At 49.1% G+C, this 72089-nt stretch overlaps 2 protein-coding genes across 2 annotated transcripts; one reads left to right on the top strand and one right to left on the bottom strand.

Annotated features, from left to right (window-relative positions):
* The first annotated feature begins 32048 nt into the window (after window positions 1-32048).
* Window positions 32049-33877, top strand: LOC119464991 (uncharacterized protein K02A2.6-like). Its single transcript, XM_037725841.2, is given in 2 exon segments — window positions 32049-32662; window positions 32664-33877. Coding segments are annotated over 2 exon segments (1500 nt in total). The 5' UTR covers window positions 32049-32185; the 3' UTR covers window positions 33687-33877.
* Window positions 33878-68458: 34581 nt separating this feature from the next.
* Window positions 68459-70426, bottom strand: LOC119464989 (uncharacterized; the record flags this gene model as incomplete). Its single annotated transcript, XM_037725839.2, has 1 exon — window positions 68459-70426. A coding segment is annotated over exon 1 (1758 nt), but the record flags the coding sequence as incomplete, so codon positions are not given.
* Between the last annotated feature and the right edge of the window lie 1663 nt (window positions 70427-72089).

The raw sequence follows: 72089 nt of genomic DNA, 5'->3' as shown, positions 1-72089 counted from the left end.
GTCGGCGTGGTGGCGCTCAATATCGCATTATTTCGAGCGGTATGTTCATTCACTGACCCAACCGTCATCAAAAGTGATAATCTTGCGCAATTTCGCGTGTCATCTTCGACCTTCGGTAAGTTCCTCGTTGGTGTTCTGTAATTCTCCTCACACGGGCGCGGTAGCGCTGTGTCACAGGTTGGCGCCTAGGCGTGATTATATTTCTTTAATAGCTTTTATTTACAAGTTGTAATAACATTTCATCATTTCGTATTATGTTCGGCGCCTCTAGGTCACGAAAGCGGCAACGGGAACACCAAAGCTAAAACCCCGGCTGGCCCTTGTGTTGAGGCTCGCCGAAGCCTGCGCGTCCTACGTGAGACCTACGCTCCCAATCTATCGTCGCGACGAGAAAAGCACCCCGCGACTTCTGCAACATACCGTGCACGTGCGAGGAGAATTATGGAGCGCCAACGAGGAATCTGCCTAAATATTGTCTTCCATGGAAGTGGAAGAAGAAATGGCTTTTATACTTCTACCTACTTGTTTTCTAGAAATGGACAATGAATAAACGGAAGACAAGAAAACCTCGGAAACGGCAGTGGTGGGTTTGCCTGGCTTTGCAAAAGTGTAAGAAGTTGGGTCACGCCAAGGCTTCGTTGCCGCACCTCCTGTCGCGCGACGTTGAATACTATCGCGAGTATTGCTGACAGTACGTTTGAGTGCCACTCTTGTCGTAGAGAAAGGGGTGGTTCTTGATCGCGTCGATCAGCATTAGAGCCTACACTTTTGGTGCCATGTTCAATGTTACGACCGGAAGTTTACATGCTAGTGTAGCTTCCGGTCGAGCAGAACGACTTTCCGCCGCGTTTCCGCTTCTCCATGGCGAAAAAATCGGTCCGAGACCAATTTGGCTCGCTGCCTGTTTTTCTGCCTGTTTTGCCGCCTAGTCGGGCGGATTTTTGCAAGATTTTGCCGCTTCCGACAGCTTCGAGACCAAGTTCCTACGCGAACGCGGCCTAACCGGCACCTGAATGGAAGCGGCGGAAATGTATACCGGAAATTTCGACCACCTGGGGACTTTAACGTGCACCTAAATCTAAGTAAACGGGCCTCGAGCATTTTCGCCTTCATCTAAAATGCGGCTGCCGCATTTCTTGCTTCATTTGTTGCGCATTTGTTGTTTCAGAATGCGGCCGCCACATTCGCGCCCAAAACCTCACAGAGTGTCAAGGCCTTGACAAACACCGTGACAGTTTTTTCCATATGCAGACATGATTCGCCGTAAATTCCCAACCCAAACAGAAGCGCCCAGGAATGAAAGTGTGAAAGTAGCACCGGTTTCTTGAAATATGTCAGCGCGAAGCGGCGAGAGAAAAGGGTGGGTTAGTGGGGGGGGGGGGGGGGGGTGCAAAAAATTTCAGGGGGGGTTTGAACCCCCCCCCCCCCCCCCCCCCTTGGCTACGCCACTGCGGCATACCGCTTGTTTCAGCTCTTACCGCGTCGGTATCGGCAAAGGCGCGCTCCCACCGTAGCAACAGTAGCGCATGCTTACTAAACACTTTTGACCGCTTCGGCCGGAGCAGCGGCCTCACATTATCGAGTGCACTGGAGTAGTGTATACGCCCACCCTCGTCGCCGCGTAATACCATACGTGCAGCATCTCTGAGTATTATGGAGTGCGGCACACCGGGGCTGCACGAATCACTCTGAAAGCGCGAAAGCTGCTTACTCCGTGCCGTGCGGGCGGACCGTTATCCTCTACGGCAGTTATTGCGTATTGGCCGCGACAAGGATATCACTTTAAAACCTACCGCGCCTCTATCCGCCATATTAAATTTTGGAGTAAACCTTCGCTGTAATAGCGTTCACAATGCAAAATTATAACCCGTTTTAGGTATACGTCATAGTGCACAGCAATCGCGTTAAGGTCAACCGTTCTATAAATCTTCGGCAGCAACCTTCGTCATATCCAATAATCACCCGCCGGGGTGGATGAACACGCTATCGTGTTGCGCTGCTAAGCACGAGGTCGCGGGATCAAATCCGGGTCGAGGTGGCCGTATTTCGATGGGGGCGAAATAAAAAAGTCGCAGTTTCACCCGAAAGGCGAAGCATCAATTGCGATAGCAAATTATCAGAGAGCTATTCGGAGTAGGGATATTAGTTTTATCGGTTGCATAAACTTGGACACATCCGCTTACTAACTGAACTAACAAGCGTGGTGTCAGCGCGCACAAGCAAACATGAATAGATGACACTGAATGACCGCAGACAACGACTGTCAAAACGCTGGCAGCAATCGTAGCCGCCGAACCAGGCAAGGTTCGTGCGGTCTATCGCTTCAAAGGAAACTGAGCGGCGGATGCACAGCGCATACAAAGGTCAAAGCCGTTTGGAGATAAGAGACCGTGCGGGCGACGGCCACAGCCCCTTACGCCCGATTGCAAGATACGCCTTTGGTGCCGGAGCACAGCGTCGAACCGCCTCCCTCCCTCCCATACCCCCACGTCCTTTCGCGCGACGGTCGCGTTTGTTTTCGGCCGTGCGTTCGCTCTCCGTGATAGCGCGCGCGTCCCCCCCGCGCGCATACGGCGCACGCCGACGATTTTATCGCCTTTGGAATCTATACGGAACCTCACGGCGACGCCGACGGCAGAAATCCGGTTGAAGTGTCCATATAATTGCTATCGCAATAAAAAAAAGACGCCCGTCTCCAGTGCATTGGGGTCAAGTTAAAGATTCCCTGGTGGTCAAAATTAATCCAGAGTCTCCCACTATAGCGTGCCTCATAATCAAATCGTCGTTTTGGCACGTAAAACCCCAGAATTCAATACAGTAACCCTCGCAAGCAGCCCCCATTGAGTTTCCCTATAACTTCGCAGAAGCAACAGCATAGTCATAGGATACACAAGGCGACAGCTATCGCTTTGAAAGTTTATTAGGTTTGAGAGGCAAAATTTCGCAAGTAATAATTTTTTTGCGTAAACCATAATCACAACTTATTCCACGTCAAATCTGCTCATTAACTTTCCCCACGTCTTCACCAAGTCAGATAAATCCATGCATAACTACGTTATAAACACCACCAACCATCACGAAACCGCGGATAAGAGACAAATACAGCTATTCACTTTAAAAAGCTTTTGCATCGAGAATTAAGTATTCACGTGGAATAAACAAAGCGTGTGGCATAAAGCAACACCTAGGTGATAGAAACGATACGGCGTGCGTCCCCCGCCGCAACCCCACCGCTCGTACGTCGGCCGGCCGCGTGGTGCAATCTGCACTGTCATTGCTTGAAGCGCCTGCTGCGTCACGGCGCGAAATGTTTTATTGCGATAGCAATTATATGGACACTTCAACCGGATTTCTGCCGTCGGCGTCGCCGTCGCCGTGAGGTTCCGTATAGATAAAATCTTCACCGCGCGCCGTATGCCCGAGCGGAAGCGTGCGGGGACGCGCGCTATCACGGAGAGCGAACACACTCAATCTCCCACGCGCAAGCAACGAAGCGGGAAGCCAGCGCCGGAGGAAGCGGGGGGGGCACTTCTACTGTGCCAACAACCGCGCTCGTCGCTCGACCGCACGGTCTCTTATCTCTCCCACGCGCAAGCAAGGAAGCGGGAAGCCAGCGCCGGAGGGAGCGGGGGGGGGGGGGGGGGGGGCGCACTTTTCTTCTGCCAGCAACCGCGCTCGTCGCTCGCCGCACCGTCTCTTATCTCCACACGGCTCTGACCTTTATGCACTGGCCGCTCAGTTTCCGTTGAAGCGATAGACCGCACGTACCTTCGCCCGCTGCTTGCTGCCAGCGTTTTGACAGTCGTTGTCTGCAGTCATTCAGTGTTATCTGTTCATGTTTGTTTGTGCGCGCTCACACCGCGCTTGTTCATTCAGTTAGTAATAGTCGGGCCACATTTTCCAACGCACGCTACACATGTAATGCTGCCCGGATCGGCAGTGCAGCGCTACAGGTGTGTCCCTTCGCACGCGCGCTGCCCACGGGAAGCGCTTCTCATCAACACCACCGTTTCACACGCGCCTTCTCGTGGTCATCGAGTCTCTCTTCATGTCGGTCTACTTACGCCGCAGCACACCTGCTTACTTAATCAGCTCATGTTTACTACAATTCATATTGCTACCAAAGCCGCTCACCTTACATCGTATGACATTGCTGTGTTGCTATCGCATTCATTGCTTCGCCCTTAGGGCGAAACTGTGACATTTTTTTTATTGCGATAGCAATTATATGGACACTTGAACCGGATTTCTGCTGTCGGCGTCGTCGTCGCCGTCGTCGTCGTCGCCGTCGTCGTCGCCGTCGCCGTCGCCATGAGGTTCCCTATAGATAAAATCTTCGCCGCGCGCCGTATGCCCGAGAGGAAGCGTGCGGAGACGCGCGCTATCACGGAGAGCGAACGCACTCAATCTCCCACGCGCAAGCAAGGAAGCAGGAAGCCAGCGCCGGAGGGAGCAAGGGGGGGGGGGGGGGGGCGCACTTCTCTGCCAACAACCGCGCTCGTCGCTCGCTCGCACCGTCTCTTATCTCCACACGGCTCTGACCTTTAAGTGCATTCGCCGCTCAGTTTCCGTTGAAGCGATAGACCGCACGTACCTTCGCCCGCTGCTTGCTGCCAGCGTTTTGACAGTCGTTGTCTGCTGTCATTCAGTGTGATCTCTTCGTGTTTGTGCGCGCTCACACCACGCTTGTTCATTCAGTTCGTAATAGTCGGGCCACATTTTCCAACGCACGCTACACACGCAATGCTGCCCGGATCGGCAGTGCAGCGCTACAGGTGTGTCCCTTCGCACGCGCTGCCCACGGGAAGCGCTTCTCATCAACACCACCGTTTCACACGCGCCTTCTCGTGGTCATCGAGTCTCTCTTCATGTCGGTCTACTTACGCCGCAGCACACCTGCTTACTTAATCAGCTCATGTTTACTACAATTCATATTGCTACCAAAGCCGCTCACCTTACTTCGTATGACATTGCTGTGTTGCTATCGCATTCATTGCTTCGCCCTTAGGGCGAAACTGTGACATTTTTTTTTCCTTGCCAGAAACATACGTATTTCCTGCGTGCGCTAGTAGTGCCTTTTTCTTTTACCCTTAACCAACATGATTAGCAATATTTAGGTGGTATTGTTATTAGGAGTGCCTTCACCACCATGCCTGAAAGGAAATGGGAGACCTTTGCTAGCAACCGTACCTTTGGCATCATTCTGCGAAACATAAATAAACAGGTGCACTAGTGATGGCCAGTTTGCAGCAGCACTTGGTTTCGCTTGTGCAAATAACTGGTATTCCCAACCAAATTAATCCAAACGCCAGCCGATTTATTCCCAGCGCGACTGACTTTAATTGAAGCAGAAACGTCCTTCAAGAACCTTCGAATTCCGAGGCAAGTACATTTTTTTTTGAAAATGTTATGAGTTAGTCGAGAACACTGAAGTGAACGTAATCCCTAGTGATCACCAGTATTTCTACCCTGTCTGCTATATATTCACAAAAAATAAGTTTCATGAAACTGATTCATAGAAATGACAATGAATAAATGAAGACTACCACTGTCATACTAAACAAAGTGATTCGCGATCACTAGTGACTCAACCCGACCATCTCTTATTTATAACATTTTAATTGCCATTTTTATGATTTTTCATTTGATATCCAGGATGCTAAGATCCTTAAATGTACGAGTACATTGAACGGCACTTATCACTAGTGACCACTGATGACTGGGCATCAAATAACAATGGTAACCAAAATGTTCATGCAATCAGTTTTTGATTGATACCAATGACGATATTTATGAATTAAGGTTAACACTGTCACACTAAACAAAGTGATTTGTGATCACTAGTGACTCGTTCCTGCCATCTCCTAGTTGATATAATTGAATCATCGTTTGTATGACTTTTCATTTGATATCCATTACGCTCCCATTGTATCAAATACGAGATCATCATACTGAGCATATCACTAGAGATCACTAGCACGTGATCAATATCACGTGATTTTTCAGCAGCGGTAACCAAAGAAATGGTCATTTAATTACTTTTGGATTGATATCAATGATCACATATGAATAAAGGCTAACAATGTCATACTAAACAGTGATTCGCGATCGCCAGTAACTCAGTCCTAGTCATCATAAATGAGTCACAGTTTGAATGACTTTTTATTAATGACGCATTGCTGCATGAAAGTTAGACTCGGCGTTATCACTTAGCAAGGGTGCTCATATAAAGAGCTCATTTATTTGCAGTGCGAGTGATACCAATGACGACGTGCACTACAATTGTACCAGTTAACTGATTCATTGTAACTACTGGTTTACCGAGCCCATACAGAGCTTTGGATTCACCGCTGCAGCTACTTTTGGTCAAGTGGGGGTGGACGTTCGGGCATCGCGCAACATCACATGAAAGTGGAATTCTCTGCTACTTGCAGTTTGTGTGAGTTTCGCGAGCAGCAAAATCAGCGCAGCACAACGCGATAACGAAACTACTGAAACGCGAAAGAGTGGGCGGCGCAGAGTCCAGCGAAAACGAAACCGTTCGAACGCCAGCATCGTTGTCATGAGTTCATGAGCATGAGTTATTCTTTCTAAAAGTGGAGTAGAACTGAACGAGTAGCACTTTCTTCCGCCTTATAATGCAATCCCATTATGTTTTTATAACGAGTGGTTGAGTACTAGTGACATAATTTAAATGCGGAGTACCTTCGTCATCGGGCAAGTACCTACTCGAATGTCCCGGCGGAGTCTCTAATTGTGCCCTGCATTTATCTCAATTTATCGGTTACTAAGGCTCCATTCGCGATAATATTGACGCCTTAGAGATTCTCGAACACTAATCTATCACTTTATATTCACTTAATATTTGCCTTAAATGTCCCTTTAACGGGACCTATACTTCAGAACACGAACGAAGTTGCCCCCCTTCGAAATGCGGCCGCAGTGGCCAGGATCGAACCCGCAACCTTGTGCACTGCAGCGCAACTTGCAACGCACCTTGTAACTAAACCACCTATAGTAATGAGCGGTGTAGTTATGTGCAATAAAAAGGTCGCAGTTTCGACTGAAAGACGAAGCAGCAATAGCGATAGCAAATTAGTAGAGAGCTATACGGAGTAGGGATAGTAGTTTTATCGGCTGCATAAACGTCGATACATTCGCTTACTAAATGAATTAACAAGCGTGGTGTCAGCGCGCACAAACAAACACGAATTGATCACACTCGATGACCGCAGACAACCACTGTCAAAACGCTGACGCGAACGAGCGCGGCCGTCGCAGCGAGCGAAGGTTCGTGCGGTCTATCGCTTCAACGAAAACTGAGCGGCGAAAGCACAGCGCATATAAAGGTAGAGTGTACATACTAGGATACGGTCTAGTACACTCTAACAAAGGTCAGAGCCGTCTGGAGATCGCTTTCAAGAGACGGTGCGCGCTAGCGTACTAGATTACCCCTCTCAGTTCGCAAACTGCGGCGCAGCGAATGTCACCCTTCCCTGTACCGCCGAGCGGAGGCGCGTTCGTCGCCGTTTGACCAGTCTGACGGCAGTGTCGGTGGTGCTTCCAGCTTCCTTGGCCCCCACGCTGGCGAAGTCAACGCAGGCGTGGTCTTGTGCCGGGTGTTTCTTCGTTGCCTTCATCAAATTTAGTAACGTTGCCTTCAACTGTGTTGCGCAGTAATCGCTATCCTTGTGAGTCCCAGCAAGATCTATCGACGCAGCTCGTGTGGCGTGTGCTCCCGCTGCAACTTGTGACAAGAATGCACTTTTTCTCCCAAGATTTTAGCCATCGATTAGAAAGAAAGGAAAAGATGGCTGTAGTAAACAAAAAAGCACGTCTTTTGTAACTCTCTCTTGAAAAGTGATTCCAAGTTGATGTTTGTTGCACTGCAGGACGAAGGCCTCGACCAGCAATCTCCAATTACCCCTGTCTTGCGCTAGCTGATTCTAAATTGCCCTTGCAAATTTTCAAATTTTATCACCCCATCTAATATTCCGCCATCCTCGACTGCGCTTCCCTTCCCTTGACACCCATTCTGTAACACCGCTAGTGGAATACGGCGTTGTTTGTGCGGGCGGTTACACGTAAAGGCCATCCGGTATGGTCAGAAGACACGCGCGGCTCGACAACGGGACAGCAGCGGAGAGTTATAGCCGTCGGGGAGGGTGGAGAAGCCGCGGTTTGCGGAGAGCGCGTTAGCGGGTTTACTGAGTCGGGGCTTCCACCGTTCGGTTCGCGGAAGCAGTGCCGTGGCTTTCAAGTGAACCCATCGCCGCTGGACCGCATCCATGCCGAGACATTGCGCGAACGGACCAGATGCCCCCGAACACGCATTGGTCTATAAGCCGTCTTCAAGACGTCTTGACAAGGTATACAAGACGCCTTGAAAACCATTTTAAACGTTTACAAGACGTCCTGGAGACGTTTTGGCAAGATATTAAAAACTTCAAGTCATCTTACCAAGATTTTGTCGGACGTCTTGAAACGTCTTGTAGCAGTCTCTAAGACCATCTAATGCACCGCCGTATTTGGGATATCAGACGTTTTACAAGACGTCTTATACACGTCTTAAAGATGGCTAGATATCTTGGGAACGTTTTGAAAACGGCTACAAAACGTTCTGCTGGACGCTTTGAGGGTGTCTTGAAAACGTTTTTAAATGCTTTAAACATCTACTGGTAAACTAAGGCATGACCTTTTCGAGTCGCTTGTATTTAGCTAATTAAGCCCTAAATTTTGTTTTACAGTATTTATGGTATTTACAAAAGATAGTGACAGTGAAAATATGCTTAGTCTAAAGTGCAGAGGACGTGAAATCTGAACACAACATAGGTTATTTCAACACAGAATGTATTAAAAAGTTACCAAGTCTTCACTTTGAGGAAAAAAAGTGAAGAAACAAATAAGCGATAAACATGGTGACTGTGAATATAAACATACCCTAAGAAGTACAACGGACTTACCTCTCCAAACTTTAGTTCAACACCTAATCTATTGTGAGCTAGGGAAAGCACTAGCACAAAGATGACATTTTAGATAGTCTCTTGAGGCTAAAATTAGGTCTTATTGCAATCCAGATGGTCTGTCTCCTTCCAATGTCAACTATCCACCGAAATGTTACTTAGCTTCAGTGATCTTTCTAGAAACGGCATACACTGCCCATTACGGTCCGGGAAGACCCAATATCATTTTACTTTCCTTCTAACACTGGTCTAGATTTGAAGGTGGAATAATATCAAAGACTCCTGCAACACTATTACAGAAGTTTTCCTTGCATGGATGTTTGGCAAGCACAAGAATTTAGATACACAAAACACCCTTCCATTATAGCATTAATTATAAAAGAATTGAGTTATCCCTGTTATCTGCTACATAGAGAAATCAATGAGAATGTTGCTGTTCCTCGCAATATTGAAAAAAAGCTTGGCTTTACCAAGAGCACCAATCCCTATGGCCCATTTCTTACAACCCACCATAGCACTGAAATATTGGCAAAGCCACAAAAACGATAAACACGCGTTAAAGCCACGCTTAACATAAAGCATGATTATTCACACAAATGAAGCGCTAAAGTGGCCAAAGGTTTCAAATCATTTTTAATAAATCAGTAACACGCCACTACATAAGCAAATAAGCAAGCATGCTACAACGTTCCGGGGGACGAAGCGTAGCATCCGAGGCACACACCAGACGAAGGCTGCCAGAACAAGACCCCTTTATTTCGTAGAGGCTATCTTTTTGCAGCCGCCCGTCAAACCAAACAAGTAAATCCAGGTAGAAATCAGTGCAGAAGTAAACAAGCGCTATCACAGCACCACGCGAAGCCACACTCGCAGCGCAATCTACTTTGCAGCAGTCCTCCCTCCTTATGGTGGATACCGCTGTACTGGTTTTCTAACTCGAGTCGAACGGTGAAGCACGGGCGCAGCTGACTCCTCGGTGGCTTCATTAGGCTGAGCTGCAGTTTCAGCTGACGACCCAGCCATTATTTCGCCACCCGCAGTGCTGTCTCTCACACGAACCTGGTGCCGTTTAATTAGCCCGGCTGATGTCTCGACGGTAACCATACGGGTGCCGCTCGTTCGCTTGATTGTACCAGGCAGCCACGTTTCCCCCTCACCGAAGTTTCGGGCCCAAACTGCGTCGCCAGGACCGAATTTGCTTGGCGTGTCTTCCTGCGAAAATAAAGAAAACGACAAAGGTGGAGGAAGACATGTGTCTAGGCGAGAGCTAATTTCGTAGTTCAGAAGCCTCTGTGAAGGTGATTTGTCTCCTTGCGGTGTTCGGTAGTGGAAAGGAGCCTGGACAGTCGTGCAGATAGGCTACCTTGCGGAAGATTCTTTAGACCGTCTTTGATTGTACGTACGGCTCCTTCTGCAAGCCCGTTCGACTGCGGGTGGTACGGTGCAGTGCGCAGATGCTTCACGTTATTTCCGGACAGAAATTTCGCAAATGTCTCTGAAGTAAATTGCGTAACATCTCGCGCAACGCCGTGATGGTCGATTCAGATGTGGCATGTTGCATCGTAACCGCCTCAATCCACTTGGAATGTGAATCCACTGCGACTAAGATCATTGCACCGTTCATGGGACCGGCAAAATCGAGGTGAACGCGGGTCCAGTTTTCTTGAGTCGGCGGCCAGTTGATCGGCGTTTCTGCCGCAGGCAATGGCCTAGCTTGCACACAAATGTCACACTTGCGGCTCAAGTGTTCAAATTCCTGGTCTAGTCCAGGCCACCACATACTTGTTCGCGCGACCGTTTTCATAGCCGAGACTCCCTGGTGCGTCTCGTGCAGCATCTGCAGCATTCTGTCACGCGCCGCTTCCGGAATGACCACTCTATGGCCCCAAAAGATGATGCCGTGTGCTACAGTCAAGTCAAGTTTCCTTGCCACGTACGCTCGCAAGCACAGTTCCACGTGTTTTTTTTTCTTGCGGCCAACCCTTCAGTATGGACGAGTTCACGATTCACAATACCTTGTCGGCTTCCGTCAGTCGGCGGAGCTCGTGGGACGTCACAGGTGTCTTGTCAAGTTGACGCAAAGAGTGCACGTATTCTAAACTTTCTTCAGGGGCATCGTCAGGAGTCGGGAGTGGTAGCCTACTGAGGGCGTCGGCATTTTGGTTGTCTCCTCCGGGCTTGTGCTCGATCTTGTATTGGTACGCTCCCAAAAGCAAAGACCAACGCTATATGCGAGCCGCTGCCATGACAGGTGTAGGTCGGTCTTCGCGGATTAAGCCAACCAATGGCTTATGATCCGTCACAAGTACGAATGACCGCCCCAGAAGGTAATCCCGGAACTTGCTTACGCCGAACACCAATGTTAAGGCCTCCCGCTCGAGCTGCGAATAATTTCGTTCGGCCTGGGTCAGTGTTCGCGAACGAAACCCTATAGGCTTGTCGACGCCGGCAACTCGATGGGAAAGGACCGCTCCTATGCCATGCGGAGATGCGTCGCCCTCGCTTGGATCAAAATGAGTGAGCCTTTTGGCATGTCGGAGGGCTTCCTTAGATCGGTCAAATGACTGTTGCTGCTGCAATGACCATTTCCAACGGCAATCCTTTTTCAGAAGGTCATACAACGGAGCAAGCATCGTTGCCATGCTCGGAAGGAACTTGCTATAATAAGTGAGCAGACCGATGTAAGAACGCAGCTCGCTTACGTTCTTCGGGCTTGGTGCCTTCATCACCGCTTCCAGGTTCTTCTCCAGCGGATCAAGTCCGTCGCTGGTGATCTTGTGTCTCAGGTCCGATACTTCCGACTTCTTGAAGGAGCACTTATCCTTCCGCATTTTGACGCCACATTCCCGGAACCGTTGGAGCACTGCCTTAAGATTGCTTCCACGGTCGCCTTTCCTTTCTGCCACCAGGACGTCGTCCAAATATGCTTGCACGCCAGTTAGACCGCACAGCATATTTTCCATGGTGTCCTGGAAGATGGCTGGTGCGGACGACACTCCAAAGGGTAGGAGGTTGAAGCAGAACAACCCCTTGTGGGTACTGATGGTAGTCAACTTCTTTGACTCCTCATCCAAAGGAATCTGGCTATAGGTGTCGCGTAAGTCTAGGGTGCTGTAGACGTCACCGATGTGCAGGGCTGCGAAAATATCATCAATGACTGGAAGTGGATACTGTTCAGTGACGCATGCTGCGTTCACGGTTAGCTTGTAGTCGCCACAGATCCTGACAGCTCCTTCTTTCTTCAGCACTGGCACAATCGGCGTAGCCCATTCTGAGTGAGCGACAGGAGACAGCACGCCTGACTTCACTAGCCTTTCTAGCTCTTCAGTCACCTTGTCTCGCATTGCGTAAGACAGCGGTCTCGCCTTGAAAAACTTCTGAATCGCTCCTTCTTTCACGTAAAGGTGAACGAGAGGAACCTTGAACAGGCCTAGTTCTGACTCGAAGACGTCTTGGCACTCCGACAAAATTTCTTCGAGCGTCTTGTCATCTCCTCTGCTGGTACTGCTGAGGCTCAAGACTGTAGCACCCAGGTTGTTCAGGGCACGGATGAGGTCGCGACCGCATAAAAACTGCCCTGAATGACGAATTACAGTCATAGTGGTAGTCAGAGTCTTTCCCTCGTAGAAAACTGGAAGGGTAAGCTTACCAACGATAGGGAGCGGTCCCAGGTAGCAGGAGAACCTGGTCGGTCTTCTCAATTTGAGGCCACTTAGCGGGGCATTTGGTAGACGTGCCAGGGTATGACGCCTACCGGTGACCCGGTGTCTATTTCTACGACAAGGTCGACGCCGCCGCAGCAAAACTTGCGCCGCACGGGACCGACGATTTCGTTGCTTGACACCGACGCTTGGTTTTCGCTGATGGTGAACAGTTGAGATGAACGCGCCTCGTTTCCTTCGGGGCTTCCAGTTAAAGCACTGTTTCTTGCCTCTTGCCCTACAGGTTATGTATATGTGCCCTTTTTTCCCGCTCTTGAAGCAGTTCGAAATTTTGAACTTGCATGCTTGTTCCGAGTGGGTTTTGCTTCCGCCTCTTCCACACTCTTTACTTTCTTGCCTGCTTGTGTTTCGTGCTGGTCGCCTGTCCATCAGCTTATGCAGTCGTGGTTGAGTCTTCACGTCGACGTTTTTCATGAACTCGATGCCTTGACCCGCAGCTTCTGCTGCCAGCACCATGCTCTCGGCTTCCTTCAAGGTCAAACTCGAACGGGAAAGCAGTGCCTTCTGTAACTCTGTGCTTCGGATTCCGCATACAATCTTGTCCCTCAGCATTCGGTCCAACATGTCACCAAAGTTGCATTTGTCGGCGAGTCGTCGGAGGTCGACGATAAACTGCTGGACTAATTCATCTTGTTTTTGGACACGAGTAAAGAACCTGAAGCTCTCTGCAATCTCTTTGGGCCTCGGGTCGTAGAAGCCTTCCAGAATTTCCACCGCTTCCTTGTAGGTGAGCTGGTTCACCTTACGAGGAGCGCACCGCCCACTGGTGACGTCAATTGACCTTGTACCAAGAGCCGAGACAAGAAGCGCTCTCTTCTGTGCATCATCTGTGATGTTGTTCCCTTCGAAATAGGACTCAATGCGAATGACGTACGAAGTCCACTTGCCTTTGCCGTCGTTAAACGGTGGTACTTGGTACGACATTGCACCATCAGCGAAGCACTTGTTCTTCAATAAGTGGGTAGGTTTCTCGTCGCCATTGCTAGAACGTGCCGGGGACGGAGCGTAGCATCCGAGGCACACACCAGACCAAGGCTGACAGAACAAGACCCCTTTGTTTCGTAGCGGCTATCTTTTTATAGCCGCCCGTCAAACCAACCAAGTAATTCCAGGTACAAATCAGTGCAGAAGTAAACAAGCGCTATCACAGCACCACGCGAAGCCACACTCGCAGCGCAATCTACTTTGCAACAGTTTCTAATGCACCTTCTAGAGTTTTGCATTGTGGCTGTCTGTTATTACACTTCACGATTCAGGGAGCTGGCTTAGACAGTTCCACAAACTCATGATGCACCCGCAGAAAATTCTGCGTGTTCCAATGATGCTTGACCTAAGATTTCGCACCTGTAATTAGAAGGTAAGACAAAAGTTTAACAAATATGCTACAGTGAAACTTCGTTAGAAAGAAACGGGACATAACGAATTATTGTACACAAGAAAATGACATTCCCGCTGAAATCCCCTAGATATCCATGTTTTTATAACCTCGTTTCAACGAAGTATAATTATCCTGCCAATTTATAGATACACCAAACTTGATTTTTCTCCGAAACAAGAAATGCCCGACCCTTGCAGGCTAGCTTCTGCTTTCCGCAGGGTAAAAGCACACATTCGGTGCCGAGGTTTAAAACTTTTAGGTATTTGCGTTGAATCCACCGTCGAACACTGGTCCTTGTCAACACTATGCGTAGTTGCGCGTAGGCAGACTCTAGATCGCTATCGTAATTTCTCTCATTGCGGCACTGCGCAGGCTAGTTAGTGCAGCTATAGGCGTGGCCTCGGAGATTGCACCGGTGCAATTTCGGAGGCCACGCCTCCCTGGGTGTTCCACGTGCTGTACGCACACGACGAACATTGTTAGTGTCGCAGCGTGCAACCTATTCAACCGCGTCACCGTTTCGCCGGTTTTGCGATGCTAGAGACGACCCAACTATAAGCGGTAACGAAAGATCATCACATTGAAACAGAAGGCAGCTGTCGTGAAGGCAATCGTGTCAGATGCTAAGAAGTCGTGTGTCAAAGATGCCGAAGTTTCTCTAGCTGTTTTATTAGAAGTTCAGCGAGAATGTGGCCATGTAGTGTTTCTGCGGGCCGAAAAGCCGTCTTCTTCTATGCAAGTTCAAAGTTGTGGGCGACATTGCGCATGTATTGCAATGGCAGTAATACGTGTATGTGTATGTATGTATACGTGTATGTAATACGTGAACGGCAATACCCTACGCATTGCATGGCCTACCCAGCTCCATTTTTCAACGCCACAGATTTAAGGCCCCCGTGTCGCAGAAAAGCCGGCATCAGTGTCCGTGGCGCGGAGAAAATCATGAATCCCGAACCACCCGGACCGCGCAGGCCCTCCACTTGGCGCAAGGTGTTAGTGACCAAAAATTGAATTTCTCACAGTGAAATCCGCCAGAAAAATGGTAAAGTACGACTTAACCACAACCTACACACACGGTGACATCGGATTGTAATTTGAATGTACGAGAAAACAAAATTCTGTTACGAGGAAACTCAAACACAATCCATTTTCCAGCATTTCTACCATACCAACCGCGGCACGCTCGGGTAGGGTACTTGCGTAATTCCTATCCAGATGGCGCTCGCAGCCTGCCTAATGCGTTTGGGACACGTACGCACGTCGGGGCAATAGCAAACAATTAATAAAATAATAAAAAAAGTTCCTAGGGCCTTCCAAGATAACACGGCGGTAGATAAAGCATTAGTCGATATCCAAAAGACTCTAATAGAGATACAAAAGGCAAATGAAAAACGGGACGAAATGATGAACCAAATGGCTAAGGCAATAGCAGCAATTATGAGTAGATTAGACATCCTAGAGGCAAACCAGTCACCAGGTAATGGAATCCCCTCTGGTGCATCAGAAGCACCACAATCCTCACCCACTTCGCAACCACAAAATTATATAAGATCAGCTTCTCTCCAGCCTCCCGTCTCCCTCCCATGGTCGCACCCGCAATGAGGCGCGCTGCAAAAGGGTTCAGGATATGGCAATGGAACTGTAGAAGTTACAAAAACAAAAAATCAGTTTTGCAGCAGTATTTAAAAGACAAGGATAAGCCGGACGTCATAATTCTGCAGGAAACACATGGGGTCGCAAAGCTGGCAGGATACAGGTCTTTTGGCTATGCCGCAGGGGAGACCAGGGTATTAACCACGCTTGTAAAAAGAAATATAGTATGCGTGCAACACAATACAGGCATAGCGCACATAGACAATATTCTATTGGAACTCATCCCACAAAAGAAGACAGGACCTAGCTTATTTATTCTGAACATTTATAGCAATCCCAATAAACATAAGCACAAGTTCAAGGGCCTATTCCAGAAAACACTCAAACTAGCTCGAGAAAATCCGGTAGTAATAGGAGGAGACTTTAATGCCCCACACACTGCGTGGGGATATCTATATTCCAGACCAAAAGGAAGGGCCTTATGGAATGACTCGCAAGAATTAGGCCTCACGCTAGTCACAGACCCCGGTACTCCAACCAGAGTAGGCACGGCGTTAAACAGGGACACAACCCCAGACCTAACATTTACCAAGAATATTGAAAAGGTGACGTGGCGCAACACACTACAGGATTTGGGTAGCGACCACCGCATATCGGAGTTACTCGTCAAAGAAGGGCCGAATAGACCCAACGAACGACAGATCAAATTAATAGACTGGGAACTACTTCGTAGATCGCGAGAGGCTACACAGCAACGATCCATCACAGACATAGAGCAATGGACTAAAGAGCTCAGCGATGACGTCAAAGCTGCCACAAAAATAGCACCACCTGAATCTAACTTGGAGAAATGCGACAGCAGACTTCTCCACATGTGGGAAGCTAAGCAGTCGCTGCAAAATAGACTTCAAGGTCAGAAGCATAACAGAAAATTGAGAAAGCGCATAGCGCTCCTCAACAAAGAAATAGAAGAATATGCTGCGCAATTGAGCAAGCAACAATGGGACGAGATATGTAATTCCATGGACGGGCAATTAAGCACCGGCAAAACCTGGCACTTGCTTAGGTTCTTGCTGGACCCTGAGAATAACAAGACAAACCACAGACAAGCCATTAATAAGTTAATACACGCCTATGAGGGCACGGAGGAGGACTTTCTCAAAGAATTAGAACAGAAATACATAACACAGGCACCCCCTTGCAACCATCCTAGCTACAACGGGAATATCAACGCAAAATTAGACGAGGAATTCACGGAGGCAGAAATCCGCGCGGCCCTACAAAAGTTGAACACCAAATCAGCCCCAGGCCCAGACGGTATAACAAACAAGACTCTCAGGAACCTCGATGATGGGTCGATCACCAACCTAACGGAATATATGAACGAGTGCTGGATAAAAGGAGCAGTACCAGCTCAATGGAAGAAAGCGACGATAACGCTTATTCCAAAACCTGGTAAAAAGCTTTCGATCGACAACCTCAGACCGATCTCCCTAACATCCTGCGTCGGAAAATTAATGGAACATGTAATTTTAAACAGAGTAGATAACTTCTTAGAGGATAATAACATATACCCAGATACAATGATAGGATTTCGCAAAAACCTTTCGACACAAGATGCGATGCTTCAACTTAAGCATCAGATAATCGACTATAAAACGCGCTCTACAAGGGCCATCTTGGGCCTTGATCTTAAAAAGGCTTTTGATAATGCCAACCACGCAACCATATTGGAAAACATCGAGCGATTAGGACTAGGGCAACGGACGTATAACTATATCAAGAGCTTTCTATCAGATAGGAAAGCAGTCTTTTCCGTCGGAGGACTCACGTCAGCCGAAATCGACATCGGGGGGGCCGGCACGCCGCAAGGCTCTGTCATCTCCCCGATGCTGTTCAATCTCGTCTTGATGGGACTCCCCGAAAAACTAAATCACATAGAGTCCCTCAATCACACAATATATGCGGACGATATTACTATCTGGGTCTGTGATGGCAGCGACGGATCAATAGAACAACGACTCCAGACCGCAATAAACACAGTAGAGGAACACCTCACAGGAACAGGCCTCACATGCTCTGCAGAGAAATCCGAACTTCTCTTATACCGCCCCACACTTAGGGGCAGGCCTCCCAAAGGATACGACAGAAACAAGGCTCATGAGGAAATCAAGCTACACACCAAGAACGGGCGGAATATCCCAATAGTAAATCAGCTCAAGGTACTGGGTCTAATAATCGAGAACAAAGGTACAAACGGGGAAACCATAAGGAAGTTAGACACAAAGGTAACGAACACCATGAGATTAATCAAACGAATTACTAACAAGCACCAGGGTATGAAGGAAGAAAGTATCATACGGCTCATACAATCATTCATAATCAGTCAGATCACATACATAGCAGCCTTCCACAATTGGTTTGCAGCTGAAAAGACCAAAATTAACATCCTCATAAAAAAGGCATACAAACTAGCACTAGGGATTCCAATCAGTACAAGCACAGATCTATTCCTTAAGTTGGGACTCCACAACACACTGGACGAACTCATAGAAGCGCAACAAACATCCCAGGTGGAACGACTAACCAAAACCAAAACAGGACGGCATATACTACGCAAGCTAGGAATGAATTACCACAATCAATACGGGGAAAAGACGACGATAACGAGAGAAATTCGCGACAAACTCTTAGTAACAAATATACCCAAGAACATGCATCCAGTTTACAACAAGGGCAGACGCACGAGTAGAGCAGAGAAAATGATCCGAAGCTATGGCTCAGACGACAGAGCAGCCTTCGTAGACGCGGCTGAATACACACACAGAAATAGCTACGTGGCAGTAGTCGTAGATCACACCCAAAAACCCCTTACAAGCGTGTCAGTTAATACCAAACATTCCGAGACAGCAGAGGAGGTAGCCATTGCACTAGCATTGGTCTCCACAAATGCTCAATACATAATTAGTGATTCTCAGGCGGCCATTAGAAACTATGCTAAGGGTAGGATCTCTCCTGAGGCGTGGCACATCATCATAGTCAACAAAGCAAAATTCTCTAACGCAGAGAAGAACGGCAGGCAATTGCTCTGGTTCCCAGCGCATACGACTCCAGCAATTAACGCAATCAACCCCAACGAGGTAGCACACCGCGAAGCTCGAGGTCTTACTCGCCGAGCTGAGCAAGGAGTGACTTCCATTGGTCAGGGAAACGCGGAGGAGGAGATCTGGAGAGAAAAAGACAGATTAACAAGATTTAGCGATATTACAAAATTCTATCAAAATCAGAGGCGAATATTACCACCGCCTCACACTAAACTGAACAGAACTGAGTCCGTTGCTTGGAGGCGATTACAAACAGAAACCTATGTGAGTCCCGTGCAGTTAAAGACTTTCTACCCCGAGATATACGCCAGCGATATATGCAAGCTATGCAAGTCTGCTAGAGCCACACTTGAACACATGTTGTGGGGATGCACAATATATCAAGAAAAAATGGCAGTCTCCCCGGAAAATCTACGGGCGCGTTGGTCGGCCACGCTGCTCAGCTCAGAACTCCAAGACCAACTTTGGGCCGTCCAGCGAGCCATGGATGCCGTGCGGGAGCAACAGCTCCCAGTGGCCATCTAGGCGGCCCCAGGCCCGGGCCTCCCAATCGCCGGATTTAAAATAAAGTTATGTCACTCACTCACTCACTTCCCATTTTAATATAAGACCACTTATATAAGACCACTGCAAAAACGTCTTTCCAGCAATGCATTTCTGTTTAAAAGTGAAGCCGACTTTAAAGGGATCGGTGTAAGCTTGATCTTTGGAAGCTGGCTTTCGCACGTTCTGCGTTGCAGTGAAGCCTACTCATAAAGCATAATGCAATGTGAACGGGGCCCGATAACGCTATCGCGTTCCACTCTTAAAGGCGAAGCTCAAGCGTCCTCCAATTTTTTTCTCTTAATTTCCACTAGAAAACTCGCAATTGCCGTTTGCTCTGTGATCTACACCGCTCTCTTCTCTTAACGCTACGCCTAATATCTTATTGCGATAGCAATTATACGAACACTCCAGGCGCATTTCTGCCATCGCCGTCGGCGTAAGGTTCCGCATAAAATCCACCGCCGATAAAATCGTCGCCGCCCGGTGTACGCTGTATGTGCGAGCGTGCGACGGTGAGCCGGCAATCGAGGCTCGCGCACGCAATGGCGGGAAGGGGGGATGAAACGAGCAGGATTCCAGTCGCGCACAACGCTCCAGGGGGGAGGTGGAGGGGCCTCGCTTTACTGCGGCCGCGCGGTCCCGCCGGGCCGGAAGCCTCCGGGGGGAGGGCAAGGAGGAGGGAGACCGTGTACTACGCCGCAGCATGCGCGCTGGCTTAGACCATGTATTTGACACAGCGATGGAGTTCTATATTCTCGCATGCTGGTTGTGTGCCATTCAAAGTAGGTGTCGGTTTCACCTAAACATGCCAGCTAATTGACATTCCTTCACTCTGTAGAAAAGATTATGTGGTTTAAAATCCTAAACCACTGACTTTCTTTTCCCCTGTGTACATTCCAATTTCTTGCATATTTCAGTTGGACTTCACCTTTCACTTTTGCCATTTTTCTTAATTCTTCTTTAACTGTACTGTACTTGGATTCAATAGTGCAATGTACCTTACTAAAGCGAAGCTTTGTATGTGTATAGTCGGATACAACTTAAGTCTGCAGTGAAGCCCCGTCCACGCCCTCATAACCGCCAGCCACTGTTCCTCCGCGAGGCTGAAAATAGTTTGTACTTCAATGTTTCCCTGTTACCTAAATAAGGCGGTAACCACGAAAATGGAATTATAAACGCGTAATTTTATACGTTTTCACTTAACTATTATAGTGGAAAGTAAAGGTACGACAAGTACAGTCGTATCAAGTAAGACGCCATTTTAAAACTTCGCAAGACGACGATTTTGTTTGCTTCTGTAATTGGCTGGCGGAGTAACACAACTACGCGTGGTCCCTCTACCTTTTTTGCCAACTGCTGTTTCTAAATTTGTATCCTACTAAAGCTAAATCGTATATGGCTAGGCGAAATCGCCTGTGTACACAAAACTATAATCATCAGCATTCGCTCGAGCGTCATCGTCTTCTTCCGCAGCTCGCTCGTAGGCGCCCCTCGGGTTGCGCTCGTGCTCGTGTTCGGCATGCGCTCGTGCCACTGTTCCCGCGTTCGCCGTCGTCGTCTGCTTCGATAGCTGGCTGCGTAGCCGCTAATCATTACAGCGTAGAATTTCACTTCTCTTCTGTCGTCGTAATGGGGAGGCCGGTTTACGGCGCTATCAGCCATTGCTTGAAGGGGCATGAGCCAATCATTGTTTTACGTGACGGACAGATTTAATTTTTGAAGCAATTTAATTTAGAAGACTCGCAAGTGGCAGTGGCAGGCGAATGCTGCTAACAACACCGCCGAGAAAATTCGACACATCGAATGCAAGCGACAACGGCGGACTGCGGGCATACCGTCAGTGACGTCGTTCTCTTCGTCGCAGCCGAACGTGCGTGTAACTTCATAATTGAGCAATACTCTATTGAACCCTAGGGATCAACCCAGTGATAAATACCGGGGCTGCACGTTTCAGCTTCGCTAGTTAACCATCTTCACGGAGTGGTAGGGCTGCAGAATTTTTTCATTCTTGACTAAGTGCCATTTTATAACACATAAAATAGCACTATATTGGCATATATTGTTTATCTTGTCAGAAGCCACTAGTCTTTAACAAGCTAAAGATTACTTTGCTCAAAAATATACACTTGTGTTTCAAACTTGGTTCCACCTCTCAAACACTGAAATAGGGCCCTACAAAAGTAGATAACTGCGTTTCAGCCTTGCGCGCTTCCGCCCGGGCGGCTGTACCTTGAAAGCCGTGTTGTACGGAACGGCGTTCCTGGAACTATAGTTCCTTTTGGGAGGAACGGAGAAACGCCGCCGTTCCATTAAGGGTCGGTGGAACTGTAACGGTAACTCGTTAGGTTTACGAAGGGACGGCAGAGGGAACGGCGGTCCTTCTGTAAACGTTCCACGGCATTGAACAGACGCATGCACGTACGCAGCACATCATGCAGGGCGGATGGGATAACTACCGCTTGCCTATCACGTGACCATGGTGCATTTTATTTGTGAGTTTTCCGCTATATTTTTTTCGACTAGGGCTCAAGATTGTCACGTGACGCTCCCTCCTGTAGACCATCAACATAAAGACAGAGTTCGCTGCGGTGACCAAACCAGCCAGCGCAGATGTTTCCACCTCGTCCGTGCCCGAAGATTTCTTCTCGTTCGGGCCCCAAACCCTTCCAGCCGAGGAACGGGATGAGCTGTCGTGGTACCTGCTGGTACCCTGCCCGCTGTCACAGATGAAGAGGAACTGAACCAACTTTTCCTCAAGTACAGCATGGCAGTACCCTCAAGCGCTTCGGTGGAACATTGCCATCGAAGTTCTGACGAAGAAGAAAAAGAAGAAGAAAACGTTTATTGATCAAAAGCATTTTGGTGGAATGATCGGAGCCCCTTTAGTCCAGGGCCCCACTGGCCTCGGCCGCCCGCTTGACCTGTTCTATGAAGGACTGTTGTCCCATCAGGTCTGAGCTGGTTAGCTGTGCCTCCCATTGCTCCATTATGTGGCGTGTTTTATCAAACGGGTGTGATTCACAATCCCATGTAATGTGTTGTAGTGTTGGTATGCCGCCGCACCACGGACAGTCGACCCTGTAGCGAGTGGGGAACATGGCATTCTGTAATTTAAGGGGGGGGGGGGGGGGTATACCCCGGTCTGAATTTTGCGCCAGCTGGCGGCTTCCTCTCCACTGAGTTGTGCGTGAGGGGGAGGGTATTTCTTTCTGGTTGTACGCTGATGAGCGAGAATCTCTCGGGCATTCGTTGGGTTGGGGTTATTGCGATGGCTTCCCGTCCCAGTCGATTCCGCCCGGTTAATAATGCCTCGGGCTATCGAATCGGCCAGTTCGTTACCCTCCAGTCCCGTGTGGCCTGGACACCATACGATCAGGTGATGATGGGCGAATTTTGTCGGTATTATCGAGTGACTTGTTTTGGTCACGTGGCCCCTGAGAAGCATGCGACACACTTCTTGTGAGTCTGTGATTATGGTGGCGCTCTTTTGCGAGCGTTCCGCGTGAGCGAGGGCCATTACCACGGCGAAAATTTCGGCAGCCGCCGTAGTTCCTGCCCTGACGGATGCTGTAAATTGTTCCTGGGCTTTCGTGTCGACGATTGCCACTGCGTACCTCTTGTTTGTTTGTGCTTCGCTGTCTTTAGGGTGTGCGCTCGGATACGCGGCTGCGTCAGTGTATATTGTGTTGCTAGTCGGATTATTTTCATACCTTGTTCTAATATGTTGTGTGCGCGCTTTGCGTCGTGCTTTATTGTATTCCGGGTGCATGTTTTAGGGGCGAAGCTCCTTATGGCGGCACCCGTTCCGTCCCCGTCGTAGTAGTAGTAGTAGTAGTGTGTAACCAGTCTGAGAAAAATGAGAAAAAAATTCCGAAGTTGTGTCCGTAGCGCGGAATCGAACCAGGGACCCCTCGCTTCCGAGCGCGCGGCGTTAGCCCACTACGCCACGAAGCGGACATGGACAAACGCACCACAATGGCTATAAATACCCAACATTAACGAAAGGCCGCGTTTCTAGCGCGTTTCTAACGCGTTTGTGCTAGCGCGTTACGGCCCGTGTAAGAAGCTGGTGTAAGACGCTGTGGCCTCTCCACCTTACCTTCAACGCGTTTCGAACGCGCTGCCCAAAGCGGTGGCAAGTCAAGTTCAAGTCGAGGAGCGTTTATGAATACGGGGGGTATACTCTCTCAGCAGTCATGTGATGGCGTCGGCAAACGCGGTGCACGTTCCGGCATGTGTAAATGGCTGCGTAAGACGCTGTGGCCGCTCCCCCTTACTAGAGAGTACTGCACGTTTCTAACGCGTTTGTGCTAGCGTCCCCTTAAGCGGGAGATCCGATGATTCCCTCCGGAGCTTCGCCCACTCATCATCATTCACCTCGTGGATCTGCTGTCATTTTTGGGTATGGGGGCCACTGTTATTTGAGCTCGTGTTGAGGTTGGTAGTGGTACTACTTGTTCGCTGATGCACTGTGGGTGTGGGGGAATGCGTGCCCTTGTCAGTAGGGCCCGCCCGGCGTGAGTGTAGCTCAGGCGTTCCCTCTGAGAGATAAGTGTGGCGTGTTTTAGCTCTTCGAACGTGTTGTATACCCCTAAGGCTAGTAGGCGCTCTGTAGACGTCCCCTTGGGTAGTCCGAGGGCCGCTTTATATGCTGATCTTATGATGTCGATCTGCCTCTCCTCCTCGTGACTAAGGAGGTGGTAGGGCAGGCCGTACGTGACTCGGCTTATCACTAGTGCTTGGACGAGCCTTAGCGTGTCGTGTTCTTTCATGCCCGCGTTGCGATAAGTTACGCGGCGGATCATTTGTGCGATGTTATTCGTGGTAGTTTTGAGCGTTTTGATGGTGTGGGACGCTTTCCCGCTACTTTGGAGCCAGAAACCCAGGACTCGCATCGTTGTGACTTCTTGGACTGCGTGTCCTTCCACGACGATGTTGACTGGTCCGTTGGATATGTAAGCCCTCGAGTGTAACCGAATGACCTGCGATTTTTCGGGAGCACATTTGAGGCCACTGCTGCTCGAGAATTTCTCTACTGCCTCGGCTGCTTGTTGTAGTACGTGTTCTTTGTGTCCCAGAGGGCCCCTTGCTGCCCACAGCGTTATGTCGTCTGCGTACAGCGTGTAACCCAAGTCAGGGATTTGGTCAAACTGTCGTGCTAGACGACACATCGCTATATTGAACAGCAAAGGTGAGATTATTGCCTTCTGGGGTGTTCCTCTACTGGGCATCTTGAACTTTTGGGAAGTGATTTGGCCGATGCCTATAGTGGCAGTGCGGTTGGCGAGGAAAGCCTGCACGTAGTTGTACGTGCGTTCTCCGCATCCCGTCATTTCGAGTTCCTCCAATATTGTTTTGTGAGAAACGTTATCAAATGCGCCCTTGAGGTCTAGAGCGAGCACTAGTCTTTCCTCTCCGCGGGCGATGTTGGATGTCACTTCTTCTCTGATCAGTAGGAATGCGTCTTGACAGGATAGCCCCGCACGGAACCCTATCATGGTGTTTGGGAACCATGTTATTTCATCTAGGTACCGTTGTAGTCTTATTTGCACTACTCGTTCGTACAGTTTACCCAGGCAGGACGTGAGGGAAATAGGCCTCAGAGCGTCTATTGTGGGCGTCGTTTTAGGTTTGGGGATCGTGATAATCTTAGCGTGTTTCCATTCCGGAGGCAATTGGCCCCTGAGCCAGCTCTCGCTATTGAACAGCTCTGTGATTTTAGTCAGGGCTCTAGCGTCCAGGTTCCGAAGCATCACGTTCGTGATGGCGTCGGGGCCAGGAGCCAAATTTTTGGTGGCTGCTTGAGCTGCCTCAAAGACCTCTGCATATGTGAAAGGTTCATCTAATTCAGGTTCATCTAATGGCTATCCCAAGGTATGGTCGGGATTCGTTTGGGGCGTCTGTGTTTAGTGATGGTCCTGTGTATCGTTCTTTCAGTTTGTCTATTAGGTCCGCTTCTGTGCCTGGAAAACTGTCCGATATGATTTGGAGTCATTTGTTGTTTTCCGTGCGTGTGCTACCCGGGTCAAGCATCCCACGAAGGATGCGCCACGTGCTAGCCGTACCCAAGGTCCCCGAGAGGGACCCGCAGAACGTAGTCCACTCGTTGTTCGCTAATTTGTCGGCATGTTGTTGCGCTTGCTCCGCCAGAAGTATTATGCGGGCACGTAGATGTTTGTTGAGGCGTTGTTTTTTCCAACGCTTGACCAATTTGTGTCTTTCGTCCCACAAGTTTACTAGGTGGGAGTCTACCACTGGCGCCTCCGACGTGCGCGCTATGCTTTTGGTGGTGTCTTTGTGTGTTGATTGGATGTGTTTTGTCCATTCTTGTATGCTCGTGGGAGTGTTTGATGTATCAAGGGTCCGGTGGAGCTCTCTGTATTTTGGCCAGTCGGTTAGTTTCGTTGTGCCAATTGTTCGACGTAATTTGGGAGTGGATAGCGTGGCTACTTTGGTATTTTGGGGGTCGCTCAGAGCATAATAGCCCTGTAGTCGGGCCGGTTTGGGTCCAACCTCCTGAAGGCATATTATGTCCGGAGCTACCTGAGAGCTTTTAATAAATTGCTGGAGGGCTGCCGTCTTTCTGGTGAAGGAGCGGCAGTTCCATTGCCAGATCTCTAATTGTTCCGGGTTGTTTGGTTTTGAGTGGTCTTTAACTTTGTTAGCCATGGTTCCCACTTGTTTTCTATGCGTCTGACATCTCGGTGACCGAGCTGTCTGTATCAACTATGCGTTGGGTCGTCTTGGTTGTGGCCGATCCGGCACCGAGTGCTACTGCTATGGCGCGTTTCTTAGTGGCTGTGGTTTTGGCTGTAGTTTTTAGTTGCTCCGTCACTTCTTCTTTGTACTTCTGGAATTCTACCATCATTTGTGATTGGAAGTCCTGGAGCTTCTGATTCACAAGGGTTACCATCTCATGCATTAGTGATTTAGTGGTTTCCGCCATTAATAGTTGGATTTGGGCCATTGCGAGTGGCACTTCAGTATTTGGTGTTTGCTGCGTTGGCGTTGGTGGTTTTGTCGCGCTATGTGGGAGAGTGTCAGTGTTTGATGTGGTTTGTGTCGGTTTTGCAGCCGGTTGTTTACGGTCTGATTCAAGCTGTAGTATTTTTCGTGTAAGGCGTTCCTCTAGCTCCTTAATTTTCTCGTCGGATCGCTGTCGTTTGCGTTCCTCGTCTCGAAGTTGTGCGCGTAGTTGTGTGTTCTCTTGTTTAAGTATTTCATATCCGGGATCTTGCCGCATGTTTGGTGTGTGTTGCGGAGCATTGTGATGCACAACCGTCGCCCAGCTCACCTGAGGCTTTTGTGCCTGCTGCTGCTGCGGAGGCTTTGGCGCTTGTGCGTCCTTGGTCGGTTCCTTGGATGGGGTCCGACTTCTTTGGCCTTGAGGAGACGTGGATTTGAGGCGATGCCTGTCTTCCTCGTCCCCTGAGCTGAACCCTCGAGATTTCTTCTGCCCCACTCGCTCTAGCGAGCGGGACTGGCGATTGGCGTTTTTAGAACGAATGTTCTTTAGTTTCCGTGGGCAGTGGTTGCTGCCGGTCTCGTGATCAAACGGGTTCGTCTGTCGGAAACCAACATCGAGATCTTGCTGAGTTCAAACAAAGGACTTTACTATGTTGCGAATTGTATAGTGGACATTTTTCTTCCGCTCATACTGCCATATTGAATCTGCATTCATTGAACGCCTATGTATTGTTCCTTTCGATGCGGTTCCTTGTGCAAGAAATTTATTTATTTTTATGCTTGTGAGTAACTTTCTATTTGCACATCTGAAGCGCAGTATTCTGACTGCGCCTTTGAAGACCGAAGTGGAAGGTACCATATGTGTTGCATTGTAATAGAAGAGCACCAAAGTTGCAGTTAGACATGCCTGGAGTATGTCCGGTCCTCCCTGAACAAATTCGTCTAGGAGCGTTTCTTTAGATTCTTTTTATCTCCAGGTAATCTGCTGTCAGCGATGTTCAAATTCGTATAATATACGTATTTCGATGTGAGTTCTAAATTGCTCACTTTATTTCGCCTCAGGATTATCCGATACGATATATTACTTTAAAAAATTTAATGTAACGTTAATGTAACGACATGTTCCAATGTTCGGAGTGTAACTGGAACGCGTTCCTTTCGCAATAAAGGAACTTGTAACGGGAACTCGTTTCAATATTGGGAAGGAACGAGGAACTAGCTTTCGTTCCTGTTTTTGAGGAACGTGTACAACACTGTTTGAAAGACATCTGTGGCGGGGGTGTAGAGGCCACCCTCCCTGTGTTTTCGCTGCTAAGATCGCGTTGAAGCAAGCGCCGGCATGAAGCTCAATTCGCTTGTTGCTGCTGCTGCAGCGCTGAATCACTCCAGCGTTTTGACAGTTTCCGCGGTCATCGAGTGAGATGCGTTCATCTTTGCTTGTGCGCGTGTGACAGCCTGCTTGTTAATTTAGTTAATGTGCCTACGTTTACAAGTTTATACGGCCGATAAATCTACTATCCTTACTTTGTATAGCTGTCCGCTAATTTACTATCGCAATATATTCTTTGCCTTTCAGGCGAAACTGCGACTTTTTTCGTTCCATCGCTCTTTGCGCGGTCTTTAGCTTGTTCTCGAGCTTAATTCTTTGCTAACCTCCATGTTTCTGCCCCATATGTTAGCACTGGTAAAATGCAATGGTTGTACACTTTTATCTTGAACGATAGTAGTAGGCTTTCATTCGGAATTTGGTATTGCTTGCCGCATGCATCCTAACCCATTTGTATTCTTTTGTAAGTTTTCTTCTCGCGATCAGGGTCCACTGCGAGTTATTGACCTATACTCCATCTCACCACTACCGCTCATCACAACCAAAGCTACGAGGTGTAAGCAAGCCGCATGCTTGTGCAGCAAAACGTAGTTGCATATGTAATGGCCTTGTAATTGGCAGGGTTGAGACATCCGCGTTTTTTTGGCACGTCCCACGAAAAACAGAACCGCTTTAAAACGCCTTGAAACGGCTACAAACGGCTGTAGACGTCTTGGTCTAGGACAAGACTAGAAATAGAATTTCTTCTAAACGTTGCCTAAGGGCCTGGAATATACCAGTATATGCTCTATCTGCGAAACTCACTGTTAATGTTACCAGGGTCTATTTTGTTAAACGTATACAAAATGTCTAACTCAAGAACGTTTTTAGATGTTTTTGTCTAAAAGTGCATAAAATGCCAAACGGAATGTTAATTTACGGTTACCGTCGGCGTTAACTAAAAAAAAGACACCACAGATAAACGAACTCGTAAGAAGCAACATAAGCTGGCTTCAGTGTTGAATAATTTCGCACCGGAACTTCAAAAATCAAATGTGTATGGTTTTCAACCCAGCACACACACACGACGCCTGGAAACCATTATTCCATGCTCGCGCAGCATGCAGTGGCTGACAGCAGGAGCAAAACGCCGGTGTGAAAGTAATTGCATCACGGCTGTGATCGCAGCGTTGTCACAGAGTAGCCAACGCGGTGCGATCACTTTCGCGGTAGCCAAGTAGACAGGCTCTAAGTTCGTCAGGCATCCCATTGCCTGCTGGGAGGCAGGAAGCTTAAGAAACGCCGACGGCTTACTACCACGATAGTGGGATCTGCGTTCGCCGCCTTCGTTCTCGATGCGCCTTTGTACGTCCCAAGTTTGGATAGCGCTTTTTCCGGTAAGCGTAATGCTTTGCACTTTGTTTTTCGTCAACAATGTCCGAACTTTTTTAGGTGTTAACCGTGACAATTATTGATGGTTGGGCTCTTCTGCCTTGCCGGTATTAGTCAGCTTTATTTTTATACGAGGGTTCTGCTTGTTTATAGTCTTTATGGTTAACGCAACATGAAGCAACCGAAGGCAATGCACTCAAAGAGTGCACACTGCTCATAATCATGAGCTGTACTCATCATATTTTGTTTCCTTTTGTTATTGCATGGGTTACAGCTCTGCGTGCGCGCGTGCGCATGTGTCACAGCTTGTAGAGTTCCTACCGCAATGCTTACTTGTTTTATACAATGCCAAATGCAGTCGGCTGCTGATGTAAAAAGTGCACTGGTGCTTTGTTATGAATAAGCTGCAAATAAGCTGTACTTGTAGCCTAGTACATGCTTCATCGGGGAGTACAATCACGACTGCTTGTCGTTTATTATTGAATAACTGTGGTTCACCTCATTTGTAATTGCATATCTGTCTTTTAACTGACTTGATGTTCTCTTATTTTGTTCTTTTCACTGTATAGACGGCTGGACATCTTGTTTCTTGGCACTAGCTGAATGGCGGGACCTCATCATTGTGCTCAGTGTTAGCCAATGTACTTTACCCTCTCTGATCCTCACAGTGCTTTGTATATGGGTTAAGACGAGGGAGCACTTCACGGTAACATATCTAGCATTTAGCAAACGCGCATTTTTTGACATTTTTTTGCACTGGTCCCTAATCAGCTGCCACTATTATTCTCAGTTTGTCAGCACCAGTGTACACAGTTTACGTCTACTACTACATAGTTTCCCCAAGCCTTCCAAAACTTAACTGTAGGTAGTCAATACAATGTAGAACTCACAAATTAACTCTGTTGTGTCATCATTCACGAGTATTTCATACATGAGTGAAAATTTGCTACAACAGTTTACGTTGCGCCTTTCTTCCCCAATGCGCAAATGTGTTCAAGCCAGTATGTGATGAGTTGTGCATTCTGAAAGGTTTTCTGTGTGATTTATTTTCTTCACAGGAATTTACTGTACAGCATCAGCAAGAAGTCTAATTTCAAATCTTTGTGTGTACTGCAGGATGTATGCTTCGCTGCTTGGATTGATAAAACATGTGCCGAGGTTTCCATACAAGAACGAACTTCAACTTGGCTCTACCATCATCAGCACTTGGCTTCCACCTGCCGAATGAATCATCGTAGGTAGGTTGTGCAGACTGGTATTTAACCTTAAGCTGAGGGGATCGCACAATGTTGTATGATGGCGCATGTGTCTGAGATTGTGTTCTCACATGTGCGTGTAGAACACGCAGGATGCTGCGGGTTCCAGCAGTGTGCAGAGATGCTTTGCAAAAATTTGTCATAACTATAATCTTACCTGTGCTGTTTTTTGTCATCTATTTTAATAATATCAGTCAGAGGTGTTATCAGAATTTAGCAACGATAGATGAAGACAGTGACGCGGGTGAACTTGTGCTCCACAATATTTATTCCTGGGAAGGGCGCACCAGGCTTTACGAAATTTGTCTGAAGCTAGAACATAAAAGTGTCCCTATGCAGATTGACACAGAGGCGTCGGTATCAATTGTACCAGAGTCACTGTACAGGAAGTACTGGCCCAGCCTACCCAAAGAGCCATGCAGTCTTAAGCTAAAAACTTGCGGAGGCACTCCGCTGATGGTAGTTGGGAAGCTCACCGTTTCGGTCGAGCACAATGGTCAGCACAAGCAACTTCCGCTAGTTGTCGTGAAAACAAACGAAGGTACCAACACTATGCTGTTGGGACGAGACTGGCTGTCGGCACTTAAGTTAGACTGGGCTGGTGTGCACGGGGTTTGCTTGGACAAAGTGGCGTTGTTGCTTGAAAAATATGTTCAGATTTTTGAGCCTACCTTGGGCCTAATCAAGAACAGTGCCACTAAATTAGTGCTTAAAGAGGGCAGCACGCCCCTTTTTTGTAAAGCGCGGTCGGTACCATTTTCAGTTAAGGAAGCAGTGTCTTCGGAACTGCAGAATCTCGTGAAAACAGGAGTGTTAGTACCAGTTCAGCAGAGTGAATGGGCGACGCCACTAGTAGTTGTGCCTAAACCAAACAACCAGGTCAGGGTGTGTGGGGATTTCAAGGTGACATTAAATCCATGCCTCAGAACTGATCATTATCCCCTTCCCGTGATGGAGGATCTATTTGTAAAAATGGCCGGTTGCAAATATTTCACTGTGTTGGATTTATCTACTGCCTACCAGCAGCTGGAATGGCATCCGCAGACGCAGTCGCTAGTCGTGATAAATACACATTTGGGGTTATTCAAGTACACGCGCTTACCCTATGGCACTACGAGTGCACCTTCGATTTTTCAGGCAGTCATGGATGTTGTATTGAAAGGACTTGGTCGAGTAGCATGCTATCTGGACGACATGCTGATAGCAGGGGCTACATTTGAGGAATGTTTCCATAAAGTGGAAAATGTGCTGTGCCGCTTTCAGCAAAGAGGCATTCGATTGAAGAAAGAAAAATGTAAGTTCTTTCAAACGTCTGTCTTGTATTTGGGGCACGTTCTGGATGAAAAGGGCATACGCCCGTCAGATGAAAAAATAAAAGCTATAACTGAGGCCCCTGCACCAAAGGACGAGGTACAGTTGAGAGCTTACCTGGGATTGATAAACTTTTATGGAAAGTTTGTTCCCAACCTAGCCGCAAGACTCAGGCCGTTGTATGACGTGTTAAACCAAGAAAAAGGCTTCGAGTGGTCACGTGAGGCAGAAAAAGTGTTTCAGCAAAGTAAAACGTGGCTAACGGGAGAAAAGGTTTTGACATACTACGACCAAACTAAAGAGATAGGTCTTATGTGTGACGCATCCATGTATGGCGTGGGCGCCATTCTGTTTCATAAAATTGATAGGGAGGAAAAACCTATTGCATATGCGTCCAGGGCATTGAGCGAAGCAGAGCAAGGGTATGCTCACACTGAAAAAGAGGCTCTCGCCGTGGTTTTTGGGCTGAAAAAGTTCCACAAGTACCTGTTTGGTGGTAGTTTTGTCATTTATTCGGATCACCAGCCATTAGCTACCCTTCTGGCGCACGGCAAGCCCGTTCCAGTAATGTCCGCGGCACGCATGCAACGATGGGCTTTGCTACTAGCGGCGTACGATTACAAATGAGTGTATCGTAAAGGCAGCAACATGGGAAACGATGACGCGCTTTCGCGGTTGCCGTTGGCGAATGATCGAGATGTCTCAGATTACGTACACTTTTTCTCGGTTGTCAATGAACTTCCGTTGTCTGCTGACGAGATCAGCCAGAAAACGAGTACGGATGGTGTGCTATCGAAAGTCTTGCTGTACACGAGGAATGGCTGGCCTGCGCATGTAACTGATAGCGAATTGACCCCGTACTTTGTTCGACGGCATGAACTATCTGTAGATCAGCAGTGCGTTACGTGGGGAAATCGAGTAATTGTTCCGCACTGTTTGCGCAAACGAGTATTGGCACTTTGTCATGAAGGTCACCCCGGAGTTACGCGTATGAAAATGCTTGCGCGCCGCTATGTCTGGTGGCCTCAGTTAAACCAGGACATTGAAAGCGTTGTTAAAAGCTGCTGTACTTGTCAGTTGACACAGAACGCTTCACCGAAGGCCCCACTACAAACTTGGGGTTGGCGGCAGCCGCAGATGGCAACGAATACACCTGGATTTCGCATTTGCAGACAACAAATGGCTGTTTGTGCTGGTGGATGCACACTCAAAGTGGGTTGAAGTGTTCGTCATGAACTCATCAACGACCGAAAAGACCATCGAGAAGCTGCGCAGGGTGTTCGCATCGTATGGCCTTCCGGAGGAAGTCGTAACGGACAACGGGCCACAGTTCACTGCGAAGGACTTCACAGAGTTCCTGTTCAAGAACGAAGTGCAGCACACCAGGACACCGCCATACCATCCTGCGTCCAATGGAAGCGCCGAGAGGTGCGTCCAGACGGTGAAACGGGATCTTATGAGACAGATTCTCGACGTAAAGTCATCGGGCGTCAGCAAGACCCTACAGGACTGCATAGACCTATTTCTGTTCAGGTACCGGAACACGCCAACCACAACCACGGGACAGACACCAGCAGAACTGTTCCTGTCGTGGACGCCCCGCACTCGCCTGACTATGCTACAGCCATACCTGGAGAGACGTATGGAAGAACGTTTCTGCAAAGTGAAGGGCAAAGCCGACGAAAAAAGAGGGTCGTGGAGAGCTTACAAACCGGTTGAAAGCGTTCTGGTTCAAGGTCTTCGTCCAGGTGAGCCCAAGTGGTTGCTAGGAGTCATCGAAAAAAGGTGCAGTGCCGTTACGTACATTGTGCGTGTAGGACCCGGCAACAGATTCGTGCATGTAGACAGTCTACGTTCACGTTATTTGGAGAGTGACGAACAAGGCCCCAGTGAACCTCCCTGTTTCGTGCCCAGTTCAATTACAGACCCTATGCCGGAAGCGTCTCCAACGAGGCCCCCCTTTCCTGTGCTGGAGCCCCCAAGCTCCGAGCCACCCGAAGACTCTGCTCCCTCGGGACAACGGAATGCCAGTCCACGCCGAGACTCCGCACCGGCGACCCCTCTGCAAGAACCTGCATCCCCTCTAGGTGCTCAGACTCTTCGACGCAGTACTCGCGCAAGGAAACCTCCCGACTGGTACAGGCCATAACCATTGTGGGAAGGAGTGTGGTGTCATGCGAAGCCTGTGTGACGTCACGCTGATAGCGCGGTGCTCATCGCCTTATAAGCGCTGTGAGCCGGGCGCTCCGTGTTCTTCTCGCTCAGCACTCACGCACTAATAAACCGTTTATACTGTTCGCCACTCATGGCCACTCTGGCTCTGCCTCGTCCCTCGCGGTTACAACACATAGTCGCACTTCAATCGCTGCTCCCATAACCACCCTTGCTGATGTCCGTGACAATTCGTTCTGAACAGCTTTTCGCCTGAAGCTTCGCGACCTATGTGGATCGACCTTGTACGCCGTTTCTAACGCAGGTTAGTTATTTACCGCGCACCTGTAGTTACCATTCTAGTGACCCTTTTGTAGTGGCGGTGTCGTGCCTCCCTGACCTGCTTGATTCATGGCGTTGGTTTTTCTATCAACCAGTGTGCGCGTTTTGTATCAATGCGTGTTTCGTCCCTACTGTTCATGCTATCGGAAGACATTGAACTTAACCCCGGACCTACGCTTGAGTCCATTGCCAATACACTGTCACGCCTGGAAACGAGCCAAAATACTATGTTGACTGAGCTCAGCCTGATTCGTTCAGCTCAGTCTAATATAGAGAATCTTGTTAGCCGCCTTTCTTGCCGCGTTGATGCGCTGGAGAAAATAGTCGAGGCTAACAGGGAGCGAGAATCTGCTTCTCACGCGGAGACTAATAACGCTATTTCAAAACTTTCATGTGAAATTAAATCGCTAACGGAAAAATGTGAAGACGCCGAGAACCGCCTCCGTCGATGCAACCTGGTGTTTTTTGGGGTAGAAGACACGAAAGGTGAAACGTGGGCCCAGTCCGAGTCGCACATACTTTCTTTTGTCAAGGAAAAACTTGATCTTCCCCTCGAACCCAACGCTATTGAAAGAGCGCATAGGCTTGGCCGCTTCTACAGCGGTAAAAATCATCCCATAATTGTTAAGCTGGCGCATTTTAAAGATAAATCAAAAATTCTTGTTGTAGGATCGAAACTTAAGGGCTCCTCGTTTTCAATACGGGAAGACTACTCTGCCCGTGCCCGTATGCGGCAGGCGAGGACCAAACTTTACTTATATGCTCAACAGAGGAAGGTTCACTTCAAAATCCGGTTTGATAAGCTCCTTATCGATAATAAGCAGTTCATATATAACGTCCACACTGACTCAGTCACTGAACTGAAGCCATAGCTATTACGACCTGTTCTTGCACCAGTACGGTCTCTGCCTTCCTTGTCAACGCCCACCCAGGTCACATTACTGCGTTATCACGGCATGTCTTGCATGCTAACAATTCCCAAAGCTATCTGCATAAAAAAGACGTTGTTGAAGATTTCCTCAAGGACAGCAGCACTGATATAGCCGTGATAACCGAATCATGGCTTACTCCGCAAATAGCTGACGATGAACTTTTACACGACAAATCACTTTTTACGACTTACAGGCTTGACAGGAGGGGGCGCAGAGGTGGTGGTGTCTTACTCTTCATAAAATCTAACTTGTCTTCTAATCTACTCACGTTTCATTGTAACCACGAAATTATTTGCGTTAAACTGTCCGTTGCCTCGAGTACACTCATATTAGTAGCCATTTACCGCCCACCTGAATCCGATCCCTCTTTCCTCGACGAGCTGCACTCTGTGTTACTGAAATTATTTTCCCGCTTTCCTCGTGCCGAATACATTCTTTGCGTTGACTTTAACCTTCCCAATATTGACTGGGTCAATTTAACTGCAGCGTCACGGCAGTCTAATTTAATTGATCTCATCAAACTGTTTAATTTCACCCAGTCTGTTAACAAACCAACCCGCGGTAACAACCCACTTGACCTTGTCTTTGTTTCCAATCCGGAGCTGTTTCATTCAATGTATTGTGTCGATGGTATTAGCGACCACAGGATTGTCCTATTCAACATATCACTCGATGTTCCCGTGCGCCACCCGTCCAAAAAGTACATTCGCGACTATCGAAACGCAAGTATGCTGGTCATTAACTCAGAACTTGAAAAATTTTTGTAAGTATTTTTCTCAATCTGCCCTAACTAGATCGGTCGACCAAAACTGGTTGCTCTACAAGCAACGAATACTAAGCTTAATAGACAAGCACGTACCCCTGGACCGCAATCGAAGTGATTAAAATAATCCCCGTTATTCTAACATGATCAGAAGATTATCGAAAAGGAAAAATCGACTTTACCGCGCAGCGAAAACGTCACCCGCGATAAATAAATGGAAACAATATTTCGCATGTCTACACGGATATATTAAACTCGTAAGACACTCTAAAAAGAATTTTTTTCATAAAGACATGTTGCATCTTGTGCGCGTTAACCCCCCAAAATTTTGGAATATTCTAAACCCAAAAAATCGCTCTTCAAATATGTCTTTAACCAATCCCGATGGGTCACGTGTTCCTCACGAGGAACGCTCAGATGTAATGAATACGCACTTCACGTCAGTTTTGACTTGCCAGTCAAATGGTGGTGCACCTGTAGTACCAAGATCAGTATTTGCCCAGATGCCTCCTGTCACAGTTACTTCCAATGGTATACTTAATCTAATTAACAAGCTTAAAATACCATGTGCTCCCGGATCTGACAATATTCCTGCCAAAATTCTAAAGGCTACTCATCCCGTTTCTAGTCGCATCCTACAGGTAATATTTACGCAGTCTATCTCTGAGGGTTCTGTACCAAAGGACTGGATAACTGTTCAAGACTGGAAATCAATGCGACCCTTATAACTATCGCCCTATCTCACTAACTAGTGTAGCCTGCAAGCTTCTGGAGCACATCATATATTCACACATAGCACACCACCTCGACGATAACTCATTTTTTTTATCGAAAACAACATGGCTTTCGTCCTAGGTTATCCTGTGAAACGCATCTTTTTGAATTTACTACTGACCTTCATCTTAACTTAGGCCCGGATTCTGAAACGCTCCTTTCCTTACTAAGGACGTCTTACACGCTGTAAGGCGACCTGGCGTCAATTCTGGAACGTCCCTTACTAAGGGGCACTAAGTTAGGGCCTCCTTGGTGCTTCCTCACGCTTAGGAAGCCGGCATGCTACCTTCATGCTTCCTAACCGCGCTCCTCTACCTGAACGTATGCTTCTCCGCAGGCCTTTGCACGCGGTACGCTCGGCTTGGATAGGTGCCGTGCGCAGCCAACGCCGCGGCAGCCAGCCGCCGTGTATGGACGTCCAGTTTGGCTCCGCAGACTGCGCTTTGTGTCATTTCTTTTGAGATTCCGTTTTTATTGCGATAGCAATTATATGGACACTTCAACCGGATTTCTGCCGTCGGCGTCGCCGTCGCCGTCGCCGTGAGGTTCCGTATAGATAAAATCTTCGCCGCGCGCCGTATGCCCCAGAGGCAGCGTGCGGGGACGCGCGCTATCACGGAGAGCGAACGCACTCAATCTCCCACGCGCAAGCAAGGAAGCGGAAAGCCAGCGCCGGAAGGAGCGGGGGGGGGGGGGGGGGGGGGGCGCACTTCTATGCTGCCAACAACCGCGCACGTCGTTCGTCCGACCGCACCGTCTCTTATCTCCACACGGCTCTGACCTTTATGCGCATTCGCCGCTCAGTTTCCGTTCAAGCGATAGACCGCACGTACCTTCGCCCTCTGCGGCGTATATATCCGCTCGCTGCCAGCGTTTTGACAGTCGTTGTCTGCAGTCATTCAGTGTGATCTATTCATGTTTGTTTGTGCGCGCTCACACCACGCTTGTTCAATCAGTTAGTAATAGTCGGGCCACATTTTCCAACGCACGCTACACATGCAATGCTGCCCGGGTCGGCAGTGCAGCGCTACAGGTGTGTCCCTTCGCACGCGCTGCCCACGGGAAGCGCTTCTCATCAACACCACCGTTTCACACGCGCCTTCTCGTGGTCATCGAGTCTCTCTTCATGTCGGTCTACTTGCGCCGCAGCACACCTGCTTACTTAATCAGCTCATGTTTACTACAATTCATATTGCTACCAAAGCCGCTCACCTTACTTCGTATGACATTGCTGTGTTGCTATCGCATTCATCGCTTCGCCCTTAGGGCGAAACTGTGACATTTTTCTGTGAAAAGTGAGCGGCGAGAATGACGGCCTTGCGATATTTATCCGAAGACGATAGCTTCGAAAGCTATGCAAGGTTTCTTTGGCGTGCAAGTGAACTTCTTTACGGGACTGTGTACAAGCCTCCGCCGTTGACTCCAGTCTGGCATGTGATTGACAGGCATTATCCACTGGAACACTACAATGAAGTGGAGTTTCTAGCCCGGTATCGTTTTTCCAAGCGAGCTGTTGCGATCATACTGACAGAGTTGCAACTGCTTTGTAACACTGACAACAGAGGAGCGCCGCTACCTGCTCTGTTGAAGGTCCTCATCGCACTGCGTTTTTACGGAACGGGTGCCATGCAAACTGTGTGTGTATCCCAACCCTCTATATGCCGATGCATTTGAGATAAGACACAGCTGATATGTCTACGTCTGTATCCCAAGTACGTTCGGCTGCCAAACGCCAGTGAAGCGAGGTCAGTCATGACTAGGTTCTATGCCATTGGAGGATTCCCCGGGGTTACTGGGTGCATAGATTGTACTTATATACCCATTAAAAGGCCCGGTGTAGACGACGCAGAAGAGACGGAGGAAGAACGAGCCGCACGCCTCGAGAAGCGTCGTAAGTACGAAGTGGCCAGGCGAGTGGATTCAGATGAGGATAGCACCCGAAACGTGTTCAAGTCACTGGACGACAACCCCTTATCCTCCCGCCTCACCGACCATCGGGCCGTCTTTGTGGCAATTGAGAAACAACAAGATGAAGACTTTCACAATAAATACGTTACCATTTAATAATGTCTAGTCTTTAATATAACCATAACTTAACGAGAGGTAACAACCAAACCTAAACATTCAGACGTACGAAGCTAAATGAAAAAGACGTAACCGTAGAGAGAACCAAGCTAAACAATAAGATTAACCGTACCTCTAGCTACGCACACCCAAGCATAACTGAGTTAAGCCACCGCCAATTTTTCTTCCTCCGTGAAATAAGTTTTGCCCGGCATGGCGCGCGCGCGCGCGCACACACACACACACACACACACACACACACACACACACACACACACACACACACACACACACACACGCACACGCACACGCACACACACACACACACACACACACAGACAGACAGAACAAAATGCAGGCCAAAAAGCAACAGAAAGCGACGCCTGACCAACCGAACTGTCGATGCTGCCCAAGTTGCTAGGCTGAGCTTGCTTTCCTGCCATGTGCATCATTTTTAAGCTATTTTTACGTCATTGACGAAAGAAATGGTATTTATGCTCTTATGTAGAAGTAGAAATGCAAATCTAACAGAGCCGGAAGTTTACTTTGGCAATTCATTAGAAATATTTTGCATATTTTCGTAAGTAATCTCAAAACCAGAAGCCTGTAACGTTCCACTTCCTTTGGTGAGGCGTAAAGTCCCTAGATTTTAAGCAAAAAAAATATCTAGGGACTTTAGTGAGGCGCTCCTTCCGCAAGGAAGGTAAAAGGAAGCTTTTAGAATTCGCGATGGCCTTCTGAGGGCGCCTAACGTTTAGGTAGCATGAAGGACTCCTTGCGTAAGGTAGGGAAACGGTCTAAGGTTAGGAGCATTTCTGAATCCGGGCGTTAGATTCTTCGTTTCAGACTGACGTCATATACATCGATTTCTCGAAAGCATTTGATCGCGTCGCTCACAAGCGACTTATCGATGAACTCGCAACACTCAGTCTCCGCCCATTAATCTTATCGTGGATAAAGTGTTTCTTAATAAACCGCACACAGTTTACTGTCATAAGAGGTCAGCATTCCTTAACAACAAAAGTAACATCCGGTGTCCCCCAAGGCGCGGTGTTACGTTTGGCCGAGTTGTGTTCCAAGCCGGGAGAAGAAGACGCCGGGAGAAGGAAGAACGTACTTTTAATGCGACATGCTTGCCGAAAGAAGGTGTACAAAAAAAGCGCCAACGGCGTGATCCGCAGTCCTTTATAAAGGAACGCCGTGATCAAAGGGCGAGTGAAAACATAACAGCGCACATGCGCGAAACAGATTATCGTCCGGAACAGATAAGCCAGACTTGGGCGCCGGCTGATAAGAGGTGCGCAAACGCAACAGCGGATCTTGGCCCGTTGCTTTTCCTAATATTCATGAACGACATACCTTACGGAATTTCATCTACTGTCCGTCTATTCGCAGATGACTGCGTGCTTTACCGACGCATCAATAACCAGCAAGATCACGTACATCTGCAGAATGACTTAAAACTAATTGAAAACTGGTGCTCAAAGTGGATGATGAAGCCTAATGTTTCGAAATGTAAATTTATGCATGCGTCTCGAAAACGGTCTAATTCAATTTATACATACTCGTTGCACTCGACACCGGTATCGCAAGTGCAGGAATACCGGTACCTAGGCGTCTTAATTACTACAAAACTAACCTGGGCAGAACACATACAAAGGTTGTAGCAGATGCGTCGAGGTGGCTGGGATTCATCAGAAGGAATTCTGAATCTATCTTTGTCACCACCCTCTGTTAGACAACTGGCCTATGAAACATACGTACGCACAAAGCTTGAATATGCTGCATGTATTTGGAATCACCATCAAATTCACCTCATTAACACCATTGAAGAAGTCCAAAACCACGCAGCGCGATTTATATGTTCTGATTATGACTACAAGCACAGCATCAGTCAAATAAAAACCTCCCTCAGTCTCTCTTCCCTAGCACATCGACGTCGAATTGCCCTACTGTGTTTATTTCACAGGTTATACTACACATTTCCGCATTTACATGGATCGCTCCTTCTCCCGCCGATCCGCACTTCTCGACGTCTTTTCAATTCAATGAGCGTTCAGCGTCTTCACGGTTCTACTAACGCCTTTAACAACTCGTTTTTGCTTGTTGCGATAGCGGAATGGAATAAACTACCTGAATAGGTCGTCCCTGAACGTGATCACGTAAAATTTCTTGATTTATTATCCACACAACCTATGTAATCCTTGTATTAACTACAGCTCGCCTTTCTTTCTGTGTTGTTTGTTCCAATCATGCTTTTTTAAATTTTGATCCTCTGTACCAACTGTTCTTGAAATGTATTTCGCTCTGCCGTGTGTATACTGTGTATAATACGCTTTTTCTAACAAGTCATAGTGATCCTTGTTAAACCATGTCTACCCTGTTTTTTTTTTCAACTGCCTTTTATTAATTGAATTACTTCTCATGTGTTTTCTCCGCTTTGATATTTTGATCACTGACCAGCTTTTGTGTATTTTGTATGTGTACTCCCCCCCTTATGGAATACCCCAAGCAGGGGCCTTTAAGGGAACAATAAATGATGATGATGATGATGAAAAAAACATTAACACTCAAAAACCACTCAAATGGGTTCTGAAGTGGGTATTAAGTGAAGGAAACACTAATGAATAATGGTAGAAGTCATAGTCATGAGCATGACTCAGCAAAAATTATAATGACTCGGCAAAAAAAAGATGAACACTCAAGAACCACTCAAACGGGTTCGGATGTGGTACCAAGTGATGGAAAAGGCTAAAGGTCAATGGTTGAAGTCATAGTCATGAGCATGGCTAAGGCGTTCGGCTTAAGGTCTCCTAGGCATTGATAAAGGGACTCCTGAGGACTCATGACGTGAATGTCATGACATGCGTGTCATGTAGGTCAGGAAAAAGCCGCCCACGTCTTGGTGCTCTCATGGTCGTTCCGTTAACTTGTCAGGCTCCCCGCACACTGCTTCCCATAACATCGATTCCCACAGGGCGTGGGATCTGCCGGTTTTATTGCGATAGCAATTATATGGACACTTCAACCGGATTTCTGGGATGGACACTTCAGGGAACCGTTGTCGCCGTCGCCGTCGCCGTGAGGTTCCCTATAGATAAAATCTTCGCCGCGTACCGTATGCCCGAGCGGAAGCGTGCGGGGACGCGCGCTACCGCGGAGAGCGAACGCACTCAATCTCCCACGCGCAAGCAAGGAAGCAGGAAGCCAGCGCCGGAGGGAGAGGGGGGGGGCGCACTTCTACTCTGCCAACAACCGCGCTCGTCGCTCGCCGCACCGTCTCTTATCTCCACACGCCTCTGACCTTTATGCACTGTGCATTCGCCGCTCAGTTTCCGTTGAAGCGATAGACCACACGTACCTACGCCCGTTGCGGCGTATGTGCTTGCTGCCAGCGTTTTGACAGTCGTTGTCTGCAGTCATTCAGTGTGATCTATTCATGTTTGTTTGTGCGCGCTCACACCACGCTTGCTCATTCAGTTAGTAATAGTCGGGCCACATTTTTCAACGCACACTACACATGCAATGCTGCCCAGATCGGCAGTGCAGCACTACAGGTGTGTCCCTTCGCACGCGCTGCCCACGGTAAGCGCTTTCTATCAACATCACCGTTTCACACGCGCCTTCTCGTGGTCATCGAGTCTCTCTTCATGTCGGTCTACTTACGCCGCAGCACACCTGCTTAATTAATCAGCTCATGTTTACTACAATTCATATTGCTAGCACAGCCGCTCACCTTACTTCGTATGACATTGCTGTGTTTCTATCGCATTCATTGCTTCGCCCTTAAGGCGAAACTGTGACATTTTTTTTTCAGTCGATACTGTTAAAAAAATAAAGTTAGAAACCCGGCGCGGTAGCCAATTTAGTGGCTATATTGTGCATACGGCATTGTGTTGCTTAACTGGAGCTCGCGAGTTCAATGCAGGTCGCGGAATTCGATCGGAACGAAATGGAAAAAGACTCGTCACAAAAGAGCGCGTAATCAAAGCGCGCGGCGTGTGTCACGCAAGCCAGTGAAAGAAGAACGCCGGCCCCGCGGCAGCTTCGACAGAGGGGAATAGCGCATACGGCTCAAACAGCCGACGCGACAGACAGAGTCTAGAAGCATCGACGAGGCGACGGCAACGAGAGAGAGAGCACGCGGGCCGAAACGCCCTCTCAGACCTCGTCACAAACAGCAAGTTGGCGAGAGAGACAGAAGCCGGAGCGCGCACCAACGGAAGAATCACCATCCCCCCTCGACGACGCTCCGATGGCGGCAGCTGAAAATGCCAGAAAAGGCTAGAAGATTCCTAGGCTTTGTTCGGGCTACGGGAGCACGACTCTGATAAGAAGGTTCGAGAACGCCCGTGAAAGCCATAAAAACGCCGTGCGGGAATCAGGAGGAGGATCAGACCGCGCCGGTGAAGAGCTGTAGCGTGAAGACTGACCGTCTGCGGACGAAGGGGATTCTCCGGCAATCTAGTCGACGAGTTAATCGAGCGTCTGCATTTCCGGAAGAAGTTCCTTCTTCGAGATTTGCCTCGAGCTACGCCGAGATCGTCCGGCTCAAGACCAGCACGGGTGAATACGATTGGACACTTAGCGTTCCTATTCATTTTGTACGTTACGTGTTAGGACGCTTAGTGCTTGTCGTTAATTATTTCCCAGTGTTTTGTGAATACACATCTGAATTCTATTGTGATGTGTCTAACCTAAGTGCGCACGTTTGTGTGTAACTGCCTTGTGTGAAGAATACATTTTGTTGTGTTTTGACAACTCTGGGCTCGGACTCGGTCTTTGGATGACAGCCGGCGTTCGCTGGCGCACCAGAGGGCGCCTTACTAATTGTCCTTGCTTTCGTGGGGTTGTTTTCGGAAGCTGATAAGTCGGCTTTGGAATTTGGCCCGGCGTTGGCGCCACGTTCAGGGGGTGTGTCACTCGTGTACTTCTATTTAGGTGCTCGTTAAAGAACCCCAGGTGGGGAAAACTAAACCGGGTGCCTCATAACAATATCGTAGTTTTGTCACGTGAAACCAAAGAATTTGTGTAAATTAAAAAGAAGAAAAAAGAAAGAAAGCAGGTGGCTGCGTTCTTCGGCTTTTTTTCTAGGGGTGTACACAAAAAAATTATTCTCGAGTCTGATTTCCGAGAAAGACATGTTACGCTTAACCTATATTTCATACATAAATGTAATGCCGTTCCCAATCAAATCTATGTCCGCTCAACTGAGCAGCTTGTACATTATAAACGGCTGCTTTCAGTTATCCGGTGCACTAGCTATGTTAACGACATTAATGAAGCAATTAAAGGAACGGCATACCTCACATACACGGAGAAACGTCTAGATCTGCTACGTTCATTGAAGAAGATAAGTGTGGTACCACATGGGGCACCCAGTTTTAATGAGTTGCAAACATGGCGAGACTGTCAAAAAAATTTTCCTTGCCTGAATCAAGTTAGCAGATTTACAGGCTGCCCCAAAACCGGACGTTTATATTGAATGAAAGCAAGGAACTTATTAAGCAGGACTTATTAACATCCGTGCGATAGTTCTCTCAGGTAAATAAGAATTTACCTGAAAACTACCGTCCGATATCACTCACATGCATCTGCTGCAAACTTCTTGAGCATATAATCGCCTCCCACATCTACAATCACCTGGAGACTAACAAATTCTTCCTTCCAAACCAGCATGGATTCAGGAAGGGCATGTCATGCGAAACGCAGCTACTGGAATTGACCACTGACCTTCATTCCAACATGAACAATGGCCTACAGGCCGATTCCATATTTCTTGATTTTGCCAAAGCTTTCGATCGCGTCGCCCATTGCCGCCTTATTTCTAAATTATCTGCCCTTCGATTAGATTCTCCAACTTTATCATGGCTTCGGAATTTCCTTTCACTTCGCAAGCAGTTCACGATTGTTAATAATACTTCCTCTCACTCTTCCTACGTCTTTTCTGGCGTTCCACAGGGCAGCGTTCTAGGCCCGCTTCTTTTCCTGATCTATATAAATGACCTGCCAAATAACATATCATCAAGTATTAGAATCTTTGCTGATGACTGCATGTTATACAGAGCAATAAACAGTCCCGACGACCACCTGATCCTTCAAGACGATCTCAACATTATCTCTATCTGGTGTAGCACCTGGCTCATGACCCTAAATACTAACAAGTGTAACATTATTTCTTTCGGCCGTAAGCGTGACGCTTCCAATTTTTCCTACCACATACAGGGAGACAAGCTTTCGCGGGCATCATGTTATAAATATCTTGGCGTTTACCTTACACCAGGCCTCTCCTGGTTTGAACACATCACTGCTACGTGCGCGAAAGCCTCAAAATCTTTAGGGTATCTACGACGAAACCTCCGTCATTGCCCCTCAAACGTTCGCAAATTATCCTATTTAACTTTCGTCCGCCCACAACTTGAATATGCCTCATCTGTTTGATCCCCTTCCGCTCATTATCAAATTAACATGCTTGAAGCAGTTCAGAACAGAGCCGCCCGTTACATTTCAAGGAACTATGACAATCATTCAAGTGTGACTCAACTTAAACTTGATCATTCCCTTCAACCATTGGCCATCCGCCGTCAAATATCTCTCCTATGCCTATTTCACAAGTACGTCTACAGCGATAAAATAGCCTCGTTACACCTTGAACGCCCCCTTTTCACGTCACGCAGGCTACATAATCACCTCAGCTTTATGCGCATCTTTGGAAATACGAATGCCTTTAACACATCCGCACTTCCACAAGCCATCCGCATGTGGAATGATCTTCCCGATCATATCGCCTCTGATAATAACCTTAACACATTTCGCCAGAAGCTTGAGGTACATATTTTCTGTTAAATAGTGCTGTAACATGGTCTCGGCGTTTAAGTTCTTTTGTTTATTTTTCGATGTGTTGCATTTTTGTTAGTTTTTTCTTCACTTGCACTCAAATGCTCTTTTAGTGCTTATTTCGGAAACGTATTTTTTCTTCACTTGCGTTGGAAACGTCTTTTACATTTTGCAATTTACTCTGTTGCGTTGCGTTTTGATGTTCACTTGCATTGTACCCCTGTTCTATACTAGTTTGCGTGTGCTTTCATTGTATTAAGTAAACCCTCCCCCCCCCTTACTCAATGCCCTTTGGGCCTGTAAGGTATTTTTAAATAAATAAATAAATAAATAAATAAATAAATAAATAAATAAATAAATAAATAAATAAATGCGCCTCTGCGCGACAGCCACGACTCTCCGGCAGCACAATCATTCGGAATCGGTCACTCACCTTTAAGACTTCTATAGTGCTGTTATGCGTTACATTCGAACGGAAACGACTATTCGGTGTCGTACGGTGTATCATGAACACGTGCACACACACACACACACACACACACACACACACACACACACACACGCACGCACGCACACACACCACACACACACACACACATATATATATATATATATATATATATATATATATATATATATATATAGAAGTAACTGGGTTTGTCAATGGGCCAAGCATATTTTAAAAAATGCGAAGCACAACTTCAATAGCAGACTCGGAACAAGTAACCATTTATTCGTCGGGGCAACTACGCTGATGTTGCGGCCATGATGTCGAGCTTCTTCTTCTTCATCTTTTTCTGCGGACGCCAAGCGCACTGTCCCCCCCCCCCCCCCCCTAGCGATGAAGGCGTTGCCGTCGAGCGGTTTATCTGCTTCAGATGGTGTTGCCAGCGTCCATGTGAGCTGGCTTCAAACGGTCTATAGATATCGTCTCTTCGCGTCCGTTAACAAGGAGAGTGAAGTACTTAGGATCGCGCTTCAGGACTTTAAAAGGACCATCGTAAGGCGCTTGTAGTGGAGTGCGAGTGGCATCGTGGCGGATGAAGACATGGCTAGTATGAAGTAATGGAGGGCTTATATACATGGTCTTGCAATCCTGAAGAAGCGGTGGTGGTACGACAGTAGCCATAGTGGTTCGCAGGCGGTCGGCGTAAGAGTGTAGTTCAGCTGATGTCGGTTCCGAGGCAAAGAACTCGCCGGGTACGCGAAGTGTCGTGCCGAAAACCAGCTCTGCGGATGAACACTGTGTGTCTTGTTTCACCGCGGTGCGAAGACCTAGTAGAACCAGAGGCAGGCGCTCTGTCCATGGAATTGTTGAGTCCTGCGCACGCAGTGATGCCTTCAGTTGACGGTGGAAGCGTTCCACCATGCCGTTGGAACTGGGGTGGTAAGCCGTAGTTCGTATGTGTGTTACGCCTAGAAGGCGGGAGAGAGCCCGAAAGAGGGACGATTCGAATTGTCTCCCTCGGTCTGTCGTTATGGTGCCATATGGTGTCGTTATGGTGCCACGCCATAACGAGCGATCCAGGTGTGCACAAGAGCCTGTGCAACAAATTCTGCAGCGATGTTGCTTAGCGGCGTTGCTTCCGGCCAGCGGGTAAATCTGTCGATACAAGTTAGCATGTAACGTTGGTTCGCGGACGGTGGTAGCGGACCCACAAGGTCGACGTGAACATCTCCAAAACGAATGTCGGGTTGTGGAAAATGACCCGGCGCGCTCATGGTGTGCTCATGGTGACCTTGGCACGCTGGCATTGGATACACGACCGCGTCCAGCAACGGACATCAGCATTCATACGGGGCCAAAGGTAGCGGGAGGTGACAAGACGTTGCGTAGCTCGCACTCCTGGGTGCGATAAGGAGTGTAGAGCGTCGAAAACCTGTCGTCGGAATTCTTGTGGGACATAAGGTTGTGGCCGACCTGTAGACACGTCGCAAATGACGCTATAGTCGCAGCCAGGTAGCAAGACCTCTTCGAATCACAGGGAGTTGTTCGCAGTTCGGAGTGTCGGAAGTTCGGGGTCTGTGGGCTGAGCAGTAGCTAGGCGCTTGAAGTAGATGCCGGAACGAGCGACTTGAGTTGCGTTGATGTGAATCCGTGACAGGGCGTCAGCAACGGGATTGTTGGCACCACTGATATGTCGAATGTCGGTAGTGAACTCGGCAATATAGGCAAGCTGGCGAATTTCACGTGGCGTGTGTGAGGAACTGTTGGAAGTAATAGCATAAATCAGTGGCTTGTGGTCGGTGGGAATAAAGAACAGGCGACCTTCGAGGTTATGACGGAAGTGGTGGACTGCGAGGTAGATTGCCTGGAGTTCGCGGCCGAAAGTGCTGTAGCGAGTTTCTTGCACTGTCAGCTTCCTCGAGAAGAAATGTATGGGCTGCAAAGCATTGTAAACCAGCTGTTGAAGAACAGCGCCAACAGCTATGTCGGACGCATCCACCATAACGGAAATTGGCGCATCTGGTTTCGGGTGCGCTAGAAGAGTGGCGGAAGCGAGACCATTTTTGGCAGTGGCAAAGGCACTTTCGGCAGCATTCGTCCATAGTAGAGGCGTGTTTGCTTGGGTTTTTTTTTAGAGCAGACTGTGCAGCGGCTGCAAGATGGATGCACAACGAGGAATGAAACGGCGGTATTGATTGATGAGGCTCAGATATTGGCGCAATTTCTTTGTGGTCGACGGTTGCGGGTAATCTTTAATGACTTGAACGCGGAGTGAAACGGGCTGGATGCCACGTCGATCAACCCGAGGAAATCGAGGGAATCGACGCCAAACTCGCTCTTCGAGACGTTGACAACGAAGGAGCGTAAGATTGGGCGAGTTGGTATTCCGTGACTTATACTTATCAGCGCATGAAAAGGGACGAGGCACGGATGGACGACGCGGAGGAAGCGCTAACTTCCAACATATTTTTACTCTACGAAGCACTTCACGCATATTTAGTCAACAGATAGCAGCGCACGCAAGCGCATAAGTACTGGTTTTGAACACATGACGGCAACGTCAACGTGACATGTGTAATGGAAAAGATGAGATCGAAGATGAAAAAGGTGAAAAAATGGTGAAAAACATTCTTTTTTGTTGTAGCGAAAGATTAGGATGCTATCTTCACCACGCCACCCTCTGTACCTTGCTTAAAAAATCTAATTCTTTTTTTGAAAGATCAGTTGAGGGCGCGCTATAACACAAGCATTCCCCAAACTAGCGATCTTCGCCGCTTCAATGATCTCACGTGTTGTTTGCATTGGGCTTCTTCCTATCGCAGTGCACTGCTTATAAATGGGACTGCACCCATGCTTTCTGCAGTGGAAAGCCAGATGGCCCACTCCTCCAGTTCGCACGTTATTTGCGCGTTCACGCAGCCTATCATTTATACACCTTCCCGTTGGGCCGATGTGTTTTTTGCCACACGACAAGGGTAGTTCGTACATGATATTGTTCTCACAATGAACACGGCTTTCCTTGTGCTTTGTCTGGCAACTGGTTTTCTCAGAACCACAATAGCTGGCCTTGCACAAGTTGGACAGTTTGTTTGGCGCTGAAGAGATGACGCTTACATTTGCGTTGTTGCCAATATTCTTCAGCCTGTGTGAGTAATCGTGGATGTACGGTATTATTCAGCGTTTCTGCTTCGTTCGAACGATTTCCGGTGAAGCGGACTGCTCATCCGTTTGCCCGCTCTTCACGGTCCTAAGGACGCGTTCGGCCACAGCTGTGATTATATTGTTACGTAAAACGACACAAGGCGGGACTATTTACACTGTATTTACAGTATGGGAGAGACACAGTAGCCAAGATGGTGGACAGCCACCAGCACCAGAGAGAACTGTCTTCTTCGTCGTCTGCCCCAGGCTGAATGTCTCTCTCGTAGCATTACCCCCGGCGGTGGAAGCGCCGTCTCGGCGCACTTCACACATTGTCGTTAGGAGGAGGGCGGTAGGCTTTCAGTCTGCTGACGTGAACTATGTCACTGGGAGCGATCGCAGGCGGTTAAGTCGGAGAGACGAGAACAATCTCGAAGGTGACGTCCGTGACCTGGCAGACGATTCGGTAAGGACCCGTGTATCGAGATAACAACTTTTCGGATAATCTAACACGACGGAATGGACACCACAGGAGACCTAAGGTACCGGGTGAGTAGCGAACGTCGTGATGCCGCCTGTCATAGAGGCGCTTCTGGGTCGCTTGCGAGGCCAACAGCCTAGAGCGGGTGATCTGACGCGCGTGATCGGCACGAGCGATGGCATCACGTGCATATTCGCCAGGCTTCGCGGCAGCAGCCGGTAGTAGGGTGTCCGTTGGTAACTTCGGTTCACGGCCAAAGAGCATATAAAAGGGTGAATAACCGGCGGTATCGTGACGCGATGAATTGTACGCGAAGGTCACGTAAGGTAACGCCAGGTCCCAGTCACGGTGGTCAGATGAAACATACTTTGAGAGCATGTCCGTGAGGGTGCGATTTAGTCGCTCGGTGAGGCCATTTGTTTGGGGATGGTAGGCAGTGGTCAACTTGTGCTGCGTTGAGGAGGAGCGCAAGAGATCGTCGATTACTCGTGATAAAATGCGCGGCCTCGATCTGTGAGCCATTGGCTAGGGGCGCCATGGTGAAGAATAACATCGTAGAGCAAGAAATCGGCAACGTCAGTAGCAGTGCTGGTGGGGAGCGCTCGAGTGATTGCATACCTTGTCGCATAATCGATAGCAACGGCGACCCACTTGTTGCCGGATCGTGACTCAGACCGAGGAGGTCCAAACCAACACGGAAGACTGGTTCGGTCGGGATGGAGAGCGGCTGAAGCAGTCCAGCCGAGGGTGCGGCAGGACGTTTCCGACGTTGGCATTTGTCGCGGGAGGTCACGTAACGTCAAACAGACCGGGCGAGACCGTGCCAAAAGAAGCGGCGCCAGACACAGTCGTACGTGCGGGACACACCAAGGTGACCAGCAGTTGGTTCGTCGTGAAGCTCACGCAGTACCGTTGAACGCAGCTGTTTAGGCACATCGAAAAGCAGCTCAGGGCTATCTGATTGGACGTTACGACGGTAAAGTGTGCCATTCACGAGGACGAACATGCGCAGTGAGGCGTCGTTAGGTGCGGATTTCAGCCGATCAATGAGCGATCGCAAAGATGCATAACGGCGTTGTTCGTCACCAACCTGGAGAAACTGAGACATAGACATAACGCAGGGGTTAGGTTCGATGTCCGGTCCCTCTGGTTGGTCAACAGGGTAGCGGGACAAGCAGTCCGCGTCCAGATGGAGGCGGCCAGACTTGTAGGTAACTGAGTAAGAGTACTCCTGAAGGCGCAGCGCCCAACGACCAAGTCGTCCAGTAGGGTCCTTCAGTGAAGAAAGCCAACAGAGAGCGTGATGATCGGTGACAACACGGAAAGGGCGGCCATACAAGTAAGGACGGAATTTCGGAACCGCCCAGACAAGGCCAAGACATTCCCGTTCAGTTATAGAGTAATTGCGTTCAGATTTCGATAGGAGACGACTTGCGTACGCAATAACACGGTCAACGCCTCGTTGGTTTTGAGCTAAAACTGCACCGATGCGTGACCACTAGCATCTGTGCGCACTTCCGTGGGAGCAGCTAGGTCAAAATGGGCAAGAATAGGTGGAGTCGTTAGGGCGGCGATGAGCTCAGAGAAGGCGTCAGCTTGTGGAGGACCCCAACAAAACGGGACGTTTTGTTTGAGAAGATCAGTGAGGGGACGTGCGAGCGCAGCAAAGTTTTTGGCAAAACGGCGAAAGTAGCAACAAAGTCCCACGAGACTACGAACGTCATGGACAGACCGTGGAACGGGGAAGTTCGTGACTGCGCGTACCTTCGCTGGGTCCGGTCGGACACCGGAAGCGTCAACGAGGTGGCCCAGGACAGTAATTTGACGAAGGGCGAAGTGGCACTTCAAGGAATTTAGCTGAAGGCCAGCTCGTCGGAAGATTGCTAGAATGGTCGAAAGCCGCTCAAGGTGTGTTGCGAAAGTGGGGGAGAAAATTATCACGTCGTCCAGGTAACATAAACACGTCGACCATTTAAATCCTTGAAGCAGTGTGGCCATCATTCTCTGAGTTGTTAATATGTGTTCAAGAGGCTATTGATGCATACGATGAACTCAAGTTTGTAAACACCATCTGCATATCTACACCGGGTTTTTTTTTAACTACAGTCCATGTATCTGCGCTCGACGTTCTCCAAGTGTGATGGAAATGTTTATCTCCAAAAACGAGGAATTTGCATTGCTTTTGTATTGCGCCAATTTCAAGTGACCTTTATCTTGCTCGTGTAACCAGGATACTGGATGCCAGATTAGAAAACTGTAATGTAAAGAAGGTATATGGTATGTTGACGACTACCTTGTACTTCTCGATTCAAGTTCAAGCAGGAGGGTTTTTCCTGATGTTACGCAAGTGCTAGATATTTTTAAGTGTTTGCACCCGCTCACTATCACGCATGAAATGCCACAGAATGGTACTTTACGATTCCTCGACATAATAGAGGGAGACCAAGTGTGCTGGATATATGAACCAAGGGCGAACAAGCCGCTACTGCCATTTTCGTCAGGCCAATCTAAGTTGGTTAAAAGAGGCATTGCAAAGTCAACCCTAATGAATGCGCTTCGCCGCTCATGTCCTCACAAGTGTTTTTCCAGTTTCCTTGCGCAAGAGGAAAGCCTCAAACAGGCTGGTTTTCCGTACTATATTGACACGTATACATGTTTATCTTTTGCCGATGGCCGCTTTCCACCGGCTAACGAATGTTAAACGTTATCGCTCGGCGCAGGACGCGCGTGTATCGGAAGTTTCTAGAACGTTAATCGATGCTTCTTTTCGTTGCCTGTTTTCAGCGACGCTTATGTTATCTGATTTTGTGACCGACGCGAATTGTCTAGAACTTTCTGGAAGACACGCGGGCATCAGGGATTAATCTGGAACCTTCGATGACTCAGGTATAAAAGCCGACGCGTCGCGCCGCTGATCAGATTTTGACGATCGCCGACTGTGTTCGCCGCTATCGCTGTGCTTTGAGTGTAGCTTGCTTTTGTGGGCACAGGTTCGCCCAATAAAGAATCAGTTTCGTTATACACAGTTTTACGGCTGTTTTCTTGAGCGTCACTACTACGTGACATCTGGTGGAGGTGCTAGTTCGTTCATGCACCGAACGCCGCCGCAAAGCCGCGACCCAAGCCCGAAACCGGAGGACGAGACCAACGTCGCCAAGGAACAGCGAGCTAGCCGTAGGCAGCAAGGACTTCTGCCGGAGTACGGACTTCTTCCCGAAAAGACCACTGCAATCAAGGCCAAGTCAACAACCAGAATGGCAGCACCAGCGTCCCCCATCCTGCTGCAACAACCTCGAGAGCCACCGACCTTTCGTGCATCATCGGCTGAAGACCCTGAAACCTGGCTGGAGACGTATGAGAGGACCGCGACATTCAACAAATGGAGCAACGACGACAAGCTGCGCCATGTTTACTTCTCGCTTGAAGACGGCGCCAGAACCTGGTTCGAGAATAGGGAGCGTGCACTAACAACCTGGGACCTCTTCCGAGCCGCATTCCTGGACACCTTCACGAGCGTCGTCCGTAAAGAAAGAGCTGCAGCCTTGTTGGAAAACCGTGTAGAGCTCCCGAATGAGAGCATCGGTATGTACACTGAAGAAATGACTCGATTATTCCGGCACGCCGACCCTGCTATGCCACAAGACAAGAAAGTTCGCTTGCTCATGCGGGGAGTTAAGCAGGAGCTATTCGCCGGACTGGTGCGGAATCCACCAACGACAGTCCAAGACTTTCTCTCGGAAGCTACGACGATCGAGAAAGCACTGGACATGCGCAACCGGCAATACAATCGCCGTTCGACGCCACATTACGCTGAAGGACTCTCCCACGACCTACGAGACACCATCAGGCAGATAGTACGCGAAGAGCTGCAGAAGTTGCTACCGTCGTCGCAGCCTCAAGTTGCTTCCATCGCCGATATCGTGCGGGAGGGAATCCAGCAATCGCTAGGACTTCCCGAATCGCCGCAACCCGAGCCGGAAGCGCTGACCTACGCCGCCGTCGCCCGTCGTCAAGGCCCCCCTCCGCGCTCGCGCCAGGGCCCCGTAACGCCGCAGTTCCGTCGTCCACCGCCGCCGCCACCCGCACGCCCGCCCGTCGCCCAGCGCAGCTACCAGCGGAAGACGGACATTTGGCGCACCCCCGACCACCGCCCGCTCTGCTATCACTGCGGGGAAGCCGGCCATGTCTACCGCCGATGCCCATACCGCCAGATGGGCCTACGAGGGTTCCCCGTCAACGCGCCGCGTCCCGTGCGAGGTGAACGACCACGTGACATCACCAACTACCTCGCCGGAGCCCAGTGGCAACCACGACGATCCTCACGCTCGCCGTCACCAGGCCGCTACATCTCGCCGCATCGCCGTCAGTATAACGGTCCCACCCGGGGCCGATCTCCCAGCCCTTACCCGGGAAACTAAAGGCAGCAACCGATGGAGGTGCGGTTTCTGTACGACGCAATGCCGAAGATCCTCCGACGCCGCCGACGACGACGATTCGCGATTCATCACGACGAGATATCAGCACGAAGCCTAGCAACAGCCTTGACAGCACTTCGCCGCCGAAAGAAGACCTTCCGACGCGACGTAGCAGCAGCAGAGCAAGCCGACGCAGCCGTGATCCGACGCCACGAATTAACTGCAACACCAGACGCCGGTCTACCGATCTAGACGTGCTCATCGATGGCCATAACGTCACCGCTCTCGTCGACACTGGAGCCGACTATTCCGTCTTCAGTGGCCCGTTCGCCGCCAAGTTGAAGAAGGTGAAAACAGCCTGGCAAGGACCCGATATCCGGACAGCGGGAGGCCACCTAATAACGCCGACTGGAATCTGCACAGCGCGAGTCACGGTAAACAACCGCACTTACCCGGCGAAATTCGTAATCCTCCAGCACTGCTCCAGGGATGTCATCCTAGGCATGGACTTTCTAAACCAATACGGTGCAGTCATCGACTTAAGATCCAAGTCGATAACGCTTTCAACGCACAACGCGCTACCACCGGATACAAGCATAAGTTACCATACCTTGAATGTGCTTGAAGAACAAGTCACCGTTCCGCCTCGTTCCAGCGTAATGATTTCCGTCGGTACCGAAGTGCCTGCAGACATGGAGGGCATCATCGAGGGCGATCATCACCTACTGCTCGACCGTGAAATTTGCGTCGCTAGAGGCATAGCTGAGCTACGTGCAGGGAAAGCAAGGGTGATGCTCACGAACTTCAGCCCCGAATACAAGCACATTAACAAAGGCACCACGGTCGCCTACATCGACGAAATAGTACAAGCCAGCAGTGCTTTCGCCTTCACGGATTCCAGTGCACCTGCAACGACGACTATAATACCTGAGCCAACTTTCGACGTCAATCAGAACCTTCCCAGGCATAAGAAAGAACAACTAAAAGCTCTGCTCCTGCAATACAAGGACTGCTTCTCGTCGTCGTCAAAAGTTCGACAAACCCCTGTCGCCAAGCACCGCATCATCACCGACGAAAATGTCCGCCCACTCCGTCAGAGCCCGTACCGAGTTTCGGCGCGCGAACGTGAAGCCATAAGGCACCAAGTCGACGAAATGCTACCCGACGACATCATCCAGCCGGCCAAGAGTCCGTGGGCGTCCCCCGTGGTGTTAGTGAAGAAGAAGGATAGAACCCTACGTTTCTGCGTCGATTACCGTCGAGTCAACAAGATCACGAAGAAGGACGTATACCCCCTCCGACGGATTGACGACGCCTAGGATCGACTCTAAAACGCAAAATATTTTTCGTCGATGGACCTCAAAACCGGCTACTGGCAAATCGAAGTCGATGAGAGGGACCGGGAGAAGACTGCGTTTATAACACCAGACGGACTGTTCGAGTTCAAGGTCATGCCGTTTGGTCTTTGCTCGGCACCTGCGACTTTCCAACGCGTCATGGATACAGTACTGGCAGGCTTGAAGTGGCAGACTTGCCTCGTCTATTTGGACGACGTCGTTGTGTTTGCCTCAAGCTTCGAAGAACACCTGCGGCGCCTTGAAACAGTTCTTCAAGCAATCAAAACCTCCGGACTCACGTTAAAGCCAGAAAAGTGCCGCTTCGCATATGAGGAGCTCTTGTTCTTGGGCCACGTCATCAACAAGTCTGGAGTGCTCCCCGACCCTCAGAAAACTGAAGCCATCTCCAACTTTCCTCCGCCCGCCGACAAGAAGGCAGTGCGTAGATTTCTTGGACTGTGCGCGTATTACAGGCGCTTCGTCAAGGACTTTTCGCGGATCGCTGAGCCACTGACGTACCTCACGAAGGCCGACGTCGAGTTCAAGTGGGAGACGCCACAAGTCGAAGCATTTGAAGAACTGAAGCGACGCCTGCAATCGCCGCCAATACTTGCGCATTTCGACGAAAACGCCGATACCGAAGTCCACACCGACGCAAGCAGCGTAGGACTCGGCGCCGTTCTTGTGCAGAGGACTGACGGACTAGAAAGGGTTACACTAGCCGGTCGCTATCGAAGGCGGAAGCAAATTATTCCACAACAGAAAAGGAGTGCCTCGCCATCATCTGGGCTACATCAAAGTTTCGCCCCTACCTCTATGGCAGTTGTGAGCGACCACCACGCCTTGTGTTGGCTAGCTAACTTGAAGGATCCTTCAGGTCGCCTCGCACGATGGAGTCTAAGACTTCAAGCATTCGACATCACCGTCGTTTACAAGTCGGGCGAAAGCACTCTGACGCCGACTGCTTGTCTCGCGCCCCCGTCGAACCGCTGCCACAAGACGACCAGGATGACGACACTTTCTTGGGACCCATCAGTGCCGACGAATTTGCCGAACAACAGCGAGCCGACCCGGAACTAAGGAGCCTTGTAGACTACCTGGAAGGCAAGACCGTCATTGTGCCAAAGGTGTTCAGGCGAGGATTGGCGTCGTTTTTCTTGCAAAACGACATTCTCCTTAAGAACTTCTCGCCTCTCCGAGCCAACTACCTCCTCATGGTACCCGCAGCATTGCGTCCAGAGGTTCTGCAAGCTCTCCATGACGACCCAACGGCTGGACACCTCGGTATTTCCCGCACTCTCGCGAGGATACAAGAAAAATACTACTGGCCTCACCTCTCTGCCGACGTCGCCCATTACGTAAGGACATGCCGAGACTGTCAGCGACGCAAAACACCGCCGACAAGGCCAGCCGGACTTCTACAGCCGATCGAGCCACCTCGCCGACCGTTCCAGCAGATCGGGATGGACTTACTGGGGCCTTTTCCGACGTCGACGTCCGGCAATAAATGGATCGTCGTAGCTACGGACTACCTCACCCGCTACGCCGAAACAAAAGCCTTGCCCAAAGGAAGTGCCGCCGAGGTATCCCGATTCTTCGTTGAGAACATCCTCCTGCGTCACGGTGCCCCAGAAGTCCTCATCAACGACAGAGGTACGGCCTTCACGGCTGAACTAACTCAAGCCATCCTGCGCTACAGCCAGACAAGCCATCGCCGGACCACCGCCTACCACCCGCAGACGAATGGCCTCACCGAGCGCCTAAATAAGACCATCGCCGACATGCTGGCAATGTACGTCGACGTCGAACACAAGGCGTGGGATGCCATCCTTCCGTACGTGACCTTCGCATACAACACGGCCATGCAAGAAACGACGCACATGGCGCCGTTCAACCTGGTCTACGGAAGGAAACCGGCAACGACGCTTGACGCCATGCTACCGGATGTATCCGACGAAGAAAATCTCGACGTTGCCACCTATTTGCAGCGTGCCGAAGAAGGTCGACAGCTCGCCCGCCTGCGCATCAAGAACCAGCAGAGAACCGACAGCCGACACTACAATCTTCGACGACGCTACGTCGAGTACCAGCCCGGAGACCGTGTTTGGGTCTTGACTCCGATACGCCGACGAGGACTTAGCGAGAAACTCTTAAGTCGCTATTTCGGACCATATAAGATCATCCGACGTATTGGCGCACTGGACTATGAGGTCGTGCCGGACGGTATTTCGCAATCACAGCGGCGCCGCGCACGACCTGAAGTCATCCACGTGGTGAGTCTTAAGCCTTTCTACGCCCGCTGAGGAACTTAGGTCATTTGTTGCTTTGTTATTTTTGTACCTTTCTGTACGCGTGGTTTTGTTTTCGCTTTCGTGTTTGTAGCATCGGGACGATGCTTTTTAAGGGGAGGGTATTGACACGTATACATGTTTATCTTTCGCCGATGGCCGCTTTCCACCGGCTAACAAATGTTAAACGTTATCGCTCGGCGCAGGACGCGCGTGTATCGGAAGTTTCTAGAACGTTAATCGATGCTTCTTTTCGTTGCCTGTTTTCAGCGACGCTTATGTTATCTGATTGTGTGACCGACGCGAATTGTCTAGAACTTTCTGGAAGACACGCGGCCATCAGGGATTAATCTGGAACCTTCGATGACTCAGGTATAAAAGCCGACGCGTCGCGCCGCTGATCAGATTTTCGACGATCGCCGACTGTGTTCGCCGCTATCGTTGTGCTTTGAGTGTAGCTTGCTTTTGTGGGCACAGGTTCGCCCAATAAAGAATCAGTTTCGTTATACACAGTTTTACGGCTGTTTTCTTGAGCGTCACTACTACGTGACAATATAATCACAGCTGTAGCCGAAGGCGTCCTTAAGACCGTGAAGCGCGGGCAAAAGGATGAGCAGTTCGCTTCACCGGAAATCGTTCGAAGGAAGCAGAAACGCTCAATAATACCGTACATCCACGATATATCACACAGGCTGAAGAATATTGGCAACAACGCAAATGTAAGCGTCATCTCTTCAGCACCAAACGAGCTGTCCAACTTGTGCAACGCCAGCTATTGTGGTTCTGAGAAAACCAGTTGCCAGACAAAGCACAAGGAAAGCCGTGTTCATTGTGAGAACAATATCATGTACGAACTACCCTTGTCGTGTGGCAAAAAACACATCGGCCCAACGGGAAGGTGTATAAATGATAGGCTGCGTGAACGCGCAAATAACGTGCGAACTGGAGGAGTGGGCCATCTGGCTTTCCACTGCAGAAAGCATGGGTGCAGTCCCATTTATAAGCAGTGCACTGCGATAGGAAGAAGCCCAATGCAAACAACACGTGAGATCATTGAAGCGGCGAAGATCGCTAGTTTGGGGAATGCTTGTGTTATAGCGCGCCCTCAACTGATCTTTCAAAAAAGAATTCGATTTTTTAAGCAAGGTACAGAGGGTGGCGTGGTGAAGATAGCATCCTAATCTTTCGCTACAACAAAAACATTTTTTCACCTTTTTTTCACCTTTTTTTTCACCTTTTTCATCTTCGATCTCATCTTTTCCATTACACATGTCACGTTGCCGTCATGTGTTCAAAACCAGTACTTAGGCGCTTGCGTGCGCTGCTATCTGTTGACTATATATGTGTGAAGTGCTTCGTAGAGTAAAAAATTGTTGGATGTTAGCGCTGTCCCTTTTCATGCGCTAATAAGTACAAGTTGATAACGAGGCCGTATTGACGGAGACGTTCGAAGACCTTACGCAGGTCCGATTCATTTTCCGCAGCAGATTGGCTGAAAACGAGAATGTCGTCTAAATAGACGAAACAACAAGTCAGCCCATGTAGCACTTGGTCAACGAACCGCTGAAGTGTTTGAGCAGCACTTCGGAGACCGAAGGGCACGCGGACGTATTCAAACATGCCGAATGGTGTGACGATTGCGGTTTTAGGAATGTCGGAAGGCTCCACAGGAATCTGATGGTAAGCTTTAACTAGATCCACTTTGCTGAATATGCAGCAACCATGAAGCGAAGCGGTGAAGTCGTGAATGTGAGGAATGGGATACCGGTCGGGAATCGTCACTTTGTTTAACGCGCGGTAATCTCCACATGGCCTCCAATCACCTGTGTTCGTTGGAACCATGTGTAAAGCGGACGCCCAAGGGCTAGCAGAAGGCCGAACGAAACCCAACTGTGATCGAATTCCTGCTTTGCAATTTTCAGGCGGTCAGGTGCTAAGCGGCGGGGTCGGGCATATACTGGTGGTCTTTTCGTGACAATGTGGTGCGTGACCTTGTGCAGTATTTGGCGATCAGGCGAGGGGGTTGAAATAACTCTGGAAATTCTTGTAGGATGGTGGACCACGGTGTCGATACCTGGGTGTGTGCTTGTAGGAGACGCAAGGTCGGTGCAGTTGTGGTGATGCCTTGTACCGACAGGTTTGTCGTGGAGTCCAGCAGGCGGCATAGGCGTAGGTCGACAACCAAGTTGGACTTACACAAAAAATCGGCACCGATGATGGGGCCGCGGACGTCAGCGATGGTGAATAGCCATCGGAAGGGACGCTGCAGTCCGAGATGAAGAGTCACTGATTTCTAGTCATACGTTCTAATATTACAACCGTTGACCGCAGTGAGAAAGGACGTGTTGTGGCGACGTCATCTTCGGTCGTCAAAGGTAAGCGGAAGCACAGAAATTTCTTCGCCAGTGTCTACAAGGTAGCGAACTTTCGTTACGCGGTCGGTGACATAGAAAGACGGCTTGACGCAGGGCCGGTAGCACTTGCCTTCATCAGTGACTGGCCCGACCATTTCCCGAAAAGTTACACGGTTGACGGCACTGACGTGCACGACTGCCGTATCGGGCGTGGTACCAACAGCGGCAGTGGAATAGCGGGAGTTGCTTTGGTTGGGCGTGCGATGACGTGACTGGTCTCTACCCGCAATGAAACGCAAGGTAGCTAGCTGAGTAATTAGTTGATGCACTTGTGAAGCAAGCTGTGCGTTTGAGGCGCTGAGCTCGTCAAAGCGCTGCTCTAACTGTAACGGACTCGAGACTGGCGCCCGACAACGGTCGTTGGCAGATACGAAAGGATGGGAAGTATCCATGATCTGGTCTGCCGTTGTTGATAAGTCTTCAATGGACGTTGCCGCAGGTGAGGCACATTAAATCATCCGTACCTGAATCGGTAGATGCTGAAGGTAGCTCGCGGACTATTTTTGGGTTCGTTGAAGATGAATTGCCTCCGAGTAGCAGGGTCATGCGGCGAAGCCGCTCGGTCGGCTTTCGGTCGCCAAGTTCCTCCGATGATAGAAGCTGTTGAATGCGTCGCGACTCGGAGTCGGTCGTGCGTCGTAGTAACTCCCGTTTCAGGATGTCGTAGGGGTTGTCGGGTGGTGGAGTGAGAAAAACGTCGCGGATCAATGCTGTGGTGGTCGGGCTGAGCGCACTCACGACATAGTTCTACTTGGCCGTCTGGGATTCGACGCGGTGACGGTGGAACTGCGCTTCGATGTAGATAAACCAGAGCTCACTATCTGTGGGCCAGAACTCGGGAAGCTTGAGTGTGGCGATGGAAGGTGTGGCATTGTCTTGGGAGTTTGATTCCATGGCGTCGAAGAGAAGCGGCGGGACGAATAGTTGCGATGCGGGAAACGTCCGAGGTCAGCCACATGTGAGAACAGAAGACTCGGCACAAGCAAACATTTATTCGTGAGGCAACTAAGCTGATGTTGCGGTCATGATGATGATGATGATTGCCTCACACTTCGGCTCATACCCACACTGGGGGTTGGCCAAGAATTCGCTGCCTGAACTTTTAAGTAATATTTTGATGATTTACATCTGAAAATGAAAGGAAAAAATATTGAAAAGAAGAGAAAACAAATCAATATAAAAGAAATCATTTAAATTTTGATTCGTTTAGTTGATTGCATGAAAGCACAAACGGCATCAAAGACATCCCTGTGGCTGAAGCCCAGAACTGACGCACCAAACGTTAGTATTATTTCTGATGTAAAGATTAGCCCTAGTTTAGCCAGTGGAATTTCTAGAAGCCTTTTTCTTAATACTGTATAGCGGCGACATATCAAAAAATAGCGATCTAGGGATTCTGTTTCCTGGCAGAATTGACACAGGGGAGATATCGCCAGACCAGTCCTGTGTAAATATAAATTTAAGGGGGGGACACGGCAGCCCAATCTGGTGATCACCACTCCCGATTGTCTTGATTGACACCACTGAATTTTCCACGGAAACTTGACATGCTGAAATTCAGCCCATGGTGTTATTGATTCAATGGCATCTCTACAGATTGAATATTTTCGATATATAATCGCTGTTATGTGCGCCACTACTGGAAGAACCACTCAGGGATGCTCGCGCTAATGAGTCTGCCATTTCGTTTAAATGCAACCCACAGTGGCCTGGTACCCATAATAGTTTTACAAAATTTAACTGTGGAGAAACTAATGCTAAAAACGTCTTTAGAGCTGGTGAATTGAATGAAGCTGTAAGCGAAGAACAGACAGAAAGCGAATCTGTTATAATGACCGCATTTATTTCGTTCAAAGGGAGTTTCCGCAGTGCTGAAATAATTGCCAAAAGTTCGGCTTCAAAAACGGGAGTATAATCTGGCAGTCTCAAAGAAAATGACCAGCCAAGCGAAAGCGAGAAAATGCCTACGCCCGCCTTATCATTGTTCACTGATGCGTCGGTGGCTAATATGTTATTTGATGGTGCATGCGCAAGGTCATCTTGCAACCGGTTATTTAAGAACCTGACCGATTGAAGCTTAGGGTTTCTGGGGAAAATGTCATCGAATCCAATCTCAATATTCCGATTTCATTAAATTGATGGAATTGTCTCTCGAATTTGCACATTTAAACTATCTAATTGCTTTTGAACAAATACGATCTGTGGAGTGAGAAAACGAGGCCAATGATCAAGAAAAAGGGAGTCTGGATCATCAATAAACGCGTATTCAAATCGTCTAAGCAGAAAGATGTAAAGTTTTAGAAATGTCTGGATTGTTAACATACGAAATCTGCAGGGCAATGTTGGTAGGCGCGCTTCTTGATAGATAACATTAATAGCAACAAACCTGGGGAGTCCCAGACACAGGCGCAGGGCTTCACGCTCCAAAAGAACCAGAGGCTTAGTTTTGTACGCAGGGCCGCCTGAGAACAATACACACCCGAATTACAATATTGGGCGCATATACATTTTGTACATAATTAGCAGAGAATCCCTACGTAACCCATATTGACGGTTGCTTAGTCTGTGCAGTAGACCTAAAGCACGTTGTGCCTTAGATGCTACATTTTCTATGTGTGGACTCCAGTTGAGTTTTTTATCATAGATGATTCCCAGATATTTTAGAGACTCAACCTGGGGAATGGGTTCTTGCTTATAAGATATCGAAATTGAAATCGGATCCATAAGCGGAAAGACCAAGATTGCGCTTTTATTTACATTTAGTGACATGCAGATTGTCTGAAGCCAAACCTCAAGCATACTCATGTATCTTTGTAAGTTTTGGTATAAAGCGTAAATATCATTGTGGGCCGCAAAGAATGCAATGTCATCTGCATAAACAAACTTGAACGTCCTGACAAATTGGAATGGACCTCATTAAGATATTATATAATAATGGAGGCAGGACTGCTCCATGGGGAACCCCGCGAGTCTGTCAGACGAGGAGCAGCCATCCTTAAAGCAATAGAATTCCCTTGATCTCAAAAATTTTGCCAACCAAACAATAATATATTTTGGGAAATTGTGACTTAGTAAGATATTCAGTAAAATTTAACGTTCAACGCTGTCATACGCTTTAGCTATATCTAATGTCTCTAAAGCTGAATATTGTCTTCTTTTTCGGGCAAGTTGTATTCGGCTTTCTAAATCAGCATAGGCACACCATATTGAGCAACCAACTCTGAAGCCGATTTGATTTGGATTTAATATTAAATTATCCGTCATCCAGATGGTAATTCTACAATGTAATACCCTTTCTATGAGCTTGACCATATTAGAAGTTAGAGAAATAGGTCTGACATTTTCTATGGTATAGCCTACTCCTTGCTTTTTAGGTATAGGGATTACTTTAGCTACTTTCCAATCATATGGTATCCAGGCGTTGTTTACTGAATAGTTTATAGTAGTTAGAAGATCACAAGGAGATAGATCGAATAAAATTTTTATCATATGGACAGTAATTCCATCAGGAACAGGAGCTGAGAAGGGTATGTTTCTAATCACTTGAGCTAGTTCGGGTAATGTAACTTCAGTAAAATCTAACGTTGTGGCTGGGTTTTGTAAATTAGCTGACATAGATGAAGTGAATCTACTCTCTAAGCCTTTAGCAATAAGTTCTAGAGATCTTGTCATTTCATCAGACGACAGATTTGCGTAGTCGATATTAATTGGTTACGGCAGAATTTTGCAATACCTCATATATCTAAACAGGGGCGCTATAACGTAAAATGATTCCAAACTGTTTTGATTCCAAACCCCTGACGCCAGATTTCCGTAACCACCGACGCAAGCATTGGGCGGTGACCCGCAGCGTTGTCTGAACAACCCAATCAAACACTCTCCTCGTTTACAGGAGGTCACCTTTGCTCGCTTTCAAAACCAATGACATTGTCTACATTCAGCGGTTTTTCTTATCTAATTGGCTGACAAGTGGCGAGGAGCACGCTCTAGTCGACAGGGTTTCGATGGGGTCGAACCAGCACAGTGAAAATAGATAACCGCATGAAGAGGGTGGTGCCGGCTTCTCCGATTGGTCCGCTTCGCTTTACTTAGCTTGCGGTGGCTGGTTGAAAATCGCGGCGGCGTGCAACGGAAGGATAAGAATGCTGCTAAAACGGATCCTCAGCAATGAAGAGTTGGCAGAGCGATGTCGTATGCATGCCGAAAGGGCTCGAGAACGTTTTACTGCGACGCAAAATGGTTTATCATGCGCAAATAAATACATGCTCACCGGCAGGTGTGACTAGCGAGGGCCTAAGCGATCGGCGGGCAGCCATCTTCTATTTCTTTCGGAACGGGGCAGTCTGTGGCTATTCAGAAAATTTTTCAGTTTTGTTCGGCATATGAATGCATTTTTTTCTCGCACACGTCACTTTGACGTGGTGAGTTTTCTCGGTTTTGTGAGGTCGCGTGACAGACAGGCGAAGTGGGCGTAGCCAGAAAACATTGGACCAATAGCAGAGGGCTAATGGTGAAAAGGCGTCGAATGAGGAATGATTATTTTTCTTTTGTGTGGTTTAATCATGCATAATCAGTGTGTATACGTTATATCAGATGGGGAGCTATCGCGGCTTTCGTGACGTCGCGTGACAGCGAGAGAGAGAGAGAGAGAGAATAACTTTATTGAGAATGCCTGCAGAGTCGATTAGGCTCCCTCCACGCAGGGAGGACGACCTTTCATCGCGACGCGGCCACTACGTCAGTCTCGTGCGTTATGCTCCTCGAGGTCTTGCTCCCTCGCTACTTCCGCGGGTCCGAGAGGGCCGCCGCCCCCTTCCTGGGGGTGCCGCCCCCCTTATCCTCGGTTTCGCTAGGCTGCTGCCTTCCTAGAGCTGCCGAGACCTGCTGGACGGCCTTGAGTTGTGTCTCTTGATCGTAGATCCTCGTTGCAGCCTCTAGCTGCGGCGGGATCATCGTCTTCTCACTGGCTTCTCTCGGATTTATACCACAGTCCCAAAGGATGTGAGCCGCGGTAGCTCTCTCCTTCGCACACAGTCTACACACGTCACTCGTGTACACACTCGGACACACGTGCTTAGCTAGCACCGGGGTGAGCAGGGACCCTGTCTGTAATTGTCTGTATAACACTGCCTCCTTCCGGGTAAGCCCCGGGTGAGGTGGGGGCATAGTCTGTCTGTTCAGTCTGTACCATTTCACTATTTCGTTGAAGGTGGTCATCTTGTCCTTGGCACTGTACCGCGACCAACACTCCGAGTCGGCCGTGTTTGCAGCCGCGCGGTTGGTTAGTCCTCGCGCGGCCGCGTTGGCCGTCTCGTTGTGGTTCGCGTTCCCGCGTTCCGACACGTCACTGCCCATGTGGGCCGGAAACCACTTGATCACAGCAGCACTTTTGCGCCCGATGTCTTCGACCTTGCGCAGTATGCGCGCGGCCTCACTGCATACCATACCCTTGGCATAGTTCTTCACTGCCGTTCTAGAGTCACACAGCACTGTAGTGCATCCGGGGTCGGAGACAGCCAAGGCGATAGCCACCTCCTCCGCTTGGTGCGCTTCTCGAGTCCGGACGCTCGCTGCGGTCTTCGTTGCACCCGTAGATGCTCCGACGACCACAGCCGCGTATGCGTCGCTGCTGCCTCGATACTCCGCCGCGTCCACGTAGACGGCGCCTTCTTCTCTGGCGTGGAGGTCCACGAGAGCCCTGGCCCTCGCCAACCTCCGCTCCTTGTTGTGCTCGGGGTTGACGTTCTTCGGGATCGGGCAGACCCTGAGCTTTCTATTGATGCTATCCGGTATAGGTACGTTGTTCTGCTGCTTGCATTCGCTCGGCTCGAGGCCAAGGTCCCGCAGTATCTGTCTTCCGGTTCTCGTTTCAGAGAGACGTTCGAGTTGCGCTGTTCTATGTGCCTCGGCTATTTCGTCCAGCGTGTTGTGGACTCCCAGCGCCATGAATTTTTCGGTGCTCGTGCTCCCGAGGAGACCGAGTGCCGCCTTATACGCCTTGCGTATGGTGGCGTCTATCTTGTTACGTTCACTCGGCCTCCAGTTGTGGAAGGCGGCGACGTACGTTATGTGGCTAACTGCAAAGGATTGAACGAGCCTAGTCAGGCTCTCCTCCTTCATCCCCGCTCTTCTGTTGGACACCCTCTTGATGAGTCTCATTGCCGCGGCCGCTTTGCCCGCGAGCTTGTTCACCGTTTCACCGTTTACTCGATTTCGCTCGATGAGCAGCCCGAGCACTCGAATCTTCTCGACTTCCGGTATTACTTGTCCTCCCGCCGTCTTGATCGTGATCTTGGGATGCTCGTACTTGAATTCCATATTCTTTCTTTTCCTGCCCGCTCCTTTCGGTGGAATCACCAGCAGCTCTGACTTGGCCGGAGAGCAGACGAGTCCTGACCCGTCCAGCTGCTCCTCGATGGCGTTGACCGCTTCTTGCAGCGTTGTCTCGATGTGTCCGTCGCTTCCTCCCGGTACCCATAGCGTAACGTCGTCGGCGTAGATGGTGTGCCGGACTCCCGTTACTCTTTCTAGCCGGTTGCCCACCCCGATCATCACGAGGTTGAAGAGTAACGGGGAGATCACCGAGCCCTGCGGGGTTCCGACGCTGCCCAGCTTCTTCTCTTCGAGCTGCAGGTCTCCCGCGCAGATTTCGGTGGTCCGTTCCGTCAGGAAGTCTTTGATGTACCCGTATGTCTTTCTGCCCATGTTTAGCCTGGATACTTGGGCCAGGATAGCCGAGTGCCTCACTTTATCGAAGGCGCTCTGCAGGTCCAGCCCAAGTATGGCTCTGTTGTCCTTTGTGGCCGTCATATCGTCGATGATCTCGTTCTTCAGTAAGATCATGGCGTCTTGCGTCCCGAGCTTGTTCCGAAACCCTATGATGGAGTTCGGGTAGAGCTCCGATTCTTCCAGGTAACGCTGCCACCTGTTCATGAGAACGTGCTCGAGGACCTTTCCCACGCACGAAGTCAGCGAGATCGGCCTGAGGTTTTCTATGTTTGGTGGTCTGCCAGGCTTGGGGATGAGGATCGTCTTGGCTGCTTTCCATTGCTTGGGTAGCCTTCCATCTTGCCAGCACTTGTTGTAGAATTTCGTGAGCGTTTCGATGGCCGCTTCGTTGAGATTCTTGAGCGCTCTGTTGGTCACTCGGTCGGGACCCGCGGCGGACCTGCCATTGAGATCCTGCAGAGCAGCTCTGACTTCCCATGTCTCGATGTCTCGATCTAGCGTCTCGTTCTCGTTGCCTTGGTAATCCGGGTGTCTTTCCGTGGGGTTGGTCGGTAGGTACTTGGCGTCCAAGTTCCGCTTGATCTCGTCCTCTCCGTGTTCGCAGATTGCCTTGTGTAGGATCCTGGCCAGGTTGTGTTGGTGGCCCTTGGTCTTTGTTTCGTCGAGGAGGTGCCGCAGCATGTTCCACGTCTTGCCCTTGTGTAACTGTCCGTCGGCTTCATTGCAGGCCTCGTTCCATTGTTGGGTGCATAGCACTTTGCAGTGAGCCTCGATCTGCCTGTTGAGCTCGGCGATCTTCTTCCTTAGACTTCGGTTCGTTCGTTGCTTCTGCCACCTCGCCTTTATGGACTGCTTGGCTTCTATCAGGTGGGCGAGCCGACTGTCGATCTTGTCTAACCGTTCGTCCGTTTCCAGCTCTTTGGTGGCTCTTTCCGTCGTCTCAACGACGTTAGCCGCCCATTGTTCGATGTCCATAATGTCCAGTTGCACCGCGGGTAGTGCCGTTCGAAAGGCGTCCCATTCCGTAATGCGATGCTTCCTTATGCCGGTGTTGCCTTGGCCTTCGAGCGGTACGACGACCTCCACGATGTAGTGATCGCTGCCCAGCTCTTGTCCCGTGTTTCTCCATTCCGCTTGTCTCGTTCTTCCTTCGGTTTTGATGAAGGTAAGGTCCGGAGTGGTGTCTCTCGTAACCGATGTACCGATTCTGGTGGGAAAGACCGGATCCGTGATTAGGTTCAGTCCCACGTCGGTGGCATCTTGCATCAGCTCTCTTCCCTTGACCGTCGTTCTTTGGTAGCCCCAGCCTTGGTTCGGAGCGTTAAAGTCTCCGCACACTAGGAGCGTATTGCTCCCCGCGACTCTACTCGCCTTGTGAAGTAGTGCCTTGAACTTCTGTTGTCCGTGAGACGGATTGCTGTAGACGTTCACCAGGAAAGTGCTCTCCTTCCTCTTCTTGCCCGTAATTACTTCCACCGTGCAGTGTTCGATGGCGCTTCTGCCGATCAGTTCGTGTTCCATGAAGGTGATCCCTTTCCTAACGAAGGTGCAGACCCCTCTGCCCTTGCCCTTTGACGTGTCCCTTTCGCTCGGCGGGCTGTCGTGCGACCGGTAGCCCGGGAGTCTTGGTGTCTCTTCGCTGTGTGTTTCTTGTACCATTATTACGTCTGGTTTCCTCGTTTGTTGCTGCAAGTGTTGCAGCAGCACCGCTCTCTTGCCGGTAAAGCCGTTGCAATTCCAGTGCCAGACCAAGAGGTCTCTCACTGGCGGTGTGGTTACTGCTATGAGTGCTGTCCCGGCCATGATTGCTGCAGTTTGGCGATGATCTGTCCTTCCATACTTTGCATTTGTGCCTGTATGTGCGCCTGCAGCTGTGTTTGCATCTGCGCTATCATGTTGAGGATCGTGCTCTGAATGTTGGTTGTCATCTGCTGAACCGTTTGCTCGAGCGCGGTGAGGCGTTCGTTGGTTACCTTGCTGGTCGCCTCAAGATGGTCGAGTCTGTCGCCCTGTTTTTCGATTTTCTCCGTTATCTTTCGTTCTTTGGCACCCTCTATGGCTCTCCTCTTGGGAGCTGGTCCTGCCGCTATCGTGGCTCTCGGGTCTACCTCGACCTCTGGTTCGTCCTCGGTCATCTCTTGTTTCCTCTGTTGCGCGGGCGTCGGCTGCTGTTGCTGCTGTTGCTGCATCGCAATTAATGTCGTTACCTTCTCGTTGATTTCCTTGATGGTTGCGTCCTGTTCGGCGATTCTCCGCTTTAGCTTCTCGTTCTCGTCTCTCAAGGATTTCTCCACCCCGTTCGCTTCTTGGATCTTCTTCGCGGCGTTTTGCGCCGGTGGTTGTCTCTTCTCTGCCATGTTTGCCTTGACTGCGTCGGCACAGGAGCCTCTCTCCCTCGACTGCGACGGTCTGCGGCGACTGGCGCTCCTGCCTATTTTGCTGTCGTCCCTTTTGCGGCTGCTGTCGCGCTGCTTTGATTCCCCGCGGGGTCTCTCGGCAGGCGACGCTCGTCGCGGCGGAGAGCTTTCCGGGTCCGGTTGTTGCTGCATGGCTTCCATCTTGCGTTCCCATTGCCGCTTCTTCACCACGTACGGCATCTTGTACTTGTTTTTGCATTCCCTCTCGCCCGTTGGGTGCTGTCCCCCGCATAGCTTGCACTTGGGCTTGCATTCGCGTTCGTGACCCTCTCCGGGGTTCGCGATTCCGCAGCCGAAGCACACTTTGGCGTTGGTATTCGGGCATACGTCTCTTCTATGGCCCACCCTGCCGCATTGCTTGCACACGTCAAAGTGCTTGCGGTAAAGCCCGCACTTGACCAATATCGAGCCATACTTGACGTAGTTTGGTACTTTCTGTCCAGCGAAAAGTACTATCACCGTGGTTGTATTGCCGATTCTGTGCGCCTCCACTGCTAGGGGGTTGTAGGTGTTCACGATGTTTTCGGCTATCTCCTCCGGGGTATCGTCTACGGCTATACCTCGGATGACTCCCTTGACCGTGCCGTTTGGCGCCGTTCGGTAGGCGTTGATTTCGTATGTCTTACTTCCTATGTTAAGGGCTTTGACCTTAGAGTACAGCGTGGCGCGCCTCTCGTCCGGGGTGCTGACCACGATGATGTTTTGCTGCGCGTTTGTGCAGATGGTGTCTGCTTTGGCTTCTTCCTTTGTTACTCGAGCCGCCGTCCTGACGACCGACATGATAACTGAAGCTTCCGTTTTCGCTACGTTGAGACCGCCACGTGGTCTCATGACTACCTTGGTGTCTTCTTTCGGCATATCTATCGGCATCCTCGCCGCTTTCGTTACCGAAGCTGCAACTCTCTTAGCAAAGCTGGCCCTGGTCTTGGGTCTAGACTGGCGAGTAATGGTGGCGGACTCACCGCTTTCCTTGCCGGCCATGATCTGCTTGATGCGCTTGCCGGAGGCCGACCAGCCTTCGACTTCTTCCGGTGTAATGTCCTCTCCGTGAACTTCGATGCACGTGCGCCCGCCGAAACTGCCGATGCTCAGCGTTGACGCCGTGTTGTCTTCCATCGACGTGACCACTTCCATTTCGGACGCCATCTTGGTCGTACTCGTCGCCGGGTTAGGCCTAGCGGCCGGGCCCGTCACGACCGGTGGGCGTACTCGTGGTAGGCCTACGTTAGGCTTAGCGAAAAGTCCGCACCGCACCAGAGAAGAGTCCTCGTAAATCGAGAAAATCACGTACCGTTTGGTCAAAACTGGTACCGGTCGATGCCCCGCACCTTCGCACACACTTTGGTACCAATTATATCGCGGTAACTGTAAATTAACGCTGCGTTGATTGGCATAATAGCAGGAGTCGATGTGAAGCGCGTCCGCTCCCGTCGACAACCGCGCGTTCCTTGCGGCACCAAGTGCTTATTTATCCGCGTGACAGACAGGCAAAGTTGGGAGTGGCCCGAAAATGTTTTGACCAATCGTGGTGGCTCATTGCAGAAATTTGAATCAAAACAGTCTGGAATCATTTTACGTTATAGCGCCCCAGCGCTTTTTGTTTTTAGGGTTTGAGAGGAACTCGTAGTGATTCCTGTCGTATTCTTCTTTAGCCTGAGCAACTGTGCGTTTAAATACAGCAGCGTGAAATTTGTTATCAGACCAATTTTTCGGGCACTGATTATAAAGAAGCTGCTTCCAAGCTACCTTTCGTCGTCGGTGGTCTCTCGTACAGTCAGAATTCCACCAAGGGCTATGAGATGCTCTCTTCGCAGATTCAATGCTAAATTCCGCGTTTTTCTATGTCCTTTTGATTACAGCACACAGTTTAATAGCCTTGGTTTCTTCGCGCTCTTCAGAATGGGAAGCCAAATGTATCTTTAGATCGGTTTTAAATTTATTATAATTCACCAATACTCGGACCTGAGTGCATGATGGAATTATTGTGCAAGCAATTTTGAACATTATTGGAACGTGGTCACTGTTTGTGGCGCAGTCCAAGGCTGTCCAGGATGAACTAGTGACAGCCGAACTTACCAAACTTAAATCTAAGGCTGAGCGGGACCGATAACAAATATATGTAGGGGTGCTAGTATTAAGACAAGATAGATTGTAGTCTATTGACAAATCCCACAATCTTTTGCCGCATAGGTCAGGTCGAAAACCCCAACACGTATGATGAGAGTCGAAATCTCCGACAAGAACTTGGTCTTTACACCATGACGTCATAGCGTAATCCACACACCGAGTGTTTTGAACACCCGCAGGAAAGTATAAATTTAGTAAGGTGAAAGGCAAAAATTTCACATTCAGGAGACAAATGTTTATATGAAATCTTTGCCCTGAGGCTAATTTTGTTTGTGACAAAGAATGCTAAACCTCCACCTTTCGATGGTCGGTCCAGTCGGAAAGATCTGCAGTTATGTAACTGGAAAGACTGTTGCGCTGAAAGCCAGGTTTCTTGCAGTGCTATTATATCTGAGGAGAATTTGGATGACAAGTATAAGAAATCTGTTTTTTATTTACAGAATACTGCAGGCCAACATGTGGCCCAGGCAGGAGGGAATTCGTTCATACCGAAATGAAATTGAATACGTTAAAAGAAAAGAATACATGCGAAATATGAAATACATTGAAGCATATGAGATACATTGTAGGATGATATTAAATACATTAAAAAACACATCCTACAAGCATACAAAGCAAGGGATTGAATTGAAAGGTAATATTTTTTTTTCGTACCAGTTTATACAGTTTTTTTTTTTCAGGCCTAACGCAGCGAAGATAGACAAGTGATCTCTCTCATGCGCCGGCTAACACGCATGAAAGTACTCACGCGCTCCTACGTTTATTTGAAATGCAGTTTTTCAATGGCATGTGGTATGTTATTGGACAGGAATACATCGGCCGGCAGAGAGTTCCAATCATTTATTGTTCTAGGAAAAAAGGAATACTTGAAGCAATTTGTGCGCGCGAAAAT

Source organism: Dermacentor silvarum, chromosome 9 (assembly GCF_013339745.2).
Source record: "Dermacentor silvarum isolate Dsil-2018 chromosome 9, BIME_Dsil_1.4, whole genome shotgun sequence".
Lineage (NCBI taxonomy): Eukaryota > Metazoa > Arthropoda > Arachnida > Ixodida > Ixodidae > Dermacentor > Dermacentor silvarum.
Note: the sequence above shows the minus strand (reverse complement) of the source record. Positions and strands in the feature narration are given on the sequence as shown.